Source organism: Berghia stephanieae, chromosome 3 (genome assembly GCF_034508935.2).
Source record: "Berghia stephanieae isolate SIO BIC M18660-M18661 chromosome 3, UCSD_Bste_1.3, whole genome shotgun sequence".
Classification (NCBI taxonomy): Eukaryota; Metazoa; Mollusca; class Gastropoda; order Nudibranchia; family Aeolidiidae; genus Berghia; species Berghia stephanieae.
Genome location: NC_088362.1, coordinates 69,935,242 through 70,007,330, shown reverse-complemented (window position 1 = coordinate 70,007,330; position 72,089 = coordinate 69,935,242). Strand labels below are relative to the sequence as shown.

The window sequence follows — 72,089 nt, the reverse complement described above, 5'->3', positions numbered from 1 at the left end:
GACATTATATTATACATTATAAAGTGTCTTTGTCATACTAAAACTTGTATAATATTCATCACCGCATATAGTTGGGTACTCATCCATAACTCAGTCAAGTGGACATAAAGCTAAGGCCAAAGGTTTGCAATCATGGCCATTCATCCAGTCATGGACAACACTCAACACTGCTTGAATTTATTTACAATACAAGACACCATACCATTGAACTACTAATGCTAATCGTGCCACTACACAACAGCAACACCAAAGACCAAAGTACTTTTATTCACATACATTATTTGTCATTACATTTTTCATTGCCCGGACAGGTGATGATTCGTCGCCTTCGATCCCAACTGAAGAAAGCAGCAATGGAAGCTGAGCTTGTCCAGCAACTGAAGGCCAAGGAAACAGAGCTTACAGCAAAGAATGAAGAGTTGCAAGCAAAAATAAAGGAATTAAAATCAGTACAGGCCCCGGTGAGACTCATAATTGTATCCCTTAACTTTGATATGGTTTGCTCATTATCAGTTTTTGAGTCATGTTAGAACTGTTTTGAGTTTCTGAATTTCTAACATCACTTTTAAAGAGATTTCATTTTCATATTCATAGCTTTTATCTCAATATTTTTTTAAAAAATACGATCAATTTTCAGTTAATTTCTTTCCATATAACAAAAGAATTCAATATGGAATAAGTACATTAATACTATTTGAAAAGAAGAGACAGATTGATCTCTCCAGCCCTCTTGACCTTCCTTTGTGGGCCATTTAGGTCCAATCTTACCGCCTCTTTGGTCCATGTCTTAGTCTTGGTTTTGCCTAGGTCCTGATTGGTATCCTTAACCAAAAGGGAAACAAACAGATGTATTTTCTTATAAATCAACTCTCATTAATATATGTAAAATAGTTAGCTATTTATTTTCAAACATTTGAGTCCAATCCCTGGTGTGGGGTTCAGTGTCTAGGTCTGAATTGGACTTTTAAAATAGTTAAACATGTTTAGGTTGTTCTTGGAATCAACCTCTATTTAGTTTGAACTGGTTTCCTTTGTCTTACTTCTTTTTGGGCACGCAAGTAAATTTTAGACCTATATTTTAGGGATTAACTTGTCATCTTCCTTTTTAGTAGCCATAACATGAGCTAAAGCTGTTTCAAACATCTGCATACTTCTGAAAACAATCTTTTCTTAAAACCTTTTTTTTAATCCAGGAGATGAGACATTTTGAATCCTTAGAGGACAAGCTGACCAGTTTGGCCGAGAGACAACGCAGACGTGAGATGGAACTTGACACAATGGTCAAGCAGAACCAACACACGTGTAGAGTAGGTGTAGATGAAGAGGTCACCAAGTGGAAAAAAATGGTGGAGGCCAAGAATCAGCAGGTGTGTTTGCTTTTTCTTCTCTTCATTATATACATTGTACTTATGAACTATCAAGCCTTTGGAGCCAGAGTGAAGTTCCAGTTTTTGATGTGTTAAAAAGACAAATAATTGCTTGTTACCATCTGAATAGGATGCAGAGTATTTTTCACCAGATTTGATATTAGACCTAGTCACTCAATCACAACTGGGATGCCATAAGGATTAAAAACCTAACGAAAGCAGAAGTCAAATTAGGTTCATTTATCTATAAAGTGGGTGGGTGCTCTACTTTTTCAGCTGCCTTACATTGAATTTGATAGGTTATAGCCATGAGGTAGACGTGAAATTCTTCGTAAAATAAATTCCTCTCAAACCATGGGGGAAAATGTCATTTTCATATTGCCTACATGTTTACATGCCATCTTAGAATTTATCAGGGACAACTAAGATTGAAAATGATATCAAGGTATGAATCATGAAAGATGAATTTCAGTGGATTTTGTGGATGTGTGACAAGACAATTTTTTGAGGAGGAAAAAACATAATAACAATGCGACTTTTAGAAATATAAAAGTGAAACATGCAGAACACCACTAATGCAAAACAAATGATGTAGTGTCAGAAAAACTGATAGAAATATAAATGAAAAAAATTGAAGATACTTTGTTCTGATAGTTTTCTTTTTCTATCTGCTTTTTCATACATACCTTTCCAAATAGTTGGTGCACTACATGAATGTGTATTACATTTATCTGTAATTACATAACCCTAACCCATCCACAGCTGGACGTGTTTCGTGCCGAATTGGATTCCATCCTTGAAGTCCTGAAGACACTACAAAGACAAGGAGTCACCCTGCCTGTCAGCGCCATCTACAGCTGATAGCATCAATGTCTTAGTGTAAATAAATAATTTCACATAGTGCTTTCTCTGGGTAGTAACTTGATATGAGACCATTTGCTTCAATCTAGTATTGTCAAGCTGAAAATTAATTTAAAACCAAAACGATTGAAATAATAACATCTTGGTTCTTTGCCGTTTGAGAAACTTACATCTATTCTTTTAAATTTAAAATCAGTTTTACAAATTTAAGTTCAATTTTCAGGACCTATTTGAGGTGGTGTGACATAATATATCGTTATGCCAACAAGGACGATTAACATGTGCAGTATAGATTATAGTTTTACATTCAAATTCCTGTCTATAGTCCATTCCACAGCCCGTGTGCACGTGTTGACGAGTATATCTTCACAACTTTATGATGGATTTTAATGATAATTGGCTTGAACACTAGAATTATTAATTACGTAAGCCAATTTTTTTTTCACTGATTACATTTACAATACTTTGGTATTTTTCTTCTTTATGGTATATAAATAATGAGGGGTCTGGTATGGGTGGACATGTGAATATTTTACATTATATTAACAATATTAAACACACTGAATTCTGTTGTGACATTGATCACTGAACTCGCCCACAGGCATGACCAGGGGTTTATTTTTCATGAGATTCATGTGCCACTCAGTAACATCGCCACCCTGGACTCAAAATGACACAGCAAATTGTACACTTTGTACACACTTGACATAGACTATTGTTACAAATTAATAGTTGAAAGCCAGAGGCATAGATTGCTGTTGTGATTTCTAAGTTCCTAACAAATAACAATATGGATTAAACATACAAAATTGTTAATATGAGGAGTATAGCACTGAAAATTTACAAGTATATCTCCAGAGAGGCGAAGCGCGGAATTTTTTTTTTTTATGGCTTTTGGCAGATAGCAATAGTATAAGCAGATGGCACACGACCAGGAACTCAGAGGGGAGAGGTCAAATTGTCATCTTAATTATGCATCTTCTGTATTTGAAAACTGCGGTTCCTTTCAAAGGTTATGATGTACAAAACTAAATGAAACTTGTTTGGTGTTAAAGAAGTTTAGATTCCATGATATTCACATTATTACATTCAAAGCGTCACGCATTGAACATAATTCAAGAATGGCAAACATGTAGTGTACTCGAGGGGTGACTAGTGGGCTTTAATGACATGCCTCATGAGAAATTTGTGAGTTTTCTTGCTCAACAGTCGGTCGGGCCTTATGTCTTTGTGAAAGGCATTTCACACAACTTCCCTTGTCTTATCGGAGATGGGTCTAAAATTCAGAGGATCCCCCTGGTTTTTGACAGCATTGTCTTTGTCTGAAAAATGTATAGGCACCTAACAGGCTGCTTGTGTCTTCCAATATATTATAGGTTCTTTATCCACAAGGGAAGAGATAAATTATAAACGCCATGAGCCTGTTTTCACTGCTCTTAAGTACTGTTTAAATCCTATCTATTATTACACTATTTGAAACAACACAAAATTATTTGCTAAGCTTCGCCACTGAATGCAATTTTCTTGTGATTATTATCTCCATGGGAGGAGAATCAACACACCATTACTGTAAACATTTAAAAGTATGAGTCATGTTTTATTGCAAATGATGAAAAGATCAAATCACTATTGGTATTCAAAGTTCATAACGTCACTTAAAATATAAGCCCGCATGCAAAAAATCACGACACCACATTTTGTAACTTTGGAGGAATTTGCAATATTCCATGCACATGGGACTTGGAATGGACTATAAATAAAACTTTATGCAGTGCTCGGTTAAAGTTTGTTTAAGTCGTATAGTATGCAATTTTCTTAAAATCTGAACATAATTCTTTCAGTTTATTAATTTATTTTATTGCCATGTTTGTTCTAGATCATTTAGTTTTACATACTGTTCTATACACTGTTTATCATGTTTTTTGTAAAATTCATTTCATCTATTTTATATTAATAAGACATATTTTAACTGGGACTGTAAGTGTAACTTACAAAACTGTGTAAGATCACTGCATATTACTAATAAAATTTGTATGAAGTCAACTCTAAGGCAGTCCGTAGAAACTTTGTTTATATTTTAGCTTTGATTGTAAATGGAACCATAGGTATTTATTATACAAATGTTTGTATAGTTTTTACATGTTAAAATTTGGCAATATTAGGAATAGGGATTTAGCCTTTGTTTTTGTCGTAGAATTAGTCATTTTAAAATCATTCAAACTATCCAGATAAAATCTTCAGGTAGTTGTATCTCACTTAAATAAATAAATAAATATGAACATTTGTAAAGCGCGTTTTTACTAAGTACCTTTGCTCAATGTGCTCATTAGCTGCCTTGAGATCATATCTTACCTTTTTCAGCAAGAGAGCAATAACTGTAAAGGATGCAACTTTTATTTAATTTATGAATGAAGCCTAAGTCACATCATTTTAAATTCTCTGTTGGTGAACATATTATCTCACATTAGAATAAGTGGGGCCTTCTTATTAAGGTTTAATTCTCACCATCTAATATCATCATCACTCAAATTATAACTTTGTAGAAAGATACACTCAGATTACGTGTAATATTCCTGGGTTGTTTGGTATAAAGAAACCCTGCAACAAAGAATGATTTATCTTTACTATCATGAAAATATTGAAGTAAATTGATATAGATTATATATGTTGTCTTAGCCACAACTTTGTCATTAGAATTGCCAATCCTGGGCGGGGTTCCCGACTTCCCATAGTGCGCAGGGAGGTACTTGCTGTGTCTTCTATCCCCCTGTATCAGTTTTCCAATTGCCTTCGGTCTTTGTCTTGGAATGAGATTGCGAAGTTTTGTCCTTACCTTTGCCGGAGTCCTTGGCTGGGAGGGAAACAGTTGAATGTATAGTTATAGTTTTGGGAGATGATATTTGTTTCCTTGTAAACCATCTCTCTGTTATGTATTATTTTTTTTTTAACATATGATTTGTAAACATTTTGAGTGTATTCCTCTTAGTGGGATCTTGTGCTGGTGTCTGGGTGAAACTTTTAGGTAATCTCAAGCTAAGTACACTGATAGTGTGCTCTTGGAATCTACATCTGTTCCCTATTTGTACCATTCCCACCTTTGTCTTGCTTTTTCCTCAAGTCCTTTTAAGTGTACATCAACAATGTTTTTCCTATCCAATTTTCATCCTATTTACTGGCGCTGATATGGCCTAAATTTGTTGCAAGCGCCGTAAAACCCTTATAAACAAACAAAACAGAATTGCCAATCCCTTCTAAAAAAATGTGTGCCTTAGTTTAAAGAATATCACCATTTATCACCTGTTGTTATGAATTGCTTGTGGATTAAGATTCACTTTTATTTTTTATATTTTTAAATAACCTTACTAAAATAAATATGAACGTTAATATAGTACATTTCCATGGGTAGTCACGCCTAGAGCCTGCATAATTATTGTGGGATAAGCTGGGCCTAACAAATGTGTATTAGTGAATTTTTCTTCTTCTTCTTCTTCTTCTTCTTCTACTTCTTCTTCTTATTATTATTGTTATATTTTTATTATTTTATTATTATTATTATTATTATTATTATTATTATTATTATTATTATTATTATTATTATTCCATTCATCCTCTTTTATCTTCTCTCTTTATTTTCTTCTTTTCTTCTTCTTCTTCTTTCTTCTTCTTTTTTCTTCTTCTTCTTCTTCTTCTCTTTTCTTCTTCTCTTCTTCTTCTTCTTTCTTCTTCTTCTTCTTCTTCTTCTTTTCTTCTTCTTCTTCTTCTTCTTTTCTTCTTCTTCTTCTTTCTTCTTCTTCTTCTTCTTCTTCTTCTTCTTCTTCTTTCTTCTTCTTCTTCTTCTTCTTCTTCTTTCTTCTTTTTTTTTCTCTTCTTCTTCTTTCTTCTTCTTTCTTCTTCTTCTTCTTTTCTCTTCTTCTTCTTCTTCTTCTTCTTCTTCTTATTATTATTATTATTATTATTATTATTATATTATTATTAATATTATGAATATTAATATTATGAATATTAATATTATTGTTATTATTATTATTATTATTATTATTATTGTTATTATTATATATATGAAATGGAAATTTGGTTCCATATGGTCTGTCAAGGGAATAGATGAAGTATTCTGAAGTGTTAATTTGAACAGTTCAAATTTAAATTATTATATTTATTTGCATACCCTGTAGCTTCTCTTATGGAGACATCTTCAATTGTGATCATTCACTCACTCGTCTGCATCATTCACTGAGGTGAGCTCAAGTTCAGTAATCCGAAAGGCTCTAAGAATATTTTGAGTTTTTATAGAATTTCCTACAAATTGCAAACCATATATTGTCAACATTGTGCTTATTTAGTTCTTACTGTATTTCTTTTAGTTAAAAAAATGATGTGTTGTGTTTGTGTATGTCTGTGCGCACATGCGAATTCATGTACCGAAGTAGGTGCTCTGAGTATGTGTGTGTATTTGTGTGCATGTGTATTTGTTTGTTTGTGTATGCGAGTTAAAATGCATTTCCTATGGTCCAAGAAATATCTCAAATAAATTCATTGAATGTTTATCCTAATTTGTAATATGATTCTTGTATATTATAGTAATATCTCATCATTATCAAACTCATGTTTATATATAATTAATATTATCCATTATTATAAAAATGTAAATGACTATGATATTTATGTTATATACAATAAATAAATAATTTAAAATTATGAATTGCTCTAGTTGAATTGATTTTTACAAACAATTTTATATTATTATATATTGAATTGATCAATACTCCCTGACGGACAAGAAAAAGAAAGTAAGCATTATCTATACGAAACATCAATGATATCAATTCCGTAACACGTAACACCGACCATTCTGAAAAGCTGTCAATACATTAATCTGTTTCTGTTAAACAATGGAATGATTGTTTTTCAATATTTTTGAATGGTAATGTATCTGTCATGTCTACAATTGTTATAAAAAGAGATACTGCCTCCTAGTATATAAATTGAGGTAAAGTTAGCAACGGCAAAGTGTTGTTCTTTTGAAAAAATAGCAAAACAAAAAGTAAGATCCAGCCACCAATGGGATGGAATTCAAATTACACAACTGAGTCTGGTAAAACACGACAGAAAAGCTTGAATAACACATTGTGGGGGCAGTGTAGCTTAGGGGTATGGTTTTTGCTTTGTTCCCTGAAAGCACAGAGTTCAATCCTATGACGCAGTGTGTACCCTTGAGTTAGTGCTCTTGTCTTGCTCAGTTTGTGCATTGCAATTAGCACATGGGTTATTCCAGTTTCTCTTAGATTAAATCGTGCAGAAAGATTTTCCCTTGGGGTTGAAAATAAAGGGAATTCTGCCTTTCTTTTATCTTTTTATTTGATTTTATGTCAAAATTGAATTCAACCAAATCATTCAAGCGGCTTTATACCATATGCAATGGGATGTCTGGTCGTACACGATGCCAGAGCTTAAGCACTGACATCAATATCTTGTCAAACAGATTTGCTAATCTTTTCCATAATGCAAACTATACCATTTACTTGTCAGACATGTTTATGCTGGAGTCAACACATTAATGCCACTGATTACTTTCATACGCAAAACTTCCCTCAGAACTGAAGTTGTCCTTTCATGAACTGCCATCTTTTTTCCTTTGATCAAAAAAGGCGTCGTTTCCATAATGTGGCTCTTTGATTTATCTGCAGTTTTTGACACTTGACCATATAATTCTGTTGATCCGCCAAGAAAAGATATTGGCATGGGTGTTACCACACATTCCTGGTTTTAGGTCATGTCTTACTAATTGCTAGCAGATCAATGTAATCAATGAAGGTGAATCATAAAAGAATTTTATAGAGTACCTATAGGCTGTCCTCTATCTATCAGCGTGTTTTATCTGAGCTCACCCAAAAGGCCCCTCTAACTCATATATTAGCTTAAGAGAGACACACTCAAAAGTGTCACAATATATCAATAATATAAAATAGGGAGGGAGGATTAACTTTTTTTTTTATAGACATCACCCCCCCCCCTTTCCCCTCCCAGAGAATGTCTAATTTATTGGTGTCCTGTTTTTCTATATATCTGAAAATATTAACATTTGAGTCCAGAGAAGAAAATGATAAAAAACATGGCAGCTCCCTAGATGACAACCCCACCCAGACTCTTATTCTTATACACCTATCCTAAGAGTCATCTGCTATGCCCTCCAAACACAGGCATAGACATTGAACAAATTGAGAACACAAGTACCAACGGAATGTGTCATTTTATTCCTGCTCAAATTGTTAAAAAATTTTATTACATTTTTCAAACTAACATTATTACACGAAAATCAATACCTTCTACAACTGACAAAGTGAATAACCATAACTATATAATAGTTAAAAAAAATAAAATTAAAATAATATTATTATTAAACAGGAAGAAGAAAATTATTTTACTTGTGTACTATTTTGGTAATCTCTCCCTTTAACACACTATACGTACTTCATTAAATGATATAGCTAGTAAACAGTGTAACCATGTTTTGATTTGTGTTTCATATCAACGTAACCCTTTAAAAGTGGAATCATTCAATTTTATTTAAACTTGAAATTACATCTTACTATTTTCACCAAAAGAACAATACATAACAGTGATGTGACTCGGGCTTCAATATAGACTAATCGCTTCACTGTTAAATATCTCTTCGTGAAAAAATTAAGACTAAGGATTTAATAATGGAAGATTATTTTATGAACTTCACTTCCATCATCAAAGGGTTGAATAGAAAAGCATGAAAAATGCCGTTCAGCACCAGTATGTGTTCTTTTTTTTTTTTTAATTAAAAAAAAAAGAAAAATGCATTGTTTAACTTGAAGAGCGGAGGTGACATATTCAATACATGTAAAAAAGTCTAAATTTAAAATAACAATTTTTAAATCTATTTAATGAAAATAATAAAGAATTATCTCACCAATAAATTGACATTGAGAAATAAGTTCTCTTTTTAAACAATAATACAGTTTTGCTTTGTTTTGTTTTTTCTTAAAAAATTATTGTTTATTAATTTGCCTAAGTCATTAAACCAATTGCTTCTTCAAATAAAATTCAATCAAAAAATTGTCTCATCGTTTTTAAAGGTTTGAACAAAAGATAAATTTCCAGAAATGATATTTAATAAAAACTTATTATTTTGAGAAAATGAAGAACTGATTGCTTTAAATTTTACCTAATAAATTCTCTATTTATTCCTTGCAGTGTTCAGGCCTTGAAATCTGCAGTGAATACATGAGTAAGAATAAGCATTACCTCAAGTTAAATTTATAGCCGTGTGCAACAAATAGAATTCTCGTGACTCTTTAGTAAATAACAAACTGTTTCACGTTTGATAACATTAGTACCATACTACATTCATTAGTATATTACAGATATAATGTCCATTTTCAAATGATTCGAAAATACGAAACGAGCGCCTATACCTGACTAGGTTTTTTAAAAAAGAGATAAATTATAAATTGTTCATTTTTTATATTAAAACATTATTATTTATCACAGTCAATCTTTTCTTTATCTTAGATTTATCACAGACACAATATTGGGAATATTATACTTACGTTTCGAGTTATGAAGTAATCAATATTTAAATTATTCTATATATATATGTGAATCACACAGTTATATTTTACTCTTGTTGTTTATAATCTAGGTATTAAATAAAACAATATTATATAACAAAATATAAGTTTTATTATCTTTTCCACAATTATTCTTGGTCAAATTGGTATTTCATAGGAAATAATTCCCTGTTACCACCTGAATGAACAATTATTATTTTTTTTTTTACGATTAGTATTCTGAATTGTATTATACACAAACAATTCTTATATTCAATATTTTAAAATAAATATAAATATTAAAAAATATAGTAATTATAATTAAAACGGGATACCAAAAAATAAGATTAATATATAAAAATCAGACTAAAATACACCATGAAGAAGAAATTGAGGGGCCATAATTTGATTTAAAAACTAACATTCTTGTATGTGACAAAGAATTTACATACACATTTTGGAAAGAAACTTATTCATTCATCCCTCCAGACTTGATATTCATATCATAGTTTATGATTTTTTGTTATTGGTTGAAGAACGGTTTGAGCTGATTTTTTTTTCTTTTTCTTTTTTTTTTTTTAAAGATCCGTTCGCTTTTGTTGAATAGTTTTTCCAATTCCAAAGAGATGGGCAGTGAAGAATGTATTTTAACCTTTCAACCTAAAAAGTAAAAACCGTGCTTATGGTAACTTTTAGATACGAAAAAGAGATGAATCTATATCAGGAGTAGTATAAAAACAAAAGGTCGGTCTGGATGCACAATAGTGTCCATAAGATATAAAAATAAAATATGGCAATGTTTTGTAGCGGATAAGAATGTAAAATTAATACAATATTATTTTATATCAAAGACCAGTGATGAGAGAGAGGGAGAGAGAGAGAGAGGGGGGGGGGGTGGAGAGAGAGAGAGAGGTGGGGGGGGTGGAGAGAGAGAGAGAGAGGGGGGGGATGGAGAGAGAGAGAGAGGTGGGGGGGGGGGGAGAGAGAGAGGGTGGATAGGGATAAAGAATTGTGCCGATATCGATTAATTTCTTAGGAATGTAAAATGTACTCATTTTCATATGTGGAACTTTCAAACCTAAACCAATGCCTTAAAATCCATTTCTCAATGTTCATTTGGATTATTTTTATATTGAAGATAAACTGATAAATGTAAAATGCTTCAAGACAAATACTCTAAATTCTAATTAACATTTATTAAGGCACACAAAAAAACAATTCTTTTAAAAATCAAACTGATGTTATCATGCACCTTCTTAACATTATAATGAAATATTGTGACGACGAATTGAAATTGCGGTAAAACAAAAAGGAAATGAGCATCTTAAGTGTTTAGTTTTGGTTATAATATGTTTTCAGTGAGCGGTGATATCAAAATGATTAAATACACACTGAAAAGCGTAAAGTTAAAACCAGTAAAAACGAAATTTAACGAAACAGCTAAGTTATTCATTTTCACTTAGTGATGTTTTGATTTAGGAAATTGTAACTAAAAAAGGAGATCAGACATATTGCTACTCAACATGATTTCTATTTTCTTCTTCTTAATGCTAAAATTCTGTTATTACTGATTTGCCTTCCAATTGACATAAATAATAAGATAACTCTTTGCATTGCAATCATTTCATTTCTTCGTTATCAAATCTAATTTCGAACTTCAAGAAGTACAAATGTCCAGCTTGTGACCTTAAGGACAGGTAATGACTCTTTCATTTTCAGTTTTTGAAAAGTAAATTGGAAGCATTTCTCTTCAGTTTAACAACAGTATTGAGTCAAGTGCTCTTTGTTTATTGATAGTTTGTAAACAAAGACAGAAACAAGACCAACAAACATTTTGAATTGTCTTTCTTTGTTTTTTTTTGTTTTTTTTAAAGCCATTTTTTGGTTTGGTTTCATAGGTTTTTCCCTGTACTTTAGTGTGGTTCTAACTTTTTAAAATACAACATTTAAATCTTACTTTAGTCAGAAGCCAATACTGTGTAGCTCTTATCAAAAAATGAAACGACTCAAATTGCACAGTACTTTCATATCAGTTGACATTTAAAACGAACAAATAAATTACAATCTTAAAGTATAGTACAATTTAAATGACATGTGTAGATACATGAATTTAACATGTATTATTTACATTATCAGTTTTTTTTAAATATTAAAATTTTAGCAGTCACATTTTGCAAGTGCTTTGAGACATAATAGCAAGAATATCTAGTAGAGTGTTCCCTGCCCCCTCCTCAAACAAGTGTTATGGTCCTTAACTTGTCATATACAAAGGGGGCTAGACACTTTAGACAGAAAACCTGTCTTTTTGATTTCTTAAAGATCAAATTGAGGGATTGAATAACAACTTTGTAAGAGCTCCCCACAGTCTTGATTATCGGTACTGTCTGATCTGCTGTCGAATCCTGGCAGATTGTGACCTGTGTTGACCTCTGGGAGAAGCAGGAGGGTGATGTCGTTGGCCAGCATTATAACCCTGATGACCTCGAAATCCAGGCAGCTGTGATGGGTAAGAGATAAGAAAAGTAAATGATAGTTACTATAAGCGTGTATAAAGTATGATATATTTTAACTAGATCTGAGTGAGTAACCAGTTCTATGCAACAAAGAACATTGTAAATGAAAGTACATGCAAGAAAAAACTAGCCACATTTATCATCATTCGGATATCCCCTTTTATTGACAAGACATGAGAGATCTTATTTGCTTACATGCGAAGTTTGATTTAACTCCATCATAACAAAAAAAAATCAGTAGTACAACACAGGCTTCAGAATTCAGGTTACATCACCGTTATCTTGATGCAGAATTCAGGTTACATCACCGTTATCTTGATGAAAACAGTAAGGTCTGTAGAACTTGAAAAAAAAGGGTAAAAACGTTGATTGTGTTGCTGGGGGTCGCTATTATCGAAAAGCTTATAATAAAGCTTACTTGTTAAATTAGCAACATCCATGTATCGTGAAATATATTGATCATAATGATCTGCAATCTATAAGATGTAAAGTTTTATCTTACAAACGGGTAGATAATGATATGCTAATAATTATTGCTTACTTAACGCATGATTAGTTTCAGATCTGTCAGTGAGCGAGCTGGGGGACAAGATGGAAATGATAATTGAGCACAAAGAGAGAAAGATAAATAGAGAGAAAGAGAGAGAGAGAGAGAGAGAGAGAGAGAGAGAGAGAGAGAGAGAGAGAGAGAGAGAGAGAAATTTCCATCCATAGTATATTATAAAATAATGGACACGCCTCATCTACTATCTCAATGTCCAAGAGCTTCATATTATTTTTACTTTCATCATATAATGTGCACTTTTATTTTCTGGAATAGGACATATGTTTTTTTCCAGTTTTTCTAATCCTTGAAGCATTATGCAAAAGTACAATAAATAAAAGACACACTCATGTGTATTTTGTTAAATGTGCAGATAATCTAATGTGCGCAAAAAATAACAAAAATGTTAAAATCAAATAAAACTTTTTTCTCCTTCTCCTACCCCTCCTCCCCTATTATTATCTTCATCTTCCTCCACTTCTTCTTTCTCCTCCTCGACGCCCTCCTCTTACTTAATCCACCTTTATGGTGGCTATTATTGGTGTGTATCTTTTAATTTTATTGTTTTAAAAGAGGGATGTTCTTTCTTAATGCGACTGTTTATTATATATTCATTAAGGTCTCACTATTGATCATGAGCTTCACATATGTAGATAGGCTGTTGCCAAGTTCGCTCAAAGTCACGCAAACTACTTCCATTCACTCTTATTATAAAACTGGGACAAGAGTTAAATTCATGAGATAAAAAAATTGTGTCATCCGGCAGATGCATTTTCATTTTATATTCTTTAATATCTCATTTGTGTGTGACAATAGTAAAGTAAAAATGACTCATGAAAAGGAGCCATCTTCTGCTTCCATTTGATGAAAGAAAGAAAAATTCCCTACAAACTGTGTTAAACTCGTGATATTCAAAAAAAAAAAAAAGTGCAGAAACAAAAGTCAAAGGAATGCAAATAAATAAAATGTGCAATAAAACATCTTGACTTAATTATTGTTTTGAGAAACTTACTGTGAAATGTCAAGAGTATCGCTAAAAATGAAAAAAAAAAAAAAAAAGGAAAAAAATATCTAAATAATGTATCATCAAAGTAATAAAAAATAATTTTTTTATCTCTTTAAAGAATCAAAAATTTGATATATTTTGATTAAATCAATATTTGTTTAAAGGATAATACACGGTTCTAATGGAAACCGATAAATCAACATAACAACAACAACAACAACAACAACAACAAAATAAAAATTAAAAAAACAAAAACAAAAACAAAATAAAAACAAACAAAAAAACAAAGAAAATCAAAACAAGAAATAAGAGGGGGGGGGGAAATGAAACCAAAATTTCATTAATCAAGACATAAGTATAGAATACAAGATCTTTGTTTTACTACTTATCAATCGTGGGAAAAAGTTTCAGTGTAAGACTCTTTTCTTCAAATGTTATGAAGACTTCGTTTTTTGGGTTTTTTTTTGTTGTTGTTTTGCTATTTATTTTTTTAAAACAGTGACGTGATAATAATATGGAGCTCATGTGAGAAGAGAAAAATGGCTAATAAATTCACAAGGCAATAACACATCAAGCTCATTCATTCAATCCCATGACCAGTTGATCGTCAGGGGGACATGCAGGATGCAAACTTCACAACCTTACGCCATTTGTCACGGTCTCTGGTCTTTTCCAGTAGGATATTGAGATTCAGGCCTGTCCACTCTTTGATATTGTCTTGCCATAGTTTTTTCTGTCTTCCTCTACTCCTCTGTCCCTCTACAGTGCCCTGCATGACGGTCTTGCATTAATTATCATGGCGGACAGTGTGTCTCATCCATGACAATTTCCTTCTTTTGACCATCGACAAGAGTGGTTCCTGTCCTCCTGCTTGATCCTCTACCGCTTCTCAAATATCTTTATTAGTCATGTGCTTCAAATAAGGAACTCTCAGGATTTTCTGACAGCTCTTATTTTGAAAAGCACAGATTCGCATTTCTAGGTCTGCTGTGAGTGTCCATGTTTCACAGCCATAGAGCAGGATGGACAGTACCAGCGACCTGTATAATTTCAAGTTAACTCTTATCTTTCATAACATGAGTAATTATTTTCTGGTAATTGAAAACGAAAAGGTTTATTTTATGGACAAAGCTAGGAATTTAGGAGTATTTTTTGACTCCATGTTCACCATGAGGCATCATATTAACAGCTTATGTAAACCTTTGTACTATGAAATTAGAAGAATTGGACAACTTGTCAGATTTTTATATCAAAACTCTATTCAAACACTTGTTTCATCCTTTATATTTTATAGGATTGAATATTGCAATGCATTAATCAATAATATTCCCAGCTATGTGCTAAACAGGCTCCAGCACAAACAGAATCATGCTGACAAAATAATTTTGAAAAAGAGGAAGAATGATCATGTTACACCGCTGTTTTAGACACTACACTGGTTGCCTGTCGAGCAGAGAGTAATATACAAAATTGCAGTTATGTGTTTTAGATATTTTAAATAAAGACACCATCCTATCTATGAGATCTTTTGTGTCATTATGATCCTCCGCGATCCCTTAGATCTAGAAATCAACTCCTTCATCTACGTAAAAAAGGCTCTAAAACATTTTCTGATAGGGCATTTTCTCATGCCGCCCCAAACGTGCAGAATTTACTGCCATTAGATGTTAGAAGTAGAGTATTTTCGTCTGAAATGACAATCAAAAAGTGCCTTAAAACACACCTGATGAATTCTTCTTTGCCTTAATAATGTTATGAATAGAAATGTATGTATCAATAGTCTATAATATCTGAGAAGTGTAATTGTTATATGTTGGATGTACGATTTCCCCTCCTGTCAATGTGTGCCGAGAGCTGTGGCAATGCAGGATTGGTGCTATATAAATATATTATTATTATTATTATTATTATTATTATTATTATTATTATTATTATTATTATTATTATCATTATTATTATTAATATTATTATTATTATTATTATTATTATTATTATTATTATTATTATTATTATTATTATTATTATTATTATTATTATTATTATTATTATTATTATTGTTATTAGCTCCAAAATGAATGTTGCTTTTCCATATGGTGTTAAGTCTAATCATGACTGCTGTTGCCATTCCAATTTTAGCTTTCACCTCTGCTGCGCTAGTCCCATCTTCGGTGAGCAGCACTCCAAAGTATTTGAATGAGGTGACTTGCTTTAGGTTTTCACTGTTGACATCGATTCTCGTCTGAGGGTTGTCTCTGTCGTTTGCTAGAATTTGCGACTTTTCGGAATTGATCTCCATCCCGTATGTACAAGCGGTTTCTGATAATGACACATCAAGACATGTCTCTAAATGCCCAACGTGTTGCACATTCCTATTGACATTTCACATTTGATGGATTGTCTACATTCCTTCTAGGATTGCCTCAGTGACAGCTCTTTGCCATCTTCTCCTTGAATCAGATGACACACTACCCTATTCTTATTTCATCGAAAAAAATTGACACAGACTTACATGTGGTTGGTAAGGCTGGTGGTAATGAATAGTTCCAGAGTAAGACTTCTGCTCTGGTGCTGAAATGCATTAAAATGTGAGGATGGATTAGTAGAGAAAGAGCCCATCTTTAAAGAGTTTTTTCATTAAGAAATAATATAATCAACTTATTTCAATTCATATCTCATTGACCCATTATAACATAATTTACATTATAAATATCGAATGTTTTTTAATTAACTCATTTCAATTCATATCTCACTGACCCATTAAAACATAATTTATATGTAATCACTTAACAATTTACAGTGGGGCCAAATATTTCAAATCATAATTTCTTTATGTTATTTTCTTCTATTCTAACTACAAAGATTACAGTTTTCATGAAGAAAACTTCATTGAAGCCCAAGTTAAGTTGAGTCATTGTTACTGCTTTCTTGCTAAAAACTGATGCCAGGTTAAAGTCCAGTGGAACAACTACAGGAGATTAATCTTGGTCAATCACTTTATAACATTAGTATGGTCTACTTAATAATAATAATAATAATAATAATAATAATAATAATAATAATAATAATAATAATAATAATAATAATAATAATAATAATAATAATATTTATAACGCGCATTCTCATCACGGTGTGATGCTCAATGCACGTTACAAATAAATACTACAAAATTTACATATAAAAAACATATATCATAATATCAAAATCAGCAGTGTATGTAATATCATATCAATCTGCATGAAAATTGTGACGGTAAAAAGGTAGTGCTTTAACAATGGTTTAAAACTATCAATAGATTCTCTTATCCTTCTGGGCAGGTCATTCCACACAAGGGGTCCAGTGTGGGTAAAGGAACGGCCGCCATAAAATTTATAATTAGAATTATTACTAAGAGTGAGCTTCGTTTTGTCAGTCGAGGATCGTAATTCCTATCTGGTTTATATATATATATATATATTTCTAACATACTTTTAATGTAGTCAGGTGCTTCATCATTTAGACTTTTAAAACAAAACAGAGGCAATCTTAAAAATGATTCTTTCCTTGACAGGAAGCCAGTGCAGCTCATACAGAATAGGCAAGGAGTGTGCCATTCTCTTTTGTCTTATCACTAATTTAGCTGCACGATTCTGTATGACCTGCAGGCGTGAGATTTTATCAAGGCTTATGTGAGATAAAAGACCATTGCAATAGTCTAGACATGTTAAAATGAGTTGTGACGAGTTTCATTGTTGCATCTTTAGTAAGGAAATCTCTATTGGTGGATATTTTCTAAAGATTATTTGTAAGAACTTGACAGAGGCTGTCTATTTGCATTTTCATAGAAAATTTCAGAGATTTCTAATGCCTGTCGAGGGCTCAATTGGACAACCATTTATATTCACACTAAAATGTTCCATCAAGCCATCCCCGCCTTTATTTCTAGTGCATAGCATAGCTTCTACCTTTTTATCATTCAATTTCAACTTCTGCAATGCAGTTCTTGGCAGACGCCATCAATGAAGAAATATTGCCTGGAACATCAAATTTATATGGATGTGTATCGTCAGCATAAAAGTGATAGGAAATTTACTTAAGAAAGAATTAAGACATTACCATTCAGCTTTTCATTGAGTCTGTCTAGGGACTCCATCAGTCTTTGTTCTTCCAACGACAAGGCAGACGGACCAGCTACTGTTGATTGTGGACATGAAAAGTGTATTTTTAGGCGGTAAGTTGAAAAACAACTAAGGATGTAATTTTAAATAACAACTGATAAAGTCAAATATATTTCAGATATCTAGTGAGAGTTAGTAGAAAAGAAAACTGAAAATAAATAAATAATAATAATAAAATAAAATAATTTTATTTAAAAATACATATGAATTTCTTAATATCGAAACTTATTAAAATTATTATTTATTTAGTTATAACTACAAAATAGCTGTTATTGTTCTTTTGGTCAGAACGGCAAGATGCCATATAAGATTAGAGTAAAATTGAATACTGCCTTGAGAGGATTAATATGCTGCAAGAGTTGCAGTGATGAACTTGAACTTGGACTGCTTGTTGTTCTGAATTCTAGAAACATTTAGCAATTTCATTCTGATTAACTTTTTCTTATTCACATATCCTCATGACATTTCTGAAAAAAAAGAGTTTTTCTACCTTTGGCCGGTGCCCTGGCCCTGTTGTAGACTTCCTGCTTGCTTTGAGCATCTTCCATGGCTACAGCTATATGGCTGTCCGTCAAAGACTGCTTTGCCAGGCGTTCTGCCATTATGAAAGCTGCTGTACTTTCTGATACTATAAATAAAAAGCAAATGTTAATCCTGTGAATATTTCTTTTCTTCCTTTTGTTTACCTGCCATCAGAAACTTATATAATGATAAAGGAAATAGCGCAAAAAGAAAATTACAATAGATCCCAGTTGAAGTATTTTCATCTCTACAATCTAAAATTACTCAAATGGTCCAAATCATCTCAGACACTGGATTCTTCATGAAAGGGATGGAATCAAACTTTAACCCTTTACAGGAGGGGATATGACTTTATTCTTACTGACGTTTACATATTCCCATTTTTACCCAGAGGGCAGCAACAGCAATGTGACTAAGGCTTCATTGAATGAGTTGCTTCACTAAGTGCAAACTTGATGAAGACAGTTAATCCTGTTGTTATAACTAGGTAAATGAGAAAAAATTAAGATTTGCAATAAATTTAGTCTTACCATCTAATGTTCGTAGCTGACCGTCAGTCAACAAAATAGTGCACAAGAGATAATATACCAAAAAAAAAAAAGATATCTCTAATAGATATATACAATCTACTGTTTGCTTCTTGATAGGTGATCTTAACCTAAGTTAAGGTAGACTCAAATAAATAGTCTTGGACATTGACAAAAAACTGCAAGTGTCGAAGGTGACAAAAGTTATGAGGAAATAGAAGAACAAAGCTTTGCAGCTTTGATAGTTTCTTGTAAGATAAATAAACATTGGCAAAATTAACCCAAAAATTCCATAAGGATCTAGACACCTTGCTAAAATGAAGTTATTATCAATATTAAACTTCAACGGGTCAGTATTGATCTTTCACTGGATAACGTTTAACGAATCCCTACCATTTTCTGCAGGTTTATAACTGAAAGCAATTGGTTTCGGCCCCTCCACTTGTTGCTGCTGTTGTTGTTGATGTTGCTGCTGTGTGGTCTGCGAGGCAGGGTAGCGACTCAATCCAGCACTGCCAGCTCTGGCCTGGATGGCGAGAGCATTGGAAGGAGTGCCTGTGGCAGAGTGAGTACGACGTTGTTGCAACAAGCCATATCTGGAAAATAAAAAAAACCCCAGACAATTGTCAGCCCTGGCATCTCGATAAATACCTTAAAATTCTAAGTTAGTCATTTTCTTTTTATTGTCAGTTACAAAAGAAACTAGACAGTTTGAATTTGCTATTATCTCACATAAGAGAAAACATATTGGTACATATCTTTAAAAAGTAGACAAATTTTTCTTTCTGTTGATATATTGCATGACTTTATTGACACAAGTGAGGAGCAGATGTGGACTGCAAAACAGGTCTCCAGAAAAGTAACATGTAGTAAATGAGCACAAAAAATATTTCAGATATTTAATCTATTTCACATAAGCGTTGCCACGCTGCAGTTGTTGAACCAAAAATTCATGCTGAGTGAGCTTTTTTAAAATGTCACAATCACGTAATTCGATCAAAGCTGACCACTTTGCACAAAGTTGCTCGACTGAGATGGGCATATGAACTCCAGGACTGGGATCAGATGAATCGCTTTTTTTTTGTAGTTAATTCCAGAGACAAACGAACTTCGTGCTATCGACGTCGAGGTGAATTATTCAATGACCAAATCGTCATTGAAGTAAAAAATCGAGCATATGGGTCTGTAATGGTGTGGGGAGTGATAATTGGTTGTAGAAAAACTGAGCTAATACATATAAATCAATGACTCAATTCAGACCTATACACTAGTGATATTCTTGAACCAATTGTCATTCTGTTTACTTGGAATCAGAATAATCAAATGGTGATATTCAAGTTCAATAACGCCTGAGCACATAGACTGGACAAATATCTGCTTTCCTAAATGATTCAAATGTAAGGGAGATAAACCAGTTGCCAGCTGTGAAACCTGACATGAAACCTTTGAACATAACATGTGGGATTTTATGAAAGGAAAGCTAAAAAAAAAACACGAACAAAAAGAAACAGAAAGCTGTATAGAATTCGATTAATAATTCGACAGACTAAATACAATTTGGACTGATATACCAGTAGAAACAGTCAATCAGCTAATATCATCAATGAGGCAAAGAGTTGTGGCATTGATCAATTCTAACGGTGGAGAGAAAACATAATGTGGTGAGTCATGTGTGCAGATTTGTGCAAAATCGATTTTTAATTATTGGTTTTAAATATCTGCAACTTTTCAACAATATATACAAATTCAATAAATTATACAACAAAAGAAAACTAGTTTCGTCTAGTTTCCAACCTATATGTTATTGTATTTGTTCCAATCAGTATTGAACTATTAGGGGAATAAAACTGTCTAGTTTCCTTTGTAAAAGATTATATTTTTCATCATTTTTGTTTTTAAAAAAAAAGATAATAATGATGATGGTTATGATAATGATGATGATGAGGATGATAATGACTATAAAGATGGAGATAATAAGGAAAAAGATAAAAAGGTGAATTTTATTAACCTTCTAAGGTAGCTGCCCTGTTGTTGTACAGCAGGCTTGATTTTGTTCTGACCATTTGTGTTGGTACCTCCCCCATTGCGGGTGTAAAAATAGCCTGAACCTGGTCTCAGTGCTGGGGCACCATTTGTATTAAACCCTTTAGATAAAAATAAATACAAATATTAATATTCGAAAATAGAAAAAGTTAGTTAAAATCAGTAACATTTTCGTTTAGTTTTATTGATATAAGTTAAACTATGAAAGCCAAACAAATCAAAGAAATGTAACCAAAATCCTGTTTTTGTTTTACTAACTAATAGCATCAGTAACCCTGTATCAATGAGACCTTAATTACAATAAGAAACTCTGTCTAACATATCTTACTGTAACTGATGAATATATATAACATATAAAGGGGTGAAATGAATATTACATTAGATATTGGGTATCATAGGGATTAGCATAGCAAAGACGTATGGGCTTTGCTACGTACCCATAAGGTACAGAGTTAGACTTGAATTGATGTAAAATGACAAATACAATTTACAAATAGAAAAATGAGTTCTAATTGCAACAAATTCTATTACTTTGGGATGAATTTTATTCCTCTCATTATTTCCTGTTAGCATCAGGTGGCCAATCTACATGTAATATACTTTTGAAATTCTCATGTATATTTTTATCTATTTTTTATCAAAGTTAAGAAAATCCTTAAAAAGTATAGATTGTGTAGGATAAAGTTTATTACCTAATGAATTTCCATCAATAATCTTTGTGGACAATACAGGAGTCTGTCTTGCTGACTGGTCATTTCCAACAGTTGCTGAAGACTTATTCTCTCCTTTCTCTCCTTCTTTGTCAAGACAATTCCGTACTTTGTCCCACAGCCATGAAATCTCTTCGTCAGTCGGTGTCTTATCAACACGAATTTTACTCTCATCGAAAGTTGACGAAGAGGAACCTGGTGGGTTACTATTATTATTACTATTATTTGTAGCAGAATAAGATGGAGCAACACCATTTTGTATGGGGTAATTGATTTTGGTGGAAGCAGGAACTATACTAGTTCTTGTTACAGTTGAATTTGAAAGGGGAACTCTTTTAGATAAAGTGTTATCCCTTATCCTTGACCTCTCTACATTCTGCTGCATGTCTTTTTGTTGAGAATGGTCTCCTAATATAATGCCAATATTTGCCGGATTTGATGATACATGGTAGACTTCTGCATTTGTGTTTGTATTCACTTTGACTGGGACTTTTGACATGAAGTTATTATTCACAGCTTTGACCTTCACCTCAAGCTGAGATTTATGTAAAGAACTGGCTTTTGGAGATGTTGGGGAACTACTGCCATCTTTTTGGGTGGGATGCTGAGACTCCGAACTCATTATTATATGGGCAGCAGCTTTGGGACGGTTTATAGGAGCAGTGGTGTTCAACGGCTGAGAGAAATTAGGAGGTAGGTTGGATTTGGGAGTGTTCTGTAAGTTGTTGATGTTTTGTGGGAGGTTGGCCTGATGTATTAAGGCCATGGGTTGGCGCATGCTACCAGCACTGGCGGCTCTCACCGGTTTGGTTGTCAAAGGGGACTGGGAGACAACCTTAGCCGATGCTGGTCTAGATACTGCTTGCTCTGTTTGGTGAATATTACAAAATAGAAAAAAAATATACAATGAATATAATGTGAAATATCATACCAAGGCACAAGAATTTGCCGTAAAAAAAAAGGAATTGTCACATTTTTTTCATGCCTAGAAATACTATTCCTATGGTATAGAGAAAAAGTATTGGACTAACAACACGGCCCAAGGCCCAGCCAGTACAATGAGGATGAGGATGATGGGGTGACATGATGACCCTGGTTTGGGTGAATGCTCTACCTGCACGGGCACCATGACTTGACTGATTTTATATTTTCAGCTACAGCCACGCAATATTTAGTGATAGCTTGTTAGTGGTAATAGATTTAAATTAAAAGCGATGATAATGAATGCACGGTTTTGATTGCATATTACATAAAGCACATCAAATAAAGAATAAACACAGGCTAGATATCCTCTTATATATATATATATATATATTATATATAATATATATATATATATATAATATATATATATATATATATATATATATATATATATATATATATATATATATTTATTTATTTATTTATTTATTTTTTGGTTTTGTTTTGTTGTTGTTGCTATGGTCGTATGGTTTAAAGAGCTATCATGGATAAGAATAAGCTCACTTAAAACAAGGTAGCTACTGAGGCATATGTTTGCTATTTTCATTGTTTACATGTACCATAGTTTGCTGCATTCTTTATGTGCTTCCATCAAACAAGTAACCCAGCGAGACATTGACCAATTCCCAAGTAAAATTTCTTCCCAGCAACCCACATTTCTCACAGTTCTGGACTTCAGTTAGGTCTGAAGATTCAAGCCGGCAATTAGATATCTCAAGAGTATGCCTCAAGAAAAGTATTTTGCATGCAGAAGTGATTGGATAGTTGAGTCAACAGCCTATCCAAAGGGTATCAAGCAATGTTTACTGTATGTTTAACACTGCAGAAACATATAAATTCTGGCTTCAAGGGGCTTATGGCTCTATATGCCAACTTTGGCTCACACATTCAACAATTCACGGATTTGATGAACAAGAGTCAAATATTGAAATAATGTTATGTACTTTCACTTTCACTTATTTATCAAATCAAGAATTCATCATGGAGAGCAATTCTTATATAAATTTTCTCGAAATTAATAGATGAATATACTGTAAAAGTATTGTGACCATTTGCCATTGTAAAATGATTAAAAATAAAGTTTACTGTAATGGCCTGGTCCAACGGCATGGGCATTTGGCTGGTCATTGTTGTTGTAATCATCCTCCGTCTCTTCTAAGAAAGCTGCCCATCTTACACTTTTCTTTTTCACCTGTGGAGATTATTCCTCAAATTTAAAATTCAACATTCAGAACTTTTGGTCATAAAATAGTAACTTTAAAAAAAACTCTAATCAAAAAATAAATTTAAAAAAAAAAAATTATTCAAATTGTGCAACCTGATTAATCACCTAATTCCTTGTATCATCAGTAGTTTGTTTGCAAATCCAAACAAATATTTTAACCATTCTTAATTGACAGATTCTATATGATACTATTTAGTCATAAAATCAGCAAATAACAAACTCTTTTTTAATTTTAGACATATAAGCCCTAAGAGTTTATTTCTAAATCATTGTTTTTAAAGTCTAAAGTGCAGCATAGCAAAAGATTGACAGATGTGAAGTTTATTGTTCAGAGAAAAAGTGCCGTGCTGAAAAGGAGTCTTTAACCTAGGTTTTCTGAGAGGTAGAGCAGCGACTTATTCATTTGACCATGATGCCCCAAACTCCACCCCCTATATTTATAGGGAAGATTTTGCTGTTAGAATCAGTTTAAGAATTTTGACAACTAAGTCACATATGGTATCATTGTGAAGTGCTAATTCAACAATAAGGTTTGTCTCATAATTCAAGGCTGTATTGATATTATTCTCTTTATTGATAAACCAGTAACACTACAATAAAGAATTTATCTTGTTCAAAAAAAAAATGATAATAATAACAAATGCAACCCAAACAACAATTTCCCTCCTTTATTTTTCATTAATCTTTACCCCAAAGATTGTCAAAAGTGAGAATTTCTAGTTGCACAGAAATGACAGGGAAGCAATTGTTTTCATCGGGTTTGCACTGTTGTTGGATGGTTGGGATCTAGGACATCTTGTACAGATGCAGCTTGTTGGGATACAAATATATTTTAGATTATTCATTTTCTTTAAAAGAGAAGAAATGATATAATTGGAGTCATAATTCTCTAAAAATCATAATTACAGCAATAATTTTGAGCTGCTCAGACATTTTTTCATTTAGTTGGAAGAAATGTGAAACGATATTTTTTTATAAAAATTCATCAACTATTCAAGAAGCACTTTACCTTTTTATCATTCTGCAACTTGGCCAATTCTATACTATCTCTGACTTGAGCAGCTCCCTTCTGGTTACCTTGGGTCGGCACTTTTGGAGGAAGTTGTTTCAATATTCCTTTCAATGCTTTTGTGTTTTCTGAATCCTCTTCAATAGCTCGAGATTCTCCTTGTGATGATTCACTTGGCTTTGAAGATTTTGAAGAATCATCGATAGCCTGACTGATTTGTTCATTCTGCAGTTGGTGGTTGGATTGATTTTGCTGTCCTGGTGATAATTTTGGAACTGGAGGTTTATTTGAGGGAAAAACTGTTCTCACTGCAGGAACTGGAACTGGCCCGGAGACAAAGTCATTACCATGTGGAATGTGGTGAATTACTTGGGCCTTTTCTGCTTGCTGTATTGGGATGGAGGGGGATGATGTTGTTGCAGATGCCAATGCTGTTTGTGGCTGTGATAACGGTGACGAATTTTGAATGTTTTGAATAGGTGTAGAGGAAAAAGTAGTGGTCATTATATTGTTGTTTCCAAGCATCTGGTCACTTAGCTGTTTAATTTCTTGTTGTAAAGTATTATATGTGCTGGTGTTAGGCGGGAGGAGTGTATGATTTTGAAGAATGTTTGAGCTTTCAGCAGCATTTAGTGAAAGTGGATAAACAAAGTCTTGCTTTTTGAAAGAATGGAGCATGTTATTGTCAATTTCTGTTACAGGTGGTTTGGTGCTCATTTTAGAAGGATTCATAAACAAAGCAGAAGACACACTCGCTCCTTGGATAATATCTGCATTCTCATTCCTATTTATATTCCCTGAAAGATTTTTTTGTGGCACTGCATTATTTACAACTAAATTCTGCTCTTGGGTAGGAATTGTGGGACTTGGGGCAAGAATGACAGAAGAAATTCTTTTGCCATAAGGGCTATTATTGTTTGTGGTTGCAGGGGCAGTGGTGATGAGATTGTTGGAGGCTGTATATCCAGCAGAACTAGAACTAGCTGTGGAAAGCGGTTGGCCAGGCCAAATGGATAAACCAATAGCAGACGCATACCTAGGATTGTAACTTTCAACTACTGGCTCATTTCTGCCCCCTGTCTGGCTGTTTGATTGAGGTTCCCCTTTGTGAGGTTTGCTTGCAGCTCCTAAGGATTGATTATTTTGATGATTCATTGAATATTCTCCTTTGTTTTTTGTTTCATTATTTGCCTGACGAGAATTTCCCTCATTATTCATCAAATATGCATTTTCATGTTTTGCAGGACTTTTTTGTTGTGAACTATTGTTCCGATCCATCTCATTGGCAATAGGCTGATTATTGCTGTCATTATTTTCATTCATTCTAATCAATGATATATTACTACCCGAGCTTACAGACTCTTCTAAAGAATCTCCTGACATTTGTTTCAGAGGAGAATTGAAACTTTGAATAATGCTGCTGTTTTGTTGTTCAATTAATTCCACTTTGGTAACTCCATTATAACCAGCAGAATATGATGTTTTACGGTTTTCTTCTTCCTTGTATTCCAAAGTGTGATCCTTTTGATATATTGCCGAAGTTGTCATGTCATGATTTAAAGGAAAATTATTCTGTCTGGATAAAGTTGTGTCATTATTATCTTTTTCAGAAGAATGTGGGTTTAGATAAAATGTTTTCTCCGAGCTGGGACAATCATTCTTTGTACTTGAAAACTCTGAAATGAGTTCAGAACTTCTCTCATTACTTTTATTATTTTCATGGACATTCCTTTCGTACCCATCTGACTTCTCCAAACTATCTAAACTGGAACAACTACCACTTAAACTTTCTGAACTATCAGCATCACCTTTACAATCTTCATTTTCAACAACCTGTCCTATTTCCAACTCTCTTTGTACAGCATTACTAAATTCTTTCAACGACTGCTGCTGCTTTTGTAAAAGAATATTTTGTTGCTGTTCCAGTTGCTGCTCAAACAAACTTTTGCTGCTGGTCAAATTCTTGAGACTGAAATCCATAAGCTCAGCTCTAGCCTCATTATTTAACTGATGATTAGATCTCCCTGAAGATGGCCGTGCCGAATGATGACGAGGCTTATTAAAATAGGACCTTTTTAACGGATCTTCATTTTCACGCTTAGGTGAAAGAACTCTTTCTCTTCCTGATGCTGGTCGCTCTCGTCGAGGACTCCTCCTAATCAGCTGTAAAGCATCTTCTAGACAAGGAGCACCATATCGTTGAGGGCTAAGCCTCCCACTATTCTGACGTTGTCCTGCAGGAACATGAGATCTTTGATATTTTTCTGTAGCTTGTTTCTGTTCCTCTCTTCGTTTTGTTAAAATTTCTTGCCGCCTTTGTTCCTCCCTTTTTGCCTCTAGTTTTCTTTTCTGGGCTTGAATTCTGATTGAAAAATATAAATGAAATATAAAGGCTCTAATAATCCTTATTCAAAACAGTGTAATTAATAATATTGAATAAATGAGAAGTGTGGAGATACACATTTTTGTTTTCTTTCTGATGATCTTTGCTATCATAATGCAATTTAAGAGTATACTTTTTGTGAAAATCTGGGAAACGAAATATCAAGTTTAACAGCATGGAAAAAAATAAACAACAAATTCTAAAAAGTGAGGTTACCAGATCGCAGATTTTCCTCTTCCACTAATACATATGACCTAATGCCTCATTTCAGTATTATTCCACAGTGAAACAGCTGTTTAAAAAATGAATTTATAGCTAAATTAATCAGATTTATTAAATTTAACTTTTTCAGCAAGTGAGGAAACTAAATTCAGCCTTGGTGCTGGGGAAAGTAAACTAAACCTAAGTATTACATTTAAAAAAAAATTTAATTCAATTTTCAGCATATATAAACCAACCTGACAGGATACCTTTTTGGGACGATAAATAATTCCTTAATAAAATAACAGCATTCCTAACTCAAATGCTAAATCATCGAAATAACGAAAAATCTCAAGAAGAGTAAATACTCAAAAAGAGACCCAACACCTCTCTGACACAATGACCTGTCTAATTGACATATCACCTCTTCCAGAAAAATAAAAGTCAGGGTGGTATTTATTGCATGACACACTAATGCAGCATGTAAGCTAAAAGTGGGGAGTGATGAAGGCACATTCAGTGAAGGCCTTCAATTACATATGTACCAAATGCAATCACTTGAACTCCATTCACTAAGTCAACATTACTCTCACCTGACTAAGTCACAGGCATTATGCTATTTCTTTTGTGCCCCCACCCGCCCGCACTATCGTAACATTTTAACTAGAAATTAATATCATATACACGTATTTTTTTTCTTCTAAAAACTTAAGAACTAAATTTGTGTAACCACAGTGCTCGTCAGATGAAGAAGAGCTAATTTATTATGAAAAAATAAACTTACTTCCTTCTTTTGTTTGTTTCTTGTGATAACTTTTTTGCTCTTGCAATGGAATCTGTTCGTTCTCCATCCTCTTTCTCTTCCCTTTCCAGGGCACGGAAGTGTTGGCTTTGTGAAGTTAAGAAAATAAGCATAAAGTTGATCACACATACTGATCTCTATGAGAAAAAAAAACAGGGTCCAATGCCTGAGTACAACAATAAAAGAACAGCGATGGAGGCTATTTGGTCACATCTTACGTCGAGAAGATAACATCCCAGCCCAAACTGCAATGACACAATATTTCCTTCATGGCAACAGATATGTAGGGAGACCATCAACATCAATAGTAACTACCCTGAACCAGGATCTCTCTACATATCAGCAATTTCTGGATTCAGATGAGGCCGAATTAATCCCTCAAGAACTAAGAAATACTGCAGTGCCCTACATACTAAAGTCACAACAAGATCTTGACAGCCTCAAAACTCTGGCCCAGGACCGTGACCAATGGAAACAATTAACAACATGGATGGAGAGAGCAGCTATACTCATCGACCATGACTGAATCACACAATTCTCAGCAAGCGTCATTCAGACTGCGAAGCTTACTACTACTATGTTCCAAGACTAAAAATTCTTTCAAGCAACCAAAAATGTAACCAAATTTTAAACATGCCATTTTGATGATCAAAAAACAAAACAAAACAAAGTAAAATAATAATAATAAAACAACATCAACAACAACAACAACAACAATAATAATAATAATAATAATAATAATAATAATAATAATAATAATAATAATAATAATAATATGTTCAATCTCATATTAAACACGATACTACCATTGTGCCATATATATATATATATATATATATATATATATATATATATATATATATATATATATATTATATATATATATATAGTATCATATATATATCAAGGACATACTATACTATATATATATCATATTTATATATATATATATATATATATATATATATATATATAGAGAGAGAGAGAGAGAGAGAGAGAGAGAGAGAGAGAGAGAGAGAGAGAGAGAGAGAGAGAGAGAGAGAGATCGTATTTTGAAAAAAACGAAACGAAACTTAATTAACCTCGTTTTGCCAAGGTGGTGCTATTTACTACTATTTATCAGAAACAGCAAAGGTGGCAACTCAGTCTCTGTGTATACAAATCAAGATGGCGGTTGGGACCTCGTTCCTTGACCAATGCCAATGCCCAACAATTGTTATGGGCTCATTGACTCGTTGTTGTTATGGGAATACTCTCAGACCAACACAAAATATTTTCCATTAGAACAATGATAATTCAAGCCCATAAACTGCGTTCGGCTTTCAGACCTTCTAATATGGACACCTAGTCTAGCTATCTAGATTATATTGAACATTCCATTAAATAAAATGTAAATCACTTAAAATCATCGTTGTTTATTAAGTTTAGCTTTTGTCTTTCGAGTCTTAATAAATAACATAAATACAACTTGAAAAGGATACGAGTAAGCCCCTGCAATTAGGCGGCTATCCATTTTGAAAAGACACTTGATTTCTCTCTTATTTTCTGCATAATCAAAAGAGTAGGGTGGAAAAGGAAACACTTTGATAATGCTCGAGGAACATGTTTATGGTTGTTGGATACCATATGCCGCCATATTGTTTTTAGTTACGGAATGCGCAGGAATGCTGGAGAAAAGTTATCTCTGCGCAGGTTTTACTCATATTCACGAAGAAAACAAATGATAACCGTAAAATACATACAGCCTTCCTTTTTCTCTGCACTTGGCTAAGAAGTTAACAACATTACCATCCGGAAATATAACGGACCAACACATAAAACTATGTGTAACCATGCACGTTTATAGTCTGGTTAATACAGTTTAGTGAGAATTTTCCGTCTCCTCCTCCTCTTCCTCCTCCTCCCCCTCCTTCAAATGGGTCTCCACTTCCTCCAAATTCTTCTCCTATCCCCCTTCCCCTAATCCTCTCGCTCTCCTCCTCCTCCTCCTCCTCCTCCTCCTACTCCTCCTCATTCTTCTTCTTCTTCTTCTTCTTCTTCTTCTTCTTCTTCTTCTTCTTCTTCTTCTTCTTCTTCTTCTTCTTCTTCTTCTTCTTCTTCTTCTTCTTCTTCTCTCCTCCTCCTCCTCCTTCTCTTCTTCTTCTTCTTCTTCTTCTTCTTCTTCTTCTTCTTCTTCTTCTTCTTCTTCTTCTTCTTCTTCTTCTTCATCATCATCATCATCATCATCACCATCATTATCATCATCTTCTCCTCATCTTCCAGCCAGACCGTCGATATTTAGATAGGCACTTACACGGTAGAGAAAAATTATACTTTCTTGATGGCTTGTCCCCCCTCCCCCCCTGCCCTCTCTTTCTCTCTCTCTCTCTCTCTCTCTCTCTCTCTCTCTCTCTCTCTCTCTCTCTGTATGTTTATGGGATATATATATATATATATATATATATAATAAATAGATAAATAGATAGATAGAGATAGATAGATAGATAGATAGATAGATAGATAGATAGATAGAGAGAGAGAGAGAGAGAGAGAGAGAGAGAGAGAGAGAGAGAGAGAGAGAGCATCAAAATAAATAAATAAGTAACTCGAAGTTGGGATACAACATTATACTATACTAGCACACCGGCCGGACTTATTGTTGATACATTTTTGACCTGTCACGTGTGTAACATAATATGATAAATTTGCAACCTCAGTCACTTATAATAGTCTATGAATGGATCCCAGTGACAAATTATCACGATTTTGGTATGGTGTGTCGTGCGTCACTAGGTATTCTAAATTTAGATGGGAATCTTTTCTGGCTAATAAATGGATACATCCAGCCAATATTCTGTCAGTCCCTTGTTTATCGAAGGGGGTGTGCAAAAAAGAACTAGCTTATAGCATTTACACGATATATATGGCATTTTTTATTATAACATAATTTTCCAATAAGCCTATCCTTTTTTTTTTTCTTCTCTAAAGAGGTAATGGATAAAATGGATAAAAGGGTATAGGGGTGTTAGAATAAATGGAGCTCTTTTGGGGTTGAGGTACATGCAATTACGGAGAGTCTCAAAATAGATTTCAACGGAAGGTAACCCATCCATTGGGGAAATTCACAGAAAATACGACATCCTATGTAAAGAAGAAATGTTTTCTACCCTTTGCTCGTAGGATATTTATGGTTGCATGTTGCCATGTCATTTGTATTATAATAAATTGAATTCAGTTCTAGACAATGGCATCATTTGACCCTGTTCTAAAGACCTATTTGTCAAAGGTTTGTAATTTTTTGTCACTGACAATGACATTTGGTTTTGTTGAGTTTGGCAACTGAAACTTGGTGATACTGTACTGATACTGATACTGACACGGAAACCGAACTTACTCTTCAGACTCTTCACTTCTTCGTCACTTTTCCTGTAATTTTCAGTCAACTGGCTTTTTCTTTCGTCTCAATCTATCATTCTTCTCGTTATCTTAAACTACTGTGTCATGTCATCATTGGTCTCTCTGCCCCCCCCCCCCCCTTTTGCCCTTTCCTCGAATCATTCAATTTCAATATATTTTGATGGTAACGGACTGGCAATAAATAGCAGCAGGCATCTTCTTCAACTTCATCGAAGTCAAAAAGGCGCGCCTGAATGTGTGACATTACAGTGATAGAGAGCTGAGCCGGTGTTACCAATACTTAGCTTCTATCAGGACAAATCATTCGTTTGGACAGAAAAATAAATAAAAACTTACCGCTTACCGTCAAAAGCAGTTTAGATTTGAAGCTACATTTGTTTTCTATCAAAAAACATTCGGTACTAGACAATCCTTGATGAATTTCAAGAGTTGTGTTTGAAATTATATCCTAAATATTTTCATCATTCATTCCTCGCGAAATCGTGTTTTTTTTTCGTCTGTCCAATGGTTGGTGCCCCCTAGTGCCAAGTGCCCTGCCGCCTGCCGCGCAAAACAAAGGTTTTTTAAAAAGTTTATTGAGAAAAAGATACGGAAAAAAGTGTCCCTAGATAGGTATGCAATTTGGTGCATTAGTGCAGTAAAAATTGGTGCGAAAATTAGTTCGTAGCGGATGCGAGACTGTGTGTGTGTGGTGTGTGTGTGGCGTGTGTATGTGTGTGTGTGTCTCTTTCTTTTTTTTTTTTTTGGGAGTGCCTACGTACACGGTAACGGGGCATCTAGCCTCAGGATCTACGTACACGTAAACTGGTTTACCATTGCAACACAAACAATAGATGGTCCTCGCTGTCGTGACCGCGTGCACTCGTGTGTGTGTGTGTGTGTGTGTGTTATTTTAAAAAAAATCAAAACAATTTTAACCATTAATGGCGAGATTCCATCTTACACTCCCCAAACTCCAGATCTTAGTCTTAATGTTATCATTAAAAGACAAGCTTTGCGATTTATAGTTTAATTGAAGCCCGAGTCGAAATATACTCTTACTACTGCTCTCTTGGTGGAAACGATCTATTCTGCATAAGCAATCTGGAGAAAAAAATCAGTGTCACTGTAAAAGGTTAAAATTTCACGAAGTACGCCCCGGGAACACCGCTGTAACAATCCTTTGATCTACGTCACCAGGCAACCCATTGTTTCTTTCCTCTTTTCCCATTCCCCCTTACTATCCCCCCCCCCCCCCCATTCCCCCGTGCATCTCTCTCTCTCTCTCTCTCTCTCTCTCTCTCTCTCTCTCTCTCTCTCTTCTCTTCTCTCTCTCTCTCTCTCTCTCTCTTGTCATAGTGTTATCCCTTCCCCTTCCCATCTCATTGTAAAATGAAAACGTTCTGCTGTTTGCAGATACATGTATGATTGTTTTGTTTTTTCTCTCTCACTAGGCATTTGAAAAAAAGCAAAAACCTGAAAAAAAATACAAACAACTTAACCTTTTAAAGGCGAATATCAATCTTACTTGGACCAAAAATAAAATCTTACCGTTTTCATCAAAAGACAAAAAACAAATTACAATTTAAAAACTTGAGCTTTTATATAGGGCAATATCCACCCAACGTGCTCAAAGCGCTTTTTAATCAATATTCTTACTGCTCTTATGGTGGAAACGTTTTTTTTTTTCTGCGTTAAAAAATAATATAAATGACGACTATTATTTGAAAACAAAAAAAAATCAATGTCACGGGCAAAGGGTTAATTGCAGTACTCCTGCATCCTGTGAGACTCCTACGGCACTTGCTAATCATAAAAAAAGGAAATAGCAATCAACAATACTAAGTTGAAAAAAAAAGAAGAAAAAAAGGAGGAGGGGGGGAGCAAACCCAGTAGCAATGCAACCTTTTAGCGGCGAAATTCGATCTTTGACCTAACACCAAATCTTCTATCATCAAAAGACAAGTAACGGCAAAACTATTATAGACAATTGAAGTCCGAGTTGCGATAGTCTGACTACTCTCTTGGTGGAAACGCTGTATTCCCCGTTAACAATAATAAAGATAAAAGCAAACTACTATCTAAAAGCAAAAAATTAGCTTCGCTGTTAAGGGGTTAAGAACACCTGCAACTGCAACTGCCAGCATCCTTGAGATGTCTACGTCACCAAGGTCACCAATCGACGTCTCCCTCTCGTCGGCATGCACCCCCCCCCCCCCCCCCCCCCTCCACTCTCACGGTGGTGGTGGCGGCGGATAAAAAAGGCCTTTTTTTCTTTTATTCAATCAACTTGACTGCTGGTGGACCCCAGGCCTCTCTACAAGTCCAAGAAATAATACTCACTTTTTCTCTTCGCCAACGAAAATATCTACCCCCTACCGGTCTAATTATTTGTAGCAGACGACAAATTTCTCAAAAAGGTCACGTGACACTGTAAAAACAACACAGGAAGTCCATGAAAGCTTATTTACGACATTTCCTTTGAACCGTGTAAACAACAAAATTTCGTTTTCATTCGACTCAACGGGTCAGATTGGCCGGTATTTATTAACGAACTAAAGTTCTGAAAAATCAAAATGTTTCTTAGAAAGTTGAAAGATGCTAGTTTTTGAAACAGAGGTAGGTTTTTAAAAAAAATCTTTATATTTTACGTGAATGCATGCTCAAGGCGAGTTGGACGTGCAGCGGAGGTTGGTCGGCCAAAGGCGAGGCTCTCTAGTACTGGTCTTGTACCATTATTTATTAGTCATAGAGGCATAGTCTAGTCTTTTCATCATTCCCCCTGTCGTGAACGGATTTCTCCGCCATCTGGCCCACGATAGGTAAAGTATAGGAAAAGTAAAGAAAAAGTCTTGACTGAATTGGGCGTCTCCCATACGTAGAGAACTTATATGGGCGGTTAAAAATGCCATGAATCCAGGCACCATGCGAATAGTCCGGGTATGTTCGTCTGGTAATAAAAATAAAAACAATAAAAATAAAAACAGAGTCAACACCTGACTAATTTCAATCAATAATCCATTGTGAATATCGTAGTAAGAAGAGCTTCCAAGAGGAATGGGTGATCGTTTTATTACCCATAATGACTTCACAAACTCACACTCACAGGCCGAAATAACACACAACAGTGAATGGAACTCACAGGGACATCCAACAGGTTACCTAACATGAAAACAATTCACAACAACTAATTGGAACACATTGAAACACAATAAATACGTTCCCACAAGACTGTCAAATCACTAGATTCTCCCATTAATTATTTTTATAACTGCAGACCTCCCATTCTTCTTCTTCTGCTCTGCTCCAGATTATTTTTGAGGAGAACATTTTTAAAATGAAGTGTCTATATGTGGTCTCCTTGGCTAAAATTGAGTAATTTGGCTAGAGAGACCACAAATTTGATCTTCACAGGAGTCATTGTTCAAATAGCCAGAGACTACAATAACTTTGTTTTAATAATAATAATATTTTCGCAATAAAATTAGTTTCGGGACTGGTAATATAAAAATCTGTCTGTTCATGAATATTGTGGAAAAATCGCACGATAACTTTTTAAGAATACAATTACTTTTTTTGTTTTGTTTGCTTTTTTCGTGTTGTCAATGATATTATTCTCCCTCACCTATTTTCTGAAGATTTAACCGTTTGTGGAGTGTGTTGGCAGATAAATATTAATCCCAGGTTGCAATTAAGAATTAAAGTATCTTGTGAAAAAGCTAGAATAAGTCGCTTCTTATCACAAAGCAAACACAATTAATAAAGGGGGATGTTTGTGTGTGTGAGTGAGAGAGAGATAGAAAGATAGGTAATAGCTAAAGAAAGAGAATGTGTGTGTGTTTGTGTATGTATATGTTTTGATATTTCAAAACATTTAAAAAAACAACTCTGAAATAAAAACAAAACAAGCTAGAAAAAACTAATGCAAATGGGGTTTTGTGTTGGATGTAATAAGGACAAAAGTACCTTACACAATCTACAAAAAACAAACAAAAAAGTGAATGAAAGAGTAATTTTATACATTAAAAACAATATTAGAAAATTATTTTTTATTGTGTGGTTGATATTTGCAGTCTTTTATATTATGTTATGATAATATTATTCCAACGCCTTTAAAAAAATTAATTAATTAAAAAAAACAATTAAAATACTCCCAACAATATAGAGAAATAAAGATATTGTAGATTCCATGATTTGATCCACTGTAATGGCAGTGAGAGAATTGATGTGAGGTGGAGCAAATGGGTGCGGTTTCCCACTCTCCAGATGTTTGCTAGAGTATCAATGGTAGTTTAACCTCTCAATTATTGCTCTAAAAGTGGGGATCTGTGCAGTTAAAATGGGGCTTCAATGCAATTATTCAAAATTTTCTTCCTTTTTCACTTTTTGAAACTATAAGCATTGATATATATTTTTGACCCATTAAAATCCGAACCTTTTCCACAAAATTATTAGGAAAAACTCTTTACAAAAAATGTTTACCATGAAATTTCGAGCAAAGTAATAAAGTTTCCAATTTTAAGTTGGGGTGGAAATGGGAATTGCACTTCCACCCGCAGTTAAACCCTGGTGTCAGATTCTGACTCTTTCCTTGAACAAGAAACATAGCCCCTTTATTAATCTCTCTGCAGTGCTGCACTGGAGCTAACACCTGGGTCATCTCAGTTTTTCTTGAGATTTTCCCTAAATAAAGAAAGAATTGACCAGAGGATTTATAAAGGGATTTTGTTTTATTTTATTTTCCAACATGCACTTATATTTGCAATGTCTACAAACTTGAGCTGTTCTGTAATTACAGCAATAGACCACCCGTTGACTTATAATTTAATTACTGTCCCATTATGTGAAATCACTGATACATATGGATAAAAATCAATCAATGATAGGTCATGGTGACTGGTGTAACCATAACATCTTATCATTTGAAATACTTAAATTGGATTTTGTACACTTCATTATTATAGGTTATTTGTTATCTCTATCCAGGAGAATTTGGATTTCTTCCAGTTCTCCCTTACTCTAATCTTGATGACACTCAATGTCATAGATGGAATATACAAACTATATCAATGCACTCCTGTGTCACTCTAAATCCATCCAATGACAATGTATGTATTTATAATGTGGCAGTGGTAAACCATTCATAAGGTAAGGCGTTAACATATTACAATAGTCTGGGTTATACTTAATTGAAAATACGTCTGCCAATCAAATTCCATTGTCATACCTGGATTGGGATAAAGACAAGTGGCAAACAGCATTCCAAGAATGAAGGGATTTCATTCTCTGATTTTTTACCATCAAAAATATAGATGAACCTATCAGATGCATTATCTTCTCTTTTCATTTCGGGCAAAAGATAGAGAGATGTTCTTGTCAGCAAACCTATTTGTTGAGCAGAAACAAAATTGTTTGAAAGTCATTGATTGAGAAGTGAGATGGAGTGGATCAAGCTTGAAGGATTTGAAGAAGAATCTGTTGTTGCATTTGTTGTTGGATTCTGCAACAAAACAGCTAGATGCGGATTAGATTCAGCTGATATCCAGAATGACAGATTGTTGGAACAGGATGTGCAGAAAGATAGAATGTGCAGACCAGATATTATTGTCAAGAGCATTGGTAGCATATTGACCAATGATGTTACAATCTTTTTTTAAAAATGGGACTGGTCATTTCAGTTGTTGCATTGTTTCCATTGAGTCAGATGACACGTTGGAGAGGAGGGACTGGGGCTTATTTTGTAATGACTTACATGAGAAACATAAGCAAGGCATTATTGCATATCATTGACTCTTATTTGAGCTGCATCCTACTGGTGTTTAGCACATGTCGCTAGTATCCACCACCCCTGCGATAAATCATCTGCTATTTAATTTCTTGGCCTCTCTGTTTAGTGTTCATCCACGTCTTTGATTGTCTTAAAAGATCATCCCACTTCAACATACAATGAAAATGAACGCATATATATATATGTAAATATATATCTTTCTCACTCTCTCTACTTTTCTTCTATCTATCTGTTTGTCTCTATTTCATTGTATGTTTGTTATATATATCTGCAGGTCATTGATTTTTGTTTGTTCATTGGGTTTTTAGTTTTATTCTGAAATTGGTTTATCCTATGACAATCTCTGTAAAATGAGAAAACTATTATATTCTGAAAAAAGTAAATTAAAGAACTTAAAGATTTAGTGCTTTAACTTCATTTATAAAGAAAGTCACAAAGCAACCTTGCCTCAACCATAACCCAATGAAACTAATTAAACAAATAAAATATGGGCAAATGGTGTGGATGAAAATAGACAACACACACACTCACAACCACATGCACTGATACTCGTTTGCATTGAGAGCTGACCATGTGACCACATCACATACAAAGGCCAGGCATTTTAATGGCTTACAGTTGCATGTAATCAGCTTTCTCTGACGTGTACTGAGTATTCGGTCTGGGATCAAGAATCACTTCAACTTTCCTTATGGGCTCATTGTGACATCATTGGTTACCGATTCTGTCCATTCGTTCCACCACAAGAGGACTTGTTTTCAATAACAATGTGATTACAAAGCCATCGAAAAACTTTACTTTTATGCATATTTCAATTTGAATCGTTCGAAATATATGATAAATGAATACTAAATTCACATTACAGCGGGAATTTCAAGTCTCATGCAATATTTATTTCAGCTGTAAGGTACAATTGAAGTCAGCACTTGTGGCCTGCCTTAACAGGTTTATGACATACAAATTAGTAATGGACACGGAGACACTGATCATAAAGTGAAAAAATTGCTCCAAAATAAAAAAAAATAAAAAAGAGGGGGGAGGGGAGGGTTGAGAGAACCAAAAAAAATGTCCCTATACTCATACCAATATGTTTTTTCTTAAGTGGAAGATGGGTTTTACATATTTTTCAGTTAAATATCCAAGCTGCAAAATAATCCCAGAATTACAATAACAACAGTGAAGTTACCATATTTTTGTTAGATAACAACACAATCTTAGTACCGGCACTACTATTACCCAATCAGTTTTACTTGGCTTGAAAGACAGTTTATTTTAACACCATGGGCTCATACTAGTATTTGTTTCGTAGGATGACTGATGATAAAAACATACATGACAGGCCCTTATTTACTTTTTAATCCATTTATCAGATTACAATTTGAACATTTTTGTCAGATATGCAAAACGACATAGATTTGTCATTACAACACTATAAAATGAAATAAATTTTGCTAACAAAATAAAAAAAAGAGAGAATAGTTAAGATGAACAGGGAAAATGCAAGCCAAAGTCAGATTAAAAGAAAACCTCTACAGCTTAACTTATGGGGAATTCTTTTCATATTTTGATGGAGTCAATCTTTAAATGATATTATTAACTTTTTAATTTTAGATAGAATGTACTTCAAAATACCTTGAAATGGGAAGGAGGAAGATGAACATAAAATATTACGCTGTATTTTTGTTAATAGCAAGGAGCATAAACATAAATCGAATATCTTATTATGTATAACCAAAGTAAAGATGTCTGGACCTCCAACTTTTATTTGTGATTTACAACAGATTCACCAATAAAAAAATAAACAAGAAATAAGTGCCTTGTCAATCTGTGATGGAATATGACTAAGGACCATCACTTTATAGTTTGCGAATTCACATATTTGGATGTGCATACAGAGCATTTATAAATGAATTAGTTTTAATTTTGAGTCATTTCATTCGCCAGGATAATTTTCTATAGTGAGTATGTATGAGTTAAACCAGAAGATTTCAAATGTAAACTAATCGTGCAAAAATTATGCAGGAGGCTCTAGTAGTAGTAGTGGCGTATGGCTACACCTCAAATTATGTTTATCGACCCATGATGTCAGGTCATCTCCGGCTTCAAATATTGTTTCGTACCCCCCTTCTAATTTTGTAACTGGGTATTGCAGGACCACATGATCGATGGTTTGACATGCCCCTTTGCAGTATTGGCAGATTGGTGAGTCAATGAGTCTCCATCGATAGAGGCTTTCTTTGCTGCGACCATGGTTGGTTCTAAGTCGGTTCGCAGTGACCCAGTGTTTTCTTTTTGCTGTTTTAAAGTCAGGAAGGCGCAGAGTGGGGTTGGTAATGTATTGTCCATTTTTTGGCAGGTTTGATTGCCATTCATTGGCCCAGGCAGTGGTGATGTCAAGGTTTTCTATTCCGGATTTGTGGAAGGGTCGTCTGGATTTAAGTCGATTTGTTTGTGGGGCGTCTTTTACTTTTATTGCCAATATTGATTGGGCCTTGTTTAGTTCTTTTTGATTTGACAGTGCTCTTCTTAGGTGTGGAGGGGCAATTGAGCTGGTGACTGGGAGCCATTTTGTTGGTGTGGTTTTTATACAGCCGCCTATCACTCGCACGGTGTCTCTTAATTTGGTGTCAAATTTGTTTGTATGTGAGCTCCTTGTCCATACTGGAGCACAATACTCAGCCACACTATAGCAGAGTCCAAGCTCTGTTGTCCTCAATACTGTTTGGGATGCTCCCCATGATGTGCCAGCAACTTTTCTGAGAAGGCAGTTTCGTTTTCCGACTTTATTTGCACAGTTCTCGAGATGTTTTCTGTACGTTAGTTGTCTGTTTAAAGTGACTCCAAGATATTTGGGATTATTATTCCAGTTTTTTGATTGGCAAGTGAGAGCCCAATCATCTGCGTAGCCAAGTTGGTGTGATCTTGTTTTTGGCATGTCACTGATGTAGACATTAAATAATGTTGGTGCAATGACTAAGCCCTGTGGTACACCATTTCTTATTTTATAGACTTTACTTTTGTTTGCCCCTAGAAGTACATGGAAGTGTCTAGTGCTGGTCATATTTGAGAGTATCTTTAATATTTTCCTACAAGGGATGACATTTGCTAGTTTATACATAAGTCCTGTTGTCCAGACGGTGTCATACGCAGTGAAAGGTCTATCAGTACTGCTCCAGTTTTTAGTCTCTTCTCGAATCCAGACTCTATGTGTGTTGTTAATGCAAGGACTTGTTCTGTTGTTCCTCTGTTTGGCCTGAAACCTGCTTATTCGACAGGTATGGTTGGGTCGATGTATGGGGTGATTCTTGTTAGAATAATTCTTTCTAAATGTTGATATAGACATCGGGAAACAACCCTGAGGAAAAACTCGGAGCTGGAGACCCGTAGGCAGTCTATATCTACAATTAGCTATATTCTGACAACTCTACGGCAACTTTGCATTGCAAACCCGGTGTCCAGACAGGGCCTGCCCTCTCCTGGACCCACACCTCCTTAACCATGATGAGGAGGCTCTTAAGTACTTTCGATCAAATCAGATATATCATGTATGACAGATGTTCCTAAAACATCATCGTAATATGTAATAGTTAAATGTCAATCTAAAAAAAAAAGGGGGGGGGGGGGCTAAATTTGTTCCTTCTCTTCTCTTTCAGCCAGTCATTTGTATTACCTCAGTATAGGTCTATGTCTAATTACCTTTTTCTCTATGTACTCCAATTTATTTTGATTTACTCAAGTGGAAATAAGATTAGGTGGATGGGGATTTTACACCAATTCTCTTAAACAGTCCTGAAGAAAACTGCATTAATCCTTGTTTTATATTACTTTATTTCTTTTAGTACAAATACAAGGATCAAGCACATCAGGATATCAACAGAACTATTTCACAGTATAAAGACCTGCGCCCATCTTCTGCACCATTTGGTAAGACAGAAGGATATAGATATGATCATTATTTTATGATTGTTTGAGACAGGAATAAATACCTTTATTGGTGTTTTCGGTACTGCAAACAGTTGTTTTGCTTTAATCTATATGAATCTCATTATGTTTTTTAAAGTAAATACAAATACATTCTGGCCTTTTGGTCAGAAGTTATTCGTAATTCCTTGATCAAGTTGGTAGGTATATGTAATTGTTTTAAGGAATGGGAAATGTATTAGATATTTACAAAATGTAAGTTATATCTCTAATGATAAGAATGAATGTACCCAAGTAGTTATAAAACACATATTATGTAATCATGTAATTTTAAAACTTGGTTTGAGTTTGACTGATTCATTTTCCTCCTTTTTGACAAATTGTTATTAGCATCACTGTTATTATGATAGTTGTCATCATTGATACGATTATTGAGATTGTTTTTAAAACAAATATGAAATTATTTCATTTGCAGTCTTTAATGATGGATCCCAAAAACAGCTGGTCCATTTAGATGGTACGATTCCCATCAACTATAAAGGTAAGATTTAGCAAAGTTAATAATCTATTTTACAACTCTATCACAGTCATGGCCTTAACTATGATAAAAAAGATCTGCCCAATCATGTTAGGCTATGCATTCCTCAAATGAGTATATTCATCAGGCCTTAGCAAAGTTCACTCTTTAAGTGCCTAGTGAACATGTAAATTGAAAAATACGAAGTTAGCTCAATTGTAAATCTGATGCAAAAACAACATTAGCATGTGAAAAGTAAAATGTAAGTGGCCGAGCGGGACAGTGTATCATCTTTTTTTTGTAGTTGAAAAGATTTTGCTCTTTATAACTTCCAGGTGGTTTGCTTGATACCGAGCACTGACGGACTGTATAAACTATATTTTATGTTCTTTGTCATTCAGGTAGTACATATAACATCCCCATTGAGGCATGGATCCTGGATACCCATCCTTACAACCCTCCCATTGTCTATGTCAGACCCACGTCCACTATGCAGATAAAACCAGGACGATATGTTGATGCTAATGGAAAAGTTGATATGCCTTACATCACAGAATGGAAATATGTGAGTTTTGATTTAAGCATACTGGTGTGGGGGTCTCTTGACTTCCCATGGTGGCCATGGAGGTTACTCTCACTGTCTTCTATCTTCCTGAATCTGTATTCCTTTTCAAGGTTGTTTTCTGTCTATTATATATCTATTGGTTTTGTCTTGTCCTTGTCTGGAGTTTTTATTTGAGAGGGAAACAGTTAAATGTATATTATTTATTTTGGGAGATGGTTTTTTGTTTCCTTGTAAATCTCTGTTGTTTACTGTTATAGTTTTTTGTTTTGTATTTAATTTATTGTGAGCATTTGAACGTATTCCTCTTCGTCAGATCCTGGGCTTGTGTCTGCATATAACTTTTCGGTGATCTTAAACTCAAGCACATCGATGTTTACCCTTGGAATCTACTTCTGTTACCTGTTTGTACCAGTCCCTTTTGTCTTACTTTTTCTGGAGTGCTTTTTAAAAAAAACTGTTTATATGTAGAATTTTAAAACTTTACTGGTGCTGAAATAATCTAAAAGAGTCACAATTATAAACATGTTTTAAAACAAAACTTAGCATACATATATTTTTCACTATGAAGAACTAGAACTATTGTGACTCATTTATTATTAATTTCGACTCTAAAACACCCTTGTTCTGCCGCTGAACTTGTCTATAATTTAACAGGTTTTACAAGTGATGTGTTCCAGATCTTGACATAGCTAAATCTTGATGTCTGCAGGTAGAATGCTCCATAAACAACTTATTTCAGAAAAAGGTGTGAAGGGGACATATTGAAATTTGATACACAGACTGCCTAGTTTGTATTTTATCTGACTATATTCAAGGATGTCCTTTCTCCGGCTACCGGCGATTTGAAATCTTCCGGCTGACCTTGGTATTATTAGTGACGATTTTTTTAAAAGATAGAAGCATTTGGTTGTTTAAAGGCAATGAAAGGGAAGCCTTTAAACAACCAAAGTACAGCTTTTTTTATTTTAGCAAAAGGCATCCCTGTTTATCTGGTTTTGATCTATTGATATCTCTATGATATTTGTTTTGTTTTTTTTTACATTTGTTACATTTTATTATTTTAAGTTTACGTTTTTTTTCCCCCTGTCTTTGCAGCCATCTTCAGACCTCCTTAGTCTGATACAGATTTTAACATTCACGTTTGGAGAGGAATGTCCTGTCTTTTCCAAGAGCCAGAGACCACCTGCGGGTCCATCTTATCCAGGGTCCACTCCATACCCTACCAATCCCGGAGGTGAGAAAATAAAAGACTGTTTTGTTTCATTATTGATATTTGGTCAGGTTGTCTGTTTTTATTGGAAGGATGATATATAATTCATAATAATCACTTCTATTATAATCAATGAACATTTCATATGAAGAGGTTATGTCTCTTCCATTTTTCTTAAATTATTTGTCCAATATAGCAACAAGGCCCATGAAGCTATCCATCCCCATTTCTATATTGTTTAAAAAGGTTGCTTGCTTTTTGGCAGATTTGACCATAACCTGCTACCCACTCACATCTAGGTGGACAGAGGGTAATAAAAAATCTCGTCTGCGCCCAGGACCGCTAATGGTCCCATTATTATACAGGTGTATTAACTACCAAATGAGCTGTCAAGACCCTTACTATTTATAATTTAACTGTATGAATTTCATAACCTTTTTAACACAAATTTTACTGATTGAAAGGAAGCATTTCCATTTTAAAAAGTCTGTTTTTACTTTCCATGTTGCTCGCTGTCTTTGTTCTTGATTGAGATTGCTTGGCCCTTACCTGGTCCTGATGGGGAGAGAGATGCAGTCAATTGCATAGTTGTTTCTTTTTTTTTTAGAGTTAATATATTTTCCAAAATAAATCAGTTTTTTCATTTTTAATATATCATACTTTGTAAATATTAGAGTGTATCCTTCATAGCGGGATACTTTGCAGGTGTCTGGATGTGTTAAGTAATATCAAAACAGACACATTGATGGAATTGTCGTGGAATCATCCTCTGCTCCCTTTTTCAACTAGTCCCGTTTGTCTTGACTTTTTCTTTGGTGCTTTTAACTTTAGATCTACAACTTTTTCCCAATTATCTTCCTTTTTACTGGGACAGAAATGACCTACAAGTGTCACTCGCATTGTAAAATCCCTAAAACAACCAAATCAAACAAAATTGTTTATTTATACTATTTTGTTTTAATGGCATGACCATGGCATAAAATTATGGCATAATATCCTAGAGTTGTGATACCTATTGGTTTCTCTCTTTAAGGTTTAACCCACTCTATTCTGGGGCAGTGTGGTTCAACAGGATGCTCTTTGCTTTGTACCTGAAAGATACAGGGTGCGACTAGCTTGTCCTAGCTCAATTTCAATGGTTTTATGGCCGATGCCTGGTTTTGCCAGTCTTCCCTTGGAATAGAGTCCAGAGACAAATTTCCCCTTGGGGATGAATGGAGGGAATATTATTCTTATTATCATCATCATTTATAATCATGGTATTTATTACTATCAATATTTTGCTTCAGTTGGTATGCCAATGCCAGGCATCCCCCCGCCGTACCCCGGGGCAGCCCCAGGAATGCAAGGATACCCCAGTCAGACTCCCTACCCTGCTTATCCAAGTGCTGGGTCATCCTATCCAGGAGGTACCCATTATCCGCCTTACCCCGCATCAACCCAGAACAGCTCTTTCCCTACCCCGTACCCACCATCCAACAACCCGCCCTCTTCATACCCAGGGGTTCCTATTCCTGGACAACCCTATCCTCCAACAGCAGCAGGGTACCCTACAAACACCAACCAGTACAACAGCCATACTCCTTATCCAGCTAATAATGTTGGTAAGTACAATATTGACTCACTCTGCAAATCCCACTTCAGCCAATTTCATAATTTATTCCTTGAGAAAGATAATGAAAATCCAATTAAATTTTTATTATCAACATATAACGCTTCTGATATAATCTTGTACAAATTGTTGTTGCTGTTCTTCTTCTTCTTCGACAAGGGCTGCATCATGTTGTATGCGCTCAGAGCGACCATGAATTGTTCATGACTTGGCGCTCACTATTTGTAAAGATAATAATACAAAAGCTCAGTAAGTCCAAAGGATCAAGAAATAAGTTGAGACAGATCAGTCTCCTTAATATCTTTAGATAGTCAGTCAATATTACTCCACAGCCAAAACGGGTTCAGACTAGAACTAGACTAGACTATTGCAGTTTATAAACAAAATGTCTTTTCTTTAGATATAATTACAATGTTGCAATAAAGTGGGACATATATGTGTGGTGATTTGGCAAAACCTGTTGGATGTCTGAAAAATTTGAATTACATATTCTTATATTTTTAAACAGAAGCATCATTTCTGGACAGAAAGAGGTTAGGATTTCGTTATTATCTTAATTTTAGGGAAGGGAGGAGGGTCAACAAATTTTTAAACAGAGAAAATAGCTTTTAAAGACAAGATATACATATATACTTCATCATAGGGATTAGTAGAAAAAAAAACTAAATTGAATTATCTATAAATCTTCAAATTATAAAATCCTTTCGTGCAAATGTAGTTGGAAGGATAATAAAAATGATGAAGAGAAAACTCGAAAATTATATCTTAAAACTAGATTGAATGACATCCGACGGGTTTAGCCAAATCAGCACACGCATATTCTAATACAACTAATGTTAGGAAGTGAATTTAGAATCTTCAGTCAGCAAGCAAAAACATAATCATCATATAGAGGGATGGAGTAATAGAAAAAGGATGTGTCATTAATATGCAACATTGGGACATATAAAGTAGTCTTATGTTCTCAAAATTTAATAAATATTATATTTCTGATTTTAAAGGAAGGAAATAGATAAGAAAATCCTGCTTTGTGAATTTGCTATTATTTTTCTTTTAGCCTAAAAATTGTGGCAACATTTATTAAACTAATGAAAGACTTTAAATGATAACAAAGTGTGAGCTAAATTTTTATCTATATTCACATCAGGTGGTGAAAGGCCGGAGCTCACTCGTGGAGGCACTGTGTCTGAGGCTGATATACGGGCATCATTGCTCTCAGCTGTGGAAGACAAGATGAGACGACGATTGAAGGAGACATTTGCTCAAGCCCAAGTAAGTAACAAAAACCCTCAATGGAATAAGAACACATCAAGTCATAAAAATAAGAATGTTTTGCTTTTCAGGATTATGGATTTGTGGAGCCGGAGACCAGAGTATACCTATTATGTTGAAAGAAATTTATAAGTAAAAATTGCTTTCAATTGAGTTAAAACCACAACATATTGAATAATTTAGTAATTCTCAGAGTTGCTGATTTTACTTATATTTATTGGATTCAGTAAGTTAAACAAAAACAAGTTCCTTATATTATCCAATCACTGGACGAATGAAGGCCAAATTAGACAAGGAACCCCCCATTCAGTAAGCACCAGGCCACAAGTGTTAGAAGTAAGATCACACTTGAATAATTGCTATCCTTAACTATAATGTCATAGCATTTATTGAAAAGGAGGTACGTACTGTCTTTTTACTAGAGCTAAGTGTCAAGAGAGGGGTCAGTCAATGTGTTTTGCCCCCTGTATCAGCAACCCTGTATGTGGATTATGAGAAATGTTCTCTCAGATCTGCCACTTATACAGATTTAATTGATTTGTACAGATCTTTTTGGAGTCAAATTTGGCCAAATTTGTTTGTTTTTTTGTTCACTAAAAATTTAGCGATAAATTGATTTGTGTTGTTGGTAAGAAATGGGTTAAATGATACCAAACTGAATTACCCTACATCAATTCTAAAGCATTTCTAAGCTACAGTTTGTAGAAATATAGGCAGAAATCTTTGTTTTGTGTTAATTTGAATTTATTTTTTCCAAATATATACAGATTAGTTGATGGGTCTGGCAGGTTTGTAGTCTAAATAGGCTGGAAAATATTTCATTAAAGGAAAGAATGTGATTGGTGTTGCATACTGTATGAAACTCTACCATTAAATAAACCACTAGGCTGTCATAGTTTGAAGTAGAAATTCTCATCTGTTAAAGAAATGTTAACATTAAAGTTGAGGTTAGGCCTGAGTCTTGAAATCTACCGTATCACATGTGATGGCAGTGTTTGTCTTTCTTGAATCTTGTTTAGAATCATGATGGTATACTATATAAATTCACTCACTTTCATTTGAATTACTTTGTTTTCTGTGTTATCCAGGCTGAGATGGATGTATTGTCAAAGACACAGAAAGATTTGACATCAGGAAAACAGAAGCTTGAGTCTATAATTTCTGATCTAGAGAGAGAAAAGGTAAACTCTAAATATAAAGAATATGATATGTTACAAGGAAAACATTTGGGCTTGAAATCCTCTTTATCAGGCAACAGTAATCGATTCTTAATGGTAATACAATATATGTAAAATGTGGAAAATTGCTAGAAATCTACATGCATCTAACCAAATTTAACAAGCAGGTTAATCAGTGTCTCCATATGTGATGTATGCTGCCTGTACACAATGACAAGACACCTTTTTTTCCCGTTTTGACCAGAAAAATTTACTTCAAGATTCAATCAATGAAAATGACCCCAAAACGAAGTGTCAGCTAAAGATATTTTGACAGGTTAAGAGTCGTCTTAATCATCATATAATAATGTAAAGAACTGGATGGTCATAAATAAATTTAAAATGAATGAAGAAATCGCAAATTCTATTTTATGACCCTAAAAATCTTTCAAACAGCATGATCATTCTTTTTTGGTTATTGAAAATGAAAAACTTTATTCTGTTGACAAAGTTAAAAATTTGAGGGTTTTTTTTTTTACTCCAAGCTCACCATGAGGAATCACATTGATAGCTTATGTAAAACTTTGTATTTTGAAATTAAAAGAACTGGGCAATTTAATAATTATAACATATTTGTATAGCGCCTTTCTTCGAAACCGCAAAACGATTAAAAAACAACTAGACATTGTTTACTTAGGTTACAAGAACACTGCGAGGCAAGTCAACCAATATTAAAACAATAAAAGCATGAACAAGGCATCATCAATATTTAAAATACATTTTAAAAATCCAAAAAAAACAAGAACAGCTATCTTATGTATAGCTCTGCTCAAAAGGCAACCAGTGAAGTGTCAAAACAGCTGTTTGACATGATTTTTCTTCTCTTTTTCAAAAAAAAATTAATTACAAATAATTGTTAGGTTTTTAGATTAGGATTTTGTTAAAACTCTTGATTCAGCTTTCAAATTTTCTAGATTTGACTATTGCAATGCTTTGATTTATAAAATTCCAAACTATCTGCTTGATAGGCTCCAACGTATAAAAAATCACTCTGCCAAAATCATTTTGAAAAAGAGGGAGAACGATCGTGTCACTCAGCTGTTTTGACACTTCACTGGTTACCTGTCAAGCAGAGGTATAAAAGATCTCTGTTTTTGTGTTTTAAACATTTTAACCAAATGACATTCTCCTATCTATCTGATCTTTTATACCGTTATGATCCTTCTCAATCCCTTAAATCTAGTACTCAACTTTTTCGTTTTTCCTGAAATAGGCTCTAAAACATATTTCAATAGGAATTTCATCACAAAATCTCCTAAAACCGTGTTCTTAGACAGACCTACATTCCTGGCAGTGACTGCACTTGTTTTGTATATGTTGGTGTAAAATCCACCGGTCCATTCTCTTGGTTGTCGCCCTTGGCCTGGCACTTCTTGGACTGTCTTTTATTGAACCAGATTGTCTTTTTACACACACCAAAATGGCTGGAAACAACAGAAACTTCAATTCCAGAATTAATCATACCAATTGCACGATCACGCACTGAATTATCTAACTTCACCACGATGAATAATGAAGCCACAATAAAAGTTTTCATTAAAATTTTAAAATCAATATTGCATTTGGATCGCTTACTCACTGTGTTTTATGTTAAAAACAACACACTGGATGAAAACGGTTTTGTTTTATAAGTCAAAATACGATTCTATCAACTTTACCACTTGGCATGACTGGGTGAGTTGCTCTCATTTCTCAAGACAACACAGTGGCTGAATAATTGTGTGGGGAAACTCATCGTAACTATAGAAAACGTGTAACAATGTGTTATGAAAGATTGCAACTCACATCGAATTTTGAACAGAACTTTTGGAATTCGGTACATATATAGCCTACATCTGATATGTGTAATTGTCATGTGTAGCACGAATGATATACTCTCTTCTCAATGTGAGCATAGAGTTGTGGCAACTCAGCATTGGGGTGATATGAATATATTAGTATTGTTATTACTATTATTATTATTATTATTATTATTATTATTATTATTATTATTATTATTATTATTATTATTATTATTATATTATTATTATTATTATTATTATTATTATTATTATATTATTATTATTGTTTGAATCATTATTATTATAATCATTTATCTAATTGTTTAATACTTATTGTTGCTTCTTGCTCATGATTTCAGGACGAGATAACAAGAAACATTAATTTGTTGACAGAGAAAGACAAGGAAGTTAAAGAAGCCATCCAAAAAATGGAGGACAATGATGAGGTCAACATTGATGAGGCTGTGGTCACCACTACTCCTCTATACAGACAGTAAGAAATACTGGAGTTTATAACCACTTCTTATTCAAAGCAATGATCCCGATGGTAAAGCACCTGCTTCACAAAAGCATCAGGATCATTATTTGTCCCCTATGCAATTGGCCTGGGTCTAAATTTGATAAAAGAGAGAATTTTTTTTTGCTGTAGACCAGCACCCTATCCAAAGGGTAGCAAGCAATCATTGTTCGTTTACTTCTACAGAAAACAGTCATGTAAAGGGCTGCCTACTCTTTGTGGGCTGATGATGAATCCATAGCACTGATCAATAACCTGTTAATAGAACTTAGAGTAGAAGGAAAACATTTTCCAGAAAAGCACCGATCCCTCAAGATCCACAGGTTGAATACCTAATATCCAACATAACATTACAGACTTATTATATTCAAATTAGATAATTTACTAGCTAATATAAACATTATGAACAATATTGATATCTTACCATCAAGGATGTACTACAATTTTTTTTTTCTTTCAATATTTATCAATTTGGCTGACTTAGTAAATATAATGAAAAGAGGAAGGTGGTGAGTTTTTTTTCTGGCTCTGGGCTACATGTCAACATTTGTTTGTACTTTATATTTATTATCAGATGTAATGATCATTTATATACTGTATCGCGATATCCACTAAACATGCTCAAAATGCTTTACAAGTGGTCCCTAGCCAACATTAACACTTAACATGAAGGATGAGACATGATGCCTGGTAAGCAATATTACAATTTTTCCATCAGAGACAATGCTGTAAATGGCCAGGTGTACTCATTATAACCTGAGTAGGGTAAGAAAATGTGATTAAGGACGTTTTTCCAAGGACAACTATGCACCACTCAGAGCGTAACTTAAACCCTGGACTTTGTGGCCCGAAAGTTAATGTCATACAGTAGAACTCGGAAATAGCGAGTTCGACGGGTCCACTCCTGATTACTCAGTATTTCCGAGTTCTCGCTATTCCAGAGTTGCCAGGAAAGGTCACTCGGCCGTACAAAAATATGGAAAGACAATGTGTGTGTGTGTTTGTGTGTGTGTGCCGCGCGTGCGTACAAATGGCTGTGTGTGGATAAAGTGGGGTGAGGGCGGGGTTGAACACGGCCTCCGTTAACTACGTAATGATGGTCACAGGTTGAAGTTGATCCGCCCCTTCCATTTCCATCAAGATTTCGTGTATGTGTGTGTGCGAGTGTCTGTATGCACTAGGCATGTTTGATGAAGTAATCAAGCGCATCACTCAATCACTGACCCACTGAAAGGATGGTTCCATGCTCCCCTCTCTCGCTGATCGTGTCGTTCGTTAACGAATGCGACTCGCTGACCGATGCTGCGAAGTGAGGCGTGTTGACATGTTGGCTGCCAGTGCTTACCTCGCGCGGCACCACATTGGGTGAATAATTGACCCCCACACGCACACAAACACACACACCCAACCCCCATCCAAATTTGTTTCGCCTATTATGTACTCTAGACTAGGCTTATATGTAATATTACTTGTAACGAAAAATAAAAGAAAAGAAGCTAGGTTAAAAATATTTAAATCGCCCTTGTCTGGTGTTTTGCTTTACTTCGTTCGAAGTCCTAGGCTGGGGCAGGAAATGCTCGTTATTTCCGAGTTGACCTCTTTTTCATACTCGCTACTTGCATGCTAATTTTATTGACTCAAATAAGAGACAAAAACGGGGATTTAGATTTTACTCGCTATTTCCGAGTACGTTACTTTCATGTTCTACTGTACCACTAGACAATATAGTCCCATATTGAACTGGTATCTAAATTAAGGTTATTTTCCTGGGTTTTGTTGGGTTTTTTTTGGTTTTTTTGTGGTCTCCATTATTTTCCCTTGTTGATAAATGAGAAACAGTTTGCTTTTATTGTTCTTGAAAGATTCTAAGCACTTCACATTCTTCAATATTAAAAGCTTTAAACTTTTGTCAATTTGATTTTTTAAATATATATTTTCTGTCATGTGCTCAATTATTCCATTTTATTTGATATTTCAGACTTCTAGAGGCATTTGCTGAAGAGCAGGCGATAGAGGATGCTATATACTACCTTGGTGAAGGATTACGTAAAAATGTTATAGAATTAGAGTCATTTTTAAAAGTAAGTTAAGATAAGTTGGGTTTTTTTAACAGTTTACCCAATCAATTATGGCAATGATATTGATGATAAAATAATAAATTCACTTTATTGATCCCATGTGGAAATTTGTCCTTGTGGTTCATTTGGCGATGAGACTAAAATTACATAGGCCTCAACCGTAGTCGAACCTTGTAATATGAGCAACAGGGATGAAATCTAGCTCATTGCATAAGGAAATAAAACGTGAGTGCTCTGGGTGATTAAGCACTGCCTTATCCACATAGTCATCTTTTCCTGATGATAATATTTTATGGTTTAATTAGAATAAAGCTGTCCAAACACTGGCACCCATTTTGAAATTATCTCCCTTTTGTCTCTTATGATCAAACTTAAACTTAAAACGTGTGCTTTTATCCACTTAATGTAAGGGGTCGGAAACTGACAGCAACACTGAACATATAGGACAAGACATGATGCCTGTGAGGCACTATTACAATTTTTTTTCAAGAGAGTCTTGCCAGGTAATCATTGTATATTTGAGGTAAAAGAATGAGAGTAAAGAACCTTTTCCAAGGTCTCAACTTTGTACCACCCATAGCAGAACTCAAAGCAGGGACTTACTGGTCTGAAAGCGAATGCCATACCACAAGACCACCTGCATAGCAGTAGATCAACCAAATTTGGTCTACAACATTACAAAAACTGCCTTGTGGTTTTGATACTTTTATTAAGAAAAGAAGAAAAATGTGATGGAAATGGTACTATGTTCTCTGGCAATGACATTTTTTTTTTTGGGACCATCTTGTCCTTTGATGTTGTCAATCCGCCCAACATTGTTTAGTTCAATTTGATATATTTTTGTTTCTATACTATCACATAAATATTGTCATACACAATATTTCCATTTTATGCAACAACTCGCTTTGTATTTTAATCCTCATACAACAGCTCATCCCGTCCATAAAGAGCATGGGAGGTTTATCTTATTGGCTGTCTCACCTATTGTCACCGAGCTCTGTTTTGTCTTTCAGTCAGCAATATCTGTGTAAAAAAATAATTGCCCCACAAAGGACAAGAATAAGACTTAAAATTAATCCAAATACATGTCTTCCATTATTTTTTTTTCTTTTTGAAAAAGAAGTAAGACAAACACACATTTTTAAAAATCTACTTGTTAAGATATATCAATTCTCCAGGCTAGGTATCAACATCATCATCATCATCATCACTTATTAATCTGCTTCAACAAAGCAAGTCTTAAAATCTTACTTTGCAGATTTTGTTGTTGTATAGGATCTAAGGATAGACATTAAAAAAAAAAAAGAAAATACTCTATCTTTTAAAAGGCATTGATGTAAAGACAACAGAAAGCCACACCCCCCCCCCCCCCAAATATTTTTTTAGAAATTGTCTCTATTAAGTATCTTCCCTAAAACAAAGAACTATTTTCTTCTGACAGAGACTGGTGTAGTGGGATGAATATTGTTCATTCATAATTATATGTGGTTAGCAGTAATGTTTTTATTTTCTCATTGCCATCATAGATCATAAAGGGAGATACAAGCTGCTGATGAGTCTGAAGGATTTGTTTTTTTTGTTTTTTTTAAATAAAATAATTTTTTTTTAAATGAATAAATAAATAGTAGGTCATAAATTTTTAATCTCATTGATGAAAGATCTATATTAAGCCTTAAGCCACAGTGAAGATATTGTCATGTAAAAATTCGACATTTCTTTCCACTCAACAGCGTGTTCGTGAATTGTCAAGGAGGCAATTCATTCTCAGGGCAACCATTCAGAAGTGTCGGGAAAAGGCTGGACTACCTCCCTTGGCTTGATTTGTGGTGAGGACTACAACCTTTATGTTGCATAGGATTGATGAAGGTGATAGGGAATAATGTTAATGACAGTGATAGGTATTAATGTGCTATTTATGAATATGCTATGGCAAATAGAGTGCTCATTGAAATACATACCTTTATTACCAAACTGTTACAAAGTGCCAAATTTTGTAACATTACAGGATGCTGTTTGTTTTTGTCAAACTACCTAATTTTAAAGAATTATATTTCTCTCGGCATGAATTGGCAAAAATGACTTGATACAGCAATAACCTACATATAATGTGTGGAATGCATTTAGCTCTCAGTTTGTGATTTGTTTTTGTTATTTACAGACCTGCCTTATGTGGCGTAAATTCCATTATTTTGGGAACGTGGTTTGATGAGGGCAGGATATGAATTTATATTGCATATCATATCTCTTTGTTATGTTGTAAGATATTGCAGATTGATAAAGGTCGTTGAAGGCTTGGCCATATTGAGGAAAACTGCCAGTGTTGTGAAACATTCGAGTAAATTTTAAAATCCCATGTAGGCAGGTCTGTAGTATTATTTTCCAGGCAGGGTTCAAGTTTACATTAATTGTTTTAGTCTGAGATTGTGCAACAACCCATAAATCCTAATTCTTATATTTATGTTATCATTTAACTATTTATGAAGTTGCATGAACCTACAATTTAATTGGCAAAGACAATTTATATATTTGCCAACCACATTGAAGTCTACACTCAACTTCATAATTTTTTTTAGCTTTTTGAGCATTTCAAGTTGCAACATCTGTGTTGTATCAACGAGTGAATTGTTTTGTATATCGATATTCCACATAAAAGAAATATATTCAGTATAGTTAAATGACCTGAGAAGAATGTCAGTATGGAACGGAAGTACTTTATTCATTATTTTTACTCAAATAACATGTTATCCATACCATTCTCATAGAGCATGACCTAGTCATGGTTGTGTGCTATACAAATGTTGTATAATATAATTATTATTCTTCCGCACTTTGACAAAACACTTTTTTTTGTTTTATGTCAAAACACTTAATTCAACTATATTGATAAATTAAGATTATTCCCATTTCGTCCAAAAGTCTCAAACTTCACTTGTCGAAGAAGTGTTAAGTTTGAGACTTGTATTTGGGTAAATGTTTTTGTTTTTGTTAGAGTAGGGCAGTTTTCCGATGTAATTTTTGTTCAAGTTTTGTGCTAAGGTCTTTAAATCTTCTTTGCTTCTACGACCATCATGTACTTATTATTGCACATCATAAATTTCCATTTCTGTTCTTTTTTAATAAAAATAGATAATGGTTTAGTCCATGCAAAAATTATAAAAGATATGTGAACTATTTATATTGTCTAAAGTCAACATGTATATTTTGAAATGAATATAATGAAATGGAATGGAAGCTTCAATATAATTTACAAAGTCAAATTGAATTAGATTAATGCTTCCATTCCATTTTATTGTTGTTATTTATTTTTTAGGAGCTTCAAGCAGCAAATTTTGCATTATAATTTGTAATTTGATATTTAGATTAAGTCTGAATAAGGTATGCTGATTGAATCTGTACTGTTCAACATAATTTCTGTTATGCGAATAAAGGAAGGGGACACAAATGGTAATTGTACCCACAAAGTCTATCTGGTATTGTGTAACAATGAGCCAGATGAGAGAAGTGAGTTTAAAATCAAAATAATCAAATTTACAAAATTTTAAGTTTTAACCACTTTAAAGAGCTATATTTAAACCCCATAAGAAAAGCATTCAGATTTTATGATTTCGACTTTAAATTCAATTTTTTAGCATCGGTCAGACTTACATGATACCAAATTAAAATGGTAGATGAATTCTTTACTCTCCTTCTTTTAAGTTGATAATGTGGATGTTTGATGAAAGTCCTGTTTACAACTCTTTCATTATAAACTAAAAATTTGAAGACTGTGAAGGATAACCAGCGACTTGCTATTTATACAGTTCTAATTGGTAGATGCAGGCTTTTGATAAGGGGGAGGGTGGGGACAAAATTGGATTTTTTTTTCTCCAGATTCTGATTTATGAAAGCAGCTATGTGAATAAAACTGGTTCAATATTTTTATTTTACTCTGAGAGAGCTGTATCAATTTTAAGGCATTTTAAAATTACAACGATAATTACTATGGCAGGTCTGCCATGCATGGCATGATGCTTTATCCATTCAATCATCATTGTCACCATAAAAACAGAACCTATGAATTTACTGAATACCACTGAGTGTTTTTCTTCTTTTTAAAAAAAAATATTTTTCTTTTTTAGTTCTTAGTGATAGCGTATCGAGATTCTCAAAGTGGTACATGGATCTTGTTTGCAGGTAGCTTTTTGAACTTTACTAGAGATATTAAAGTATTCCACACACAAAAATGCATCTTAAATAGTTGTTAAAATGTTTTTTTTTAATTAATAGTTTAATTCCCTTGGTTATATATAATTTTTATGCATAAAATAATTTAAATTTTAATACTACCTGAAGCTTCATGAACAAGTATTGGACAGAAAGGAATATAACAGCTCTAAATATGAAAAAAATATGAATCAAGGAAGATTTTATTAAATATTTTAGACTGAAAAAAACACTCATTCACTTTTATATTTTTTATTTTTTTTTTAGTGAACATTTTATAAATGTCTCCAAGGAATGAATGGATACACACATATGGAAAATACTTTTCTTTCATTGTTTTTAAAAAAAATGAATTTCAATGGCCGGATTATAGGCATTTAATGTACAGGTTGGGTGTTTTGTATGGGTTCACAAATTCATATTTTAAATTTCCTAAAAGAGTCATGCAGATATGTTAGTGTATGATAATTGTTTTTCAAAATAATTAAGATTTTTGCATCAAAGCGCTTTGCCCTTTTACACTATTCTATATTTTAATGATGTCTTTTTTACCTCTAGAGGTATTTCCGCATGGCAGAAATTTATAGTCGTTTTAGAGTTTTGCGTCTCACATGCATAGAGTAAGACTCAAATGCTTTATCAGAAAAATGCTCATTTGTAGAGGTGAATTGATAACATTGGCATATAAGTACGACAATAGTTCGGTTTTTTTTCATTTCTTTTCTAAAATATTATTATAAAAGGTTTTTAATTAATGCTAACAGAATATATATATTATATGTTCGTTGTTTATGTTAAATTAATGTATATTATTATGCAAGCCTTACAATAGTTCCTGTGTGCTTTCTTTACCTATAAATATATTGTGAGAATGGGGGAAAAGTTGTCCTTTTTTCATTGTATTTATTACAAAATGTAAATGTTTAGATGAAATCGATCACCTCTGATTACTGCAATCAATGTTAATACCAAATTATTAAAATCATGCTGTTTCAAGCAGTCCTGTCATTGTAAGTGTTTTGATGAAGTCATTTAAATGTCAATTTTGTGGGTGTCTGACTCAAATTGTCAATACAGTTTTTTTTTTATTTTATCTTAGACCAAATCTAAACCTGAATGTAATGGGGCAAATGATAAATCATCAGCCTTTGCATCTCATGTTCACATTTCAAATTTCATTGGAGGCTCTGGGACTTTTCGTTATAAAGTGCTCGATGCGTTTCCAATTTATTTAAAACCAAATTCAAACATAAAACCGCACCAGTTTCATCTTACTTCAACAGATTTTGTTAGTGTCACACCAATTCAGTGGGTGACTTGGAGCTATGTCCCCTCTTAAAATTGAGTTGTTGATGTTCCATTTTCACCTAACGGGTGTCGTGTGTCATGTCATAGGTGGGTTAATGGTAGGGATTTTAAAAAATTTCATGTGGTATTTGCATTTAATGAGTCAGACATCAATAATGTAAGTTTAGATGACATTGCCACGCTGTCTTGCAAACTGAATATCATCTGACAACCATTCATCCTGCTTATTTAGATTGATGTATGGCATCACGTGTGAGTCAAAATAATTCATTATTCATACAATTGTGGGACATATTTGTAACCAGTTACGTCATCTTACTTCAATAGACCCATTAGTGTCTCATAATTAAGTTGGTTGACTTGAGGCCATGTCTCCTCTTGCAACCGTAGAAGAAAGTAACCTTTTGGTTGTTCTTCTATCCCTCTACATGTCTTTTGCCGTCCATCTGGTTTTCTGTCCTTGTCTCAGAATAAGACTATAATTTGGATTTGCCTTGGCTAGGGTCTTTCATAACACAAGAAAACAGGGAACATTTCTATAGTTTCGTGCTCACTTGTTAGCTTTTGCTTTGTATTTAATAATCTTTTGAGTATATTGCTTATGATCAGATAAATAACTGTCTGAATTAGATTTTAGAATGGTCTCCAATTAGAGAAAAGGACAGATTGCTGATGGACCTACTTCTGTTCTCTTGAAAAATGCTACTTTGTCTTCTTTACTCTTGGGCGTCTGCATCACTGTCAGATCAGATACTCATCAGCATCCTTTAGCCTGGTGCTGATATGATCTTACATAAATTTTTGGTTTTTGATCTCTGTCAGGAGACGACAAACAATTTTGAAATAATTCTGTAACTGTCTGTCTTCCCTTCACAGTGGTGAAAGGCCGAAATGTTATTTGTTTTATATCCAAACCATCCTTATTCTTTTTAATCCGGATAGTCTTGGTTAATCAGTCATTTCACAAAATGAAATAATTAAAGATTTCATGCTATTCAAAAAATGTGATTATGAAATATCTTCAGTAGAGATAATATCATGTCAAAGCCTTTTTTAATGCATGATATGGAAATGGCAAAAAGCACTTTTGGTTTTTGTTGATTATCGTACTAATTTATTTATTTTTGATAAATTGCAATTTAGTTTTCAATCCGCTTTTAAGCTATTTTCCAATTTGACTGTATAGTTGAACGCAATAGAAAACTAGTGTCATTGTATCTCAAAATCTTCTCAAAAGTGTGCATCTAGGGTCTGCACTGTATTAGCATTTTTCTAGTAGGGTCTCTTCATACCCCGATGTTGCCTTTATTTTTGGAAGATGGAACATGTTATCTTGAATGACATGATAACTCTCTGTGTCATGGGACAGATACTAAATGCTTAATGAGATGTCAGAGACAATGAAAGAGAGCAAGAAGTTGCCTTTTTTTTTTTTGGCATGATTTAGTGAAAAAAAAATTTTTTAATGCTAAAATTGAATGTTGAGATAATTTTATGAATCAAATTCAATTTTATAAAATTTGACACTTTGGAGTTTTTACTAAGACATAGTACCCATTCAAATCTAAGAAACAAGTCTTTTTGTATGATTTGGGATTTTAAAAAAAATTATTGATGATTCCTTTTTTAAAAGCATTTTTTTTAGAATTAAAAACATGTAATCATAAACAAGACATTCAAGACAAATGTGACTTACAATACAGTTTTTAAAAATTGACATTTGCCAAATGTGCTTTGTAGCCAGAGCATATTATCGACTCTTTGTTTAAATAAAGATTATCTGAAAAGTATTCCATTTTGATTGAGTGTATCCTTTATTTGAATAATTCAGTTGTTGTTCTAAATACATCTACATTGGGTTAGCAAATAAGGGAGCAGGCACCGGTGAAGGATAAAGATCTGAACAAGTGTATATGAAATGGTGCCAGACAAAGCAAGAAAGTAAAATAGAAGAAAATAACCATCCAAAAAAATCAGTCTACCTCGACCAGGGATTGAACCTCATACCTTCTGATTTCCAGTCAGACATGCTATCAGTACACCTAGAGATAATTTTTTTTCTTTGTAAATCATCTCTCTGTTGTGTACTACACTAGAGTGCCATTTCCTCAGAACACACGGTTTCCTCGAACTCATTACAATGTTCCAAATTTTTTCATTATGATTCTTTCTTATCATTCCACTCTTTTCTCGAAATAATTTTTACCTCGAACACGGTTTCCTCAAACTAATCTCACTCAGCCAATAAAAAAAAATTGAATTAAAGGGTTTTTTAATGCACCAGGTGATTTTGACCTCTGATGATTTACTGTGAGATTGACTGTCACACACTGCAGGTATGTGTATACTGTATGATACACATGCAGACTCAAACAAGTTCCCTTTATTTATCCCAAAGCTGAAATCTGACTTAGGATATATTCCAAGGGAAGACTGGAAGAACTTGGGTGGATTCGAACTAGGTATCTTTCAGATACGAAGCAAAGACCAAACTACTGAGCCACTTTGCCCCCCCCCCCCCTCCCTCTCCAAATCGTTATGGCAAGGCACGGTTTCCTCGAACTACGATTTCTTTTAACTTTTTTGCATTCCTGAGGAGTTGGGAGTTCAAGGAAACCATGATGAGTTGTATTTTCACTTTTAGCTTTGAATACATTGTAAACATTTGAGTATAACCATCATTGCAGAGTCCTTTGCTTGCCTGGGTGAGACTTAGGTAATGTCAAAATAGGCACAATAATAGATTGCTCATGGAATTTTCTGTTCCCTTTTTGAACCAGTCCCATTGGTCTTACTTTTTCTTTAATCTTCTTTAATTTCAGATCTTGAACTTTGTCTCATTATCTTCCTTTTTACTCGTTCTGAAATGACCTAAAAGTGTCGCACACACTGTAAAACTTTTAAAAACACAAACAAAAACAATCGCGTTAAGATTTTAAAAATCTAAATTCAAGCAAACAATGGAACACTAAGGTCACAAACCTTTCTTCAGCAACAACAAATTTAAAATTACTCAAAAACTTCGTCTCTCTTGAAGAAAAATCTTGGAATCCTTTTCTTAACAGAGAGGACATACGGAGTACCTATTTAGCCATCAATCTTGTTTTTTAGTAATGTGTTTATGTGGCTGATGAAAGTTTTGAGCCGAGGTGTTCCGTGTTTGGTATTTTGTTCATTTTTGAAGCTGTTGTATATTCATTTAGCAGCTTAGTATCAAATAGATAATTCGTAATGTCAGGGTCAACCAGACACTGAAAATTGACTTTCAAATATAATTTTTGGCCGACTTACTCAAACCAGTATTATATCAGGGTGAACTCAATGCAAAAAATAAATTATAAAGTTGAAATAAGCAGAAATTTAGAAATTCTAATTTAACGCAATTTAAAAAACAAAACAACAAACAGTATCCATTGTCTTCAATAAAACATTTGAGCTGAACTCAAGTTTCTTTTTAAAAAATTAAATTTTTATTGTCATTTGCACACTGGCATATTACCAAATGAAGGAAGTAGGTCACATTGCATATTTGACTTTTATTTTGTCTCATGTGAGGGGCTATGTGGTCTAGTGGTATGACACTCGCCTTTGGATTGGAAGGACTTGGGTTTGAGCCCCACTCTGGGCAGCGCATAGTTGAGTCCTTGGAAAAGGCTCTTTACTCACAAAATCTCTCACCATACTCAGGTGTAAAACGAGTAAAACGAGTATCTGGTTGTTAACATCATTGTCTCTCTCGTAAAATTGTAATATCGTCTAACAGGCCATGGCTCGTTTTACATGTTAAGTGTAGCTGTTGGCTAGTGCTTTGAGCACGTTTAGTGGATATTGATCAATATAAAAGCTCAATTTTTTATTATTTTTTTGCTTTGATTGATAATGAATAACAAATGCGAGAGATGTGAAGTCATACAATTCATTTTATTTTGGTTCTCATGAATTTTACTCGTGTACATAATTTTGGACACACCACAGTTATAAAGCGAGATTCAAGCACTTTAGCTGCAACACATATAAACAATCATAATTTTATATCATCCTTTAAATAAACATGTTTAAAGACATGAACTGAATAACTTTCAATTATATTAAAAGTTATAACAATCAAATAAGGGAAATAAATAATATTTGATAGATTTAGTGGAATCTTTGTAAAAATAAATGGTACAGCTTTTTTTTTTTTTCTTTGGTGATTTTATTATTTTTTTAACCTTGAATGAATGTAGACAGCAAAATCAAATACAAATAAGTAAGATAACATAATAATCACCATAAATAATTGTTTATTTAATCAACTGATTCGACTCAATGGAAGAGAATACTTGCGAACACAAGCTAAGCCCAGTCTACCGGTGAATATTATCGCAAAAGGGACTGAGTGGAATGGAGTGTATCTTTCTTCAAATGCATTCTTATTGGATTTATATTGGATTAACTATGCTTCAAGACAACACTAAATAACACCCAAGAAAGGAGCAGCGCTGAAAGGTAATGGTCACACCTCTTTCCTGTACCTTACTATCTCATTTTCTTTTCCCAGCACAATTTACCTTGTTTGTTTTAGTAGCTATGTCAATATTTGTAGAAAAATCTTTTAACACGTTTTAAACTTATCACTATTATCATAAAAATGCTTTTGACTAATGCTTTAAACTTTATCAATGTGTTTCTTATATCTAATATTAACATAATATTTGCAAAACTAACTATCATTTTGTTATGTTTGTTCTTTGCCAGGGATCAAGTGTGTGGTTTTATGATTTTTTTTTCTAGTCATGGTGGTATAAAAACTAATTGTTGTTACAACTTTCAATCTTATACATTATTATTAACAATTTCAATTTTTAAAATTAAAAAATCTATCCGTTAGTTTTCTTGTAATAATTTTTTTTTCTTTTGAATTTACTCAATAATAAACTCACTAAAAATGGCTCAAATGGGGTGGAGGTACTGGCTGTGACTGCTCAGGGTCGAATCAGTTAATATGATTGTGATAATGATGATGATGATGATGGCAGCGACAATGATGATGATGTTGGTGATTTTGATAGATGATGATGAAGATTACGTGAAACACTTGTGGGTGTGGCTAAGATACAATTTAAATGAAATGAACAAAGATAACGATGAGTTGGGAATGATAACGATGGGCAAATGATAGCTATAAAAGTGATAATGATCATTGATAATAGTAAAAATTAGAATTAAAATAATAATAATAATAATAATAATAATAATAATAATAATAATAATAATAATAATAATAATAATAATAATAATAATAACTATAATAATAATGATAATAGCAATAAAACTATCACAACGCGCAACCACATTCTTGGAAACTTCACAAAAAATTATAATTATGATATTGGTACACAACTCATCTGTGTATAGTTGATTGGGGTTAGGATTCTGGATACTCATGCAGGGAAGATGATTTGGAATTTGGATACTTATAAAGACTTTAGTTCCCTTCAGTACGATGCGATCTTGTATTGCTATGAAGTCAGATGATATTCAGCTTGGTCAGTGACCTGATAGGTGACAACGATCGCAAAATTCTGGCCTATATGGTTTGTCCTTGGATAAGGGCCATTATGTACATTTCCCATTTTGACTGTTGCAGATAATATTGTAAAAGTGTCAGGTACAAAAAAAGATATCTAATAGGCAACTTATACTGCATGAAATGGACAATGGTCATCTATGTTTCTTTATATATTTATGCCCTACTGGTGGAATGAATAAGGCATTATGGAGCGTATTAGACATGTTGAAATTGTGCAATTGTGTTTATATAATAATGGAAATAGTGAAAATTTAGAGACAGTTACAAGTGTGAGATTAAAACCAAACACGTGTTATCAGAATTTTTAAATGAATAAAGGTGAATCTATTATCTGAAGCAAATCTATTTATTAGTTGAATAAAGAGTTGAAACGACAAACAATGACCATTTAAACCCAATGGGTTTATGGGTTTGTTTTCTCCTGCCTTCAATAGGATAGAAAATTGATGTGTCTTTTACAACATAATATTCAAAGGGATGATAGTATCCAAGAATATGTGACAATGGATGTCGCTTACAAAACACATATGATTTTGATTTGCTATATTGTCTTTAAAAAATATACATCATGTTCAGCCTTTCAGATTTAAATGCTATTTTGATTTCTTTAAAGACATTACATGAATAAGTACACCTGCCTTTTTGTATATATCGCGTCGAAAAGTAAAAGTAAAAAGTAAAAAGATTGACTAGTGGTTTACATGTAAAATAATGAAGTCAAATATAGTGGTTCATTTTCATACTCATCACATTCAATAATTAGGGATTCAAACTATTGTTATGTATGGCTACGATCCCCTTCATAATCTGAATATCTTTTCCCTTCATAATTTTAATATAATTTGAAAATGAAATAAATTCGAAATATTCATGGGCCTGGAGCCAGAGATTGTTCAGAAATATTTTCTATCAGATCAATATTAAACCCAGCTCCTCACTCTATGCTGGAAGGGAGCTAGGATTTTTTAAATATTAATATTTTTACAAGACTATATTTGTGTTCGACAGATTTTTCGGTTTGTTACCTGTGGAAATCTGTGCTAGAGCATGGCAGTGAACACTTTGTATTTAAACTAATATGTTGCTCTACTTATCATGTTTTCTCTCAAGATAGAAGACAACTTAAATTACATCCATAAATATATAATTGATATAAAATATTTAAAAATAAATGACATGTTCGACATTGTTGTGAATCAAAAATATAAAAGATGTAAAACATTAATTTTTTAAAATAATCACTTGGGTTTGTTTGTGTTTTTTTTGGGGGGGGGGGGGGGGATTTTTTTTTTTTTTTTTTTTTTGCCTTTTACCCCAATATTGCGAAGAGGACAAGTAACAAGGGCACTGCAATAAACACAAGAAGAGAATAGAACATGTAAGTTAAAATCTGGTCTTGGCTTTTGCAGATTTGTCGACATTGGCTTTGTGGTTTGTGGGAAAATGCGACCAGTGTATACTCGGGAATCCACTGGTTGGGAAAGACTTTGTGGAGGGTGCTGTCAATATGATGCCTTAGGTTGTAGTTCTTCTTCTTGACTTTTGAGCACAACTTTTCATAGTGGTCGTATGAGAAGTCTGACATTGCCTGTCCATCTTTGCATCTGCTGAGGGAGAACTCTTCTATAGCAGCACTGATTCCTTCTTTTGTGATTTTGTGGTTTTTGAGGATTTGATGGAATTTCTGTACATCTTCAAATCCGGTATTCATTCCCTGACCATAGAATGGAACCATGGCATGAGCTGCATCTCCAAGTAAGACAAATTTATTTCCTGCTGGAGAGGAGGCATGATATGGCTCACATTTTAAAGAAACTAGACGGCATGGACTTCTCACGTTTGGTTTTCCGGGTCGGAATTGCTGGATCAAGTTATCTTCCCCTACCAACTTGTAGACTTTGTTGAGTTCTTCACGCCAGAACTTGATGAGTGACTCCTCACTTTCGAGCATTTGGTCGAATATCTGTTTTGGCATAACCAGGGTACCTGAAAATGATTTGTCTGGGTTTGGGAGACAGATGAGGACAAAGGAATCCTTCGGCCAGACATGGAGACGATTTTTCTCCAATTGGTACTCATTGTTTTTTGCTGGAATCAACATTTCCAAGTAATAATGTTCATGGTATTTAAAGTCAATATAGTCAAGCTTTCGTTGTTTTGCCATTTCTGCCCGCATTGCTGAATGGGCACCATCAGCACCTATGAAAAGATCTGCAAACACCGTCTTCTCCTTTTTCTCTCCATTCTCTTGGAAGCTAAACGTTGCTGTGCCCTTGTCAAAATCACAGAGAAGCAACTCGTGATCAAAATGGATGTTGACATTTTCAAGACTATCAGCTGCGTTGAGTAGATTCACATTCATTCCAAAGCGGCTGACAGACTGAATACTTTCACCTTTCTCTCCATAATCAACACGGCCTAACACATCTCCATTTCCTGCCCAAGCTACTCGGCCATAAGCTGGAATACTTTCTTTGAGGACAGAGTCCAAAAGGCCAATCTCCCTTAATGGTCCTTCTCCTCTGTGGCTGAGAGTCAGGTTGATGCTTCTAAAACATTCAGGTTTCCTGTCCCTTGGGTCAGGGTATTTCTCATACACATCGACTGTAAAACCATCCCGAGCCAAATAGCAAGCTTCAAGGTAGCCAACCTGATGAAAGAATTAAATAGCAGGATGTTAGAATATTTGTTTATTGTTATGGTGAGTGTTGGACAATTAAGATTTTTCACAGTTTCCTGTTCACCAAACCGTGACTGGGTTGTCGAGTTTGGTAGATCTGGTGAAAAGTTCTTTACAATTGCTTGGCATCCTGTCTAAAAGGTACCAAGCAGTATTACAGTTTGTTTGATGCCACAGAAACTAGGATAAACTCTGGATCCTGTTGATTCTTAATGACCACTTTTTACTCTTAGGAGGGGGGGGGGCAGAGAGAGAGAGCGAGAGAGAGAGAGAGAGAGAGAGAGAGAGAGAGAGAGAGAGAGAGAGAGAGAGAGAATTCCGGAGTTACACAAAAGTGCTCCTACGCCATTGAGACATGTCGACATTAATTACTTTTTCACTGTCCAACTGCCTTTAGACAAATAGGAAACTTTTCGATAAAGCCTATGCTCGATGTGAATAAGAAAATGACTGTATTTGGCAAAGAGATTGAACTATGGTAGTATGTAGTAAAAGTGGTAGTGGTAGTGGCAGTAGTAGCAGTAGTAGTAGCAGTACCAGTAGCAGCCAGGAAAACATAACTTTAAATAATAATAAAAGTAAAGAAACGTAAGGGTAAACAAAGGAAAGGAAAAAACGAACTTTTTAAAAAATCAAAGTTTCGCCCTCTCCTTACCAGCCATTTTCAAAATTTTCCTCAAAACTTCACACCCACCCAGCACACAAAAAACAAACATTTCTTACTCAAACAGAAAAGCAACAAGCACAATCTCTATACATAATATTGTTCGACAATATGAACTCTATTACATAATGTCAAGATTTTATAGCTATAGCAAAATGAAATTAAATCTGAATGAGAAAAGTGACGGTTGCATCGTAACAAATGCGACGATTTTCCAATCGGTGGTAAGGAAAGGGTTACGTCACATAATGTTATCTTCAACCATACCAACATGTGACAGTGAAAATGAATTAAATTCTCAGAGGATTGGGGACGTTAAAAACGAATTCTAAAGCTTGACAATATGTAACTTAACAACATTTATACAATATCAGAAATAGAAAAAGATAAATTAACACGTTGGTTAAACATTAATGCACGTCTTCTCTATCAAACTCCGCTTAAGTAAGATGACAAAAGAATTGCTATTTGTTTAAAAACAAATCTGAAAAATTCGGAAACGAGCAAAACGTGTATGATACAGTGCCAGATACAAAAAATACAAATAAAAAAGACTGACTACCCCCACCCTCGCCCCTCCTCAAAAAATCACTTTGCTCAGCTGTGGATGTTCCTGAAGGCTTTTCTTGATTTAAATTGAGTTTTTTTTTTTGTTGTTGTTGTTTTTAAATCTCCGTTTATTTAATATGCCAACCTACCAGAAAGAAATCATCAATAAATAAACCAGTAAAAGATTATTATTTTTAAAATCGATTTTCAAATATTACTTACCAAGCCACCTCCAGCGACGACGGCCTTCATTGCGAATTCAATATAACAGATGCACAGTGACTTTTATATTTTTTAAAATGATAGCAGGCTAAATACTTTAAAGTCAGAGTCAAAGATATGTACTTCGATAACTGAATGTTCACTTTTGATTACAAATTTATAAATGAAATCTCTTTTGATCGCCTTGTCTGAAAATATGAACTTCCAGCCCCTTATATATTGCAGCGCTAGTTGACCCCAGTGTCTGCCGCGGGTCACTGTCGGCTGTAGCGTGATAGGGAATTCCCCTGTCTTTCTGATAATCCAGGTCAAACGTACATATTTCCTCGGAAATATCCGTTATTGGGGAAAAGTGCTTCAGGTTGGTTGAAGCTATTTATAGATATGCCCCGCAATGTTATAGGACATTCTTGGAATATCTCTTCCTTCTACTCGCACTCTTCGGCATTATTCTCGATTCCATACAATGAATAATTTGGTTCATTTCGTCATATTTATTTTCCCTTATTTTGCCGATGGGGGGGGGGGGGGGGGGGGGGGGGGGGGGGGGGGGGGGGTCCTGGGTTTAGGCAAGATTACATACCCCCAATGTGCCACTTTGGGCCATTAGACGTTTGTTTGATGGAATGCCTTGGCGAAATGGCGTTTTTTTTTAATGCCCCCCCCCCCCCCCTATAACCCGTCTGAGATTAGATTAGACACCGCAAGTTAGTTCTAGGTAAGCAGGTAGTCAACCCACTATACGGCGCCTTATGTTCCACCAAGGAACCAAGGGGATAAATAATTAGTCAACCCACTATAGGTACGATAAACCACCATTCGACTCTTCATGTCCTGTGGCGGTTGATGGTGTCATTACAGCAGCTTCCCACCCTTGTTCTAATTATAAGGATGAGACGAACTGGTTTTTGAAAGACTCTTGACGTAATAACTCGTCGTGAAGGATGCAGTCAAATATCAGTGTCTTTTGTGGCAGTAGTTGAAGTAGAAGTGATGGGGGAGGGGGTGAATTTTTTTGTCAATGTTTTGTTTTGTTCTTGTTTTTCTTTGAGGTTTCAGATTTGAGAGTTTTTGCCAAGATGAGGGTCGTTTAAATCGATCGATATATGAAGGACGAATTTTCTAGCCAAAATTTGAAATATGCGTTCTTTTTTTCTTTTTTTTTTCTATGGTAAACGGCAGTTAACTGGTTATGTTTGTTTTTAGTTTTTTGTTGTGTTTTTTTTCTGAGCACATCAATGTAGAATGCATATTATATATGTTTTCGTTCTCCATCTTGTATTAAAACTCCAAAATTTAAAAAGCAGCATTTTATTCACTACTGTTGAGGTAGGGTGGTAGAGCAAAGGTGAGCGACTCTCCCCTGATCCCCCCCCCCCCCCCCCCCCCCCCCCCATTTGATTAGATTTTCATGTTTGAGTGTCTTCCTTTTGGCTGTGTTCCTGTGCTAGCGTTTGCATGAAATTCCGGCTGATTTCAAGCCAGGCAATTTCTGTATATTCTCTCCTTCAACTTGGTATCATGTGTGCTCTGCAAGGAGTCGCTGTCCAACAGAAACACAACTTAGGATAAGACCAAGACATGACACATGTACGGCACTCAAAACAACGGGATCACTCGACAGGAACTAATTTTACGCATTAGTAAGGCGAGAAAATGTGAGCAAAGAGCCTTTTTCAAGGACTTAACTTTGCACTGCCCAAAGTTCTTCAAATATATCAACCTTGCGAGGTTCCAGATTTGAGAGTTTCTGCCAAAATGAAGGACGAATTTTCTAGCCAAAATTTGAAATACGCTTTTATTTTCTAGGGTAAGGTGGTTAACTGGTTAGATATATGTTTTTTGTTGTTGTTGTAGTTGGGTATTTTTTGTTGTTGTATTTTTGTAGGGTTTTTTTTCTGAGTACTGCAGTGTAAACTACAATATATGTTTTCGTTCTCCATCTTGTATAAAAACTCCCCAATTAAAAAAAGCAGCATTATTCATACTGATGAGGTAGGGCGGTAGAGCAAAAGTGAGAGCGGCTCTCCCCGACCCCCCCCCCCCCCCCCCCCAACTCTTTCATACTCACATCGGGAATTTCCGAATCGCCACGTACACCGACAGACAGAGCCAGTTTATCGATCGTGGAACGTTGAGATCATTTTTTTTTTTTCAGAATATGAAATGCCGAATAAATTGTTGACAAGTTCCAAATGATGATTTTAAAATACCCAAGTTTCTAATAAAGTTTAATATGTCATTATTTAAAAATCCGAAAAAAGGCCAAACGGACTTTTCAGTGTTAGAAAAATTTTGAATAGCCATATTAAGTTTAGAATTAATAATTAACGATGCCAAACTGATAGCTCAGATAGTCTCTCTCTCTCTCTCTCTCTCTCTCTCTCTCTCTCTCTCTCTCTCTCTCTCTCTCTCTGGTTCCACTGAGGCATGAATTGAATATTTGTGGGTTTTTTTTCTCTTTTCTTTCTGCTTTTTTTGTTGTTGTTTTAGTTTTTGTATATTCTTTAAAATTATTTTTCTCCGGGCCAGAAACTATCTATCTTCTAAATCCAAGTCCAAACAAACAAAAATATTAAAAACATAATGGGATTAACCGAGAGTATCTAGTTCTTCAGTCTCAAAGCCCCTCAGAGCTGGAGTTCATTTCGATTTCTAAAGCGTTCAACGGACGTAAGAAGCAATTGATTGCTACACTTTGGATAGGTATCTAATATATCGCAAAGACTTTTACTGGGTGTGGGGTCTTTTGACCTCCAATGGTGGTATATGCTGTGTCTTCCATCCCCCTATATCTGTTTTCTGAGTTGCTGTCTGTCTTTGTTTTGGAATGGGAACACTTGGTTTTGTCCTGATTCTTGCCGAAATCCTTGGTTGAGAAGGAAACAGTCAAATGTGTAGTATAAGTGTTGCGAGATGATATTTTTTCCTTATAAATTACCTCTCTGTTGTGTATTGTTATATTTGTTGTTTTAAATATATATTATGTAAGCATTTGAGTGTATTCCTCTTAGTGGGATCTTGTGCTGGTGTCTGGATAAGACATTTAGGTGATCTCAAACAAAGTACATTGATAATGCTCTTAGAATTAGATTCAGTGTGTATGTATGTATGTCGAGATTTCTTTTTATTTTACTTCCCATTGTCCATCCAGCAGTGAATGGGTAGCAGGGTCTCTTAGAAATGGCGGAAAGTACTTTGTGAACGACCAGCGTCCTATCCAAAGGATGACAAGCGATTGCTATTGCCTGTTTCACGCTATTTAAACCGGGATAAACTCTGGCTCCATGGGCCTAATGGCTATGAAGGACTGTATGTATGTATGTATGTATGTATGTATGTATGTATGTATGTATGTATGTATGTATGTATGTATGTATGTATGTATGTATGTATGTATGTGTGTATGTATGTAAGAATGTATGTTTGTATGAAGGTGTATATGTATGTTTGCATGAATGTATGTATGTATGAATGCATGCATGTTTGAATGTATGTATGTTTGAATGTATGAATGTATGTGTATATTATGAATGAATGAAGTATGTATGTATGTATGTATGTATGTATGTATGTATGTATGTATGTATGTATGTATGTATGTATGTATGAGTATGTAGTATATATATATATATATATATAATATATATATATATATATATATATATATATCATGACCCTATAACTATATGGCTATGAGGTTTTGTAGTACGACACTCGTCTTCGGGTTAACATCTGTCGAAAAAAAAAAATGTAATATCACCTAATAGGCGTCATGTCTCGTCCTACGTGTTAAGTGTTGCTGTCACTCAATGTAAGACGCTTTGAGCACTTTTAGTGGATGCTGCTCTAAATGAATGCATACGTTTATTTAAAAATTACATTTTTGCTACTGGCTACGTACTCATTTTACACTTGTGGCAGGTTGGAGAAGGTAAGATACGAACCATGGACATACAGGTCTGAAGGCGAGTGTCTTAGTCTTACCATGGTATAATGTTCTACATATAATGTTCTATATGCTAAATGTTGCCGTGTGGCTTGGCACTCCTTGTAACTTACTCTGTGCACATTAGTGAATATTGTGCCATATAGACGCAGTGATGCCAAAAAGGTTTCACCGGGGGAAAAAACCGGTCTGGAGCAAAAAATCATCCGGGTAACAGGCAACTTCTGTCAAATACCGGTGACTTCATATTGTTCCAAGGAAATCCTATCCCCCCCCCCCCCCCTTCCTAACCCCACATCTACCACCACACCACCACACTACTACAACTATTACATTCACTAACCACACATCATCATCACTACTACTACTACTACTAGTACAACCACCATCACCGCATCATGACTTGTAAAAAACCACTATCGCATCACTACCACGACTACTACAACCACCACCACCACCTCATCATTACCACTGCTACTGCAACAAACACTACCTCATTATTACTACCGCCACTACTACAACCACCGCCACTACTACCAGAAACAGGACTTACACCTCATCATCACTACCACTACTACAATTACCACCACCACCACATCGGCATCACTACTACAACTATTACAACCACAACCACTACATCATCATCACTACCACTACTACT

At 34.2% G+C, this 72,089-nt stretch overlaps 4 protein-coding genes across 11 annotated transcripts in view; 2 read left to right on the top strand and 2 right to left on the bottom strand.

The window, feature by feature from the left end:
• The window catches only part of LOC144968333 (centrosomal protein of 162 kDa-like), a 38,721-nt gene extending 36,345 nt beyond the window's left edge, over positions 1–2,376 (top strand). For all 6 annotated transcript variants that reach the window (XM_078906598.1, XM_078906600.1, XM_078906599.1 and 3 more), the window contains 3 exons: positions 312–461; positions 1,194–1,367; positions 2,130–2,376. In XM_078906598.1, the coding sequence (XP_078762724.1) occupies positions 312–461; positions 1,194–1,367; positions 2,130–2,228 (423 nt within the window). In that variant the 3' untranslated portion in view covers positions 2,229–2,376. The remainder of the gene's footprint in view (positions 1–311; positions 462–1,193; positions 1,368–2,129) is intronic.
• A 9,148-nt stretch (positions 2,377–11,524) lies between these two features.
• LOC144968331 (uncharacterized) lies at positions 11,525–30,108 on the bottom strand. Of its 3 annotated transcripts, XM_078906593.1 has the most exons (12): positions 29,910–30,108; positions 28,411–28,515; positions 25,043–27,404; positions 23,895–24,000; positions 21,807–22,691; positions 21,080–21,215; positions 19,465–19,667; positions 18,513–18,650; positions 17,961–18,038; positions 16,378–16,436; positions 13,875–13,895; positions 11,525–12,302 (listed from the first exon to the last, which is right to left on the bottom strand). In XM_078906593.1, exons 1-11 carry the CDS (start codon positions 29,939–29,941, stop codon positions 13,884–13,886), a joined length of 4,116 nt encoding a protein of 1,371 aa, XP_078762719.1. In that variant the 5' UTR covers positions 29,942–30,108; the 3' UTR covers positions 11,525–12,302; positions 13,875–13,883. The 3 variants fall into 3 exon arrangements, with proteins under 3 accessions (XP_078762719.1, XP_078762717.1, XP_078762718.1); XM_078906591.1 differs by lacking the exon at positions 13,875–13,895; XM_078906592.1 differs by lacking the exons at positions 11,525–12,302; positions 13,875–13,895 and adding an exon at positions 12,467–12,660.
• Positions 30,109–31,452: 1,344 nt separating this feature from the next.
• On the top strand, positions 31,453–59,582 carry LOC144968330 (tumor susceptibility gene 101 protein-like). The gene is made up of 11 exons (XM_078906590.1): positions 31,453–31,693; positions 41,431–41,515; positions 41,988–42,053; positions 42,431–42,594; positions 43,690–43,828; positions 45,094–45,408; positions 46,564–46,688; positions 47,777–47,869; positions 50,046–50,179; positions 52,182–52,284; positions 54,012–59,582. Exons 1-11 carry the CDS (start codon positions 31,652–31,654, stop codon positions 54,099–54,101), a joined length of 1,356 nt encoding a protein of 451 aa, XP_078762716.1. The 5' UTR covers positions 31,453–31,651; the 3' UTR covers positions 54,102–59,582.
• A 5,034-nt stretch (positions 59,583–64,616) lies between these two features.
• On the bottom strand, positions 64,617–67,669 carry LOC144968329 (kynurenine 3-monooxygenase-like). The gene is made up of 2 exons (XM_078906589.1): positions 67,480–67,669; positions 64,617–66,014 (listed from the first exon to the last, which is right to left on the bottom strand). The coding sequence occupies exons 1-2, from the start codon at positions 67,507–67,509 to the stop codon at positions 64,674–64,676; spliced, it is 1,371 nt and encodes a 456-aa protein (XP_078762715.1). The 5' UTR covers positions 67,510–67,669; the 3' UTR covers positions 64,617–64,673.
• Between the last annotated feature and the right edge of the window lie 4,420 nt (positions 67,670–72,089).

Bases quoted from the DNA above. Each gene is read 5' to 3' on its own strand.
- LOC144968331 (XM_078906591.1), bottom strand. From the start codon at position 29,941: ATGGATAGCCGCCTAATTGCAGGGGCTTACTC. The intron at 22,692-23,894 runs GTAAACTTTATT...TTCACCAAACAG, and splicing joins CGTTGGACCAGGCCATTACA to AGCAAGCAGTATCTAGACCA. The intron at 12,303-16,377 runs GTAAGTCTGTGT...TACCCATCACAG, and splicing joins ACCAGCCTTACCAACCACAT to CTGCCTGGATTTCGAGGTCA.
- LOC144968330 (XM_078906590.1), top strand. From the start codon at position 31,652: ATGGCATCATTTGACCCTGTTCTAAAGACCTATTTGTCAAAG. The intron at 41,516-41,987 runs GTAAGACAGAAG...TTTCATTTGCAG, and splicing joins CCCATCTTCTGCACCATTTG to TCTTTAATGATGGATCCCAA. The intron at 47,870-50,045 runs GTAAACTCTAAA...TCATGATTTCAG, and splicing joins CTGATCTAGAGAGAGAAAAG to GACGAGATAACAAGAAACAT.
- LOC144968329 (XM_078906589.1), bottom strand. From the start codon at position 67,509: ATGAAGGCCGTCGTCGCTGGAGGTGGCTTG. The intron at 66,015-67,479 runs GTAAGTAATATT...TTCTTTCATCAG, and splicing joins TCGTCGCTGGAGGTGGCTTG to GTTGGCTACCTTGAAGCTTG.